The 55,114-nt window shown below is 44.5% G+C and overlaps 1 protein-coding gene and 1 long non-coding RNA gene across 2 annotated transcripts in view; one reads left to right on the top strand and one right to left on the bottom strand.

Moving 5' to 3' along the window:
- Window positions 1–2,848: 2,848 nt before the first annotated feature.
- col4a4 (collagen, type IV, alpha 4) lies at window positions 2,849–34,445 on the bottom strand. The gene is made up of 45 exons (XM_087851688.1): window positions 34,338–34,445; window positions 33,847–33,918; window positions 29,542–29,676; window positions 29,217–29,261; window positions 29,008–29,124; window positions 28,394–28,462; window positions 28,286–28,321; window positions 28,119–28,181; window positions 27,462–27,497; window positions 27,313–27,354; window positions 27,012–27,092; window positions 26,768–26,812; window positions 26,444–26,506; window positions 26,282–26,326; window positions 26,142–26,195; window positions 25,710–25,770; window positions 25,525–25,629; window positions 24,407–24,562; window positions 24,173–24,262; window positions 22,972–23,132; window positions 22,816–22,888; window positions 22,617–22,723; window positions 21,213–21,396; window positions 20,095–20,163; window positions 19,915–20,022; window positions 19,753–19,821; window positions 17,994–18,143; window positions 17,510–17,671; window positions 17,189–17,356; window positions 16,874–17,017; window positions 16,519–16,626; window positions 15,910–16,088; window positions 15,159–15,222; window positions 15,000–15,074; window positions 14,774–14,881; window positions 14,579–14,686; window positions 12,570–12,641; window positions 11,004–11,132; window positions 10,798–10,905; window positions 10,367–10,522; window positions 8,173–8,418; window positions 7,826–7,942; window positions 7,302–7,487; window positions 6,103–6,386; window positions 2,849–4,972 (listed from the first exon to the last, which is right to left on the bottom strand). Exons 1-45 carry the CDS (start codon window positions 34,443–34,445, stop codon window positions 4,739–4,741), a joined length of 4,992 nt encoding a protein of 1,663 aa, XP_087707814.1. The 3' UTR covers window positions 2,849–4,738.
- A 17,555-nt stretch (window positions 34,446–52,000) lies between these two features.
- The window catches only part of LOC148099666 (uncharacterized), a 3,607-nt gene continuing 493 nt past the window's right edge, over window positions 52,001–55,114 (top strand). Inside the window, exons 1-2 of the long non-coding RNA XR_015720004.1 lie at window positions 52,001–52,059; window positions 54,326–54,415. This is a non-coding gene — a long non-coding RNA (uncharacterized LOC148099666). The remainder of the gene's footprint in view (window positions 52,060–54,325; window positions 54,416–55,114) is intronic.

Here is a 55,114-nt window from a genome sequence, read left to right as displayed (position 1 = left end):
TTGCAGGAGAAACTTTATTACCAAAGCTTTGTCTTCCATGACAATGAGTAATAAAACTATTTAATATATTTGGTGTTAGCTGTTTGAATGATGGTGCTGATCTCCATCTATCACATTCACTGTGTAGCTTTCAGTTCGTGTTGTGTGGAGAACTTGTTCATACTTTTCTTATATTACATTTTTGCATTTGTTGGAAAATCAGCCGCTCTGCTGCCAGTCGTCTGTCCTGGTTTCTGATTGGTGCACATATTGAGCTGATGACCACCTTCGTCTAACCTCTTAGCTTGAATAAAGCTAAAGCTCAAACAAAGACGATAAAAAAAGGAGATCTCGGGTATGCTGACCCGGGCTGCCGGTCCTGGTTTAGTCTGGCAGTGTGACACATCTTTAGTGTTTAAATGAGCCACGAGCTGAAAACTCAAACACATGATTAACAAACATGGAGATGATGGAGAAGCTCCAAAAACACGTTTCAAGGTTTATTCTCAGATATATTCACAGCTTCTCACACTAATCTTCCTCTACTTATTTACAAAATACTGACTGACCAATGACACGCAGTCACTGCCTCGCAGCTGACCAATCAGAGTGATTACAAGCTCAGTCATAATGTCTCTCAGCAGACTGACGAAAAGGGTTTCCAGGCAGTCCTGACAGGCTGTGGAGGGGCTGGAGGCGGGGCTAAAGTTGTTTGTTTGGCATTGGTCTCTGATGAGGAGAGAACGTCATCCTGGCCAGTCAGCTGTTACAGGATGTACCATCAGCCCTGACGCAGCAGCAACACAGCATATTAACTCTGTAACTTAGATCCTGATGCTTTATTTTGTTTTTGCAATAATGTAACTATAATAAATACATGAAACCTGTTTCAGTCAAATTTACAATAGAGGAGGAACAAACTGTTACAGATCAAAGTGGGGTTGAACATGTTTGTGTGGTGGACATTGGTGTTGAGTAGGTGAAGGCTCATAAAGAGGATGATGATGACATGTAGAGGAGCTCAGAGCATCTGAGACCACTTCAAAGACTCTCAGTGAAGAGAATCATCCCAAAAACAAGGTCACGTGGCTTTACAGACGGTTCCAGTTTTTGCTTAGATTGGGTCTTCATTACAAATTTAGTAACGTTTCAAACATTCTCCATACAGGTGATCCAGGTGTTTTGTTTGTTTTTCTTTCTTTCTTCCCCCCTTTCTCACCGTCTCTTCTCCCCTCTATTTTTCTTTCTCTCCCTCTCTTTCTTTCATTCTTTCTCCCTGTCCTATCCCCCAGTCATGACTGTCCCGTTTGTAACAACCGAAAATAAAATAAATACATAATTATAATAAAGGTCAATGAAATGGACCAATATGGCAAGGCCATGATGATCCACTTGGTAAAATAAATCCGCTTGGCATCTTTCTTGGCCTTAAGACAACAATTCTGATGCTAAAGATCCAAACGGGACACAAAAAAAAAGAAAAAAAAAAGTAACGTTTCAAACAAAATTCCGTCGCAGATCCAAACTTCAGGTACGGACGACGCGCCTGAAGAAACGCAGAATGTAACATCGGGATGCTGGAAGTAACAGGAAGTAACAGGAAGTTACAGGAAGTTACAGGAACGATTACGAGTACTGCAACGATTCACTGAGTTATTAGAATAATTCTCTTTGACATATGACATTTGACATAAAGTTATTTTGGGGTTTTTCACAGATGTTGTAAACTATTAGCAGTTCATTCTGTTTTTTAATGAGCAATGTTTATTATTATCATCATATAGCTGCAGCCCTAGAAATGAATATGTGAAAAGTGGGGTTTATATCTTTTTTATGAACATATAGATTGGTAACCAGTCGTGATGATGAATTGTTAAATGAGTATTAAAAACTAATTATTAAGACTATTAAAAATCGGTTTACCAACATATTATTCTTTTAACACATAGTCTAATTCCTGAAGAACGCACAGAACCCACTGAAATTGACTCCAACCATCTTTCCATTTCCTCGGGTTCTAGTCCAGCTCTGTTTGCTTCCATGTGAAACAGGATGCTCTAACGTCTGCTCTATGAAAGTGAAACATTTAAATTATTGTGGCTTTAAAACTACAAACACGTGAAGGTATTCTTTGTGATCAGTAAAAGTCGCAGCAATCTTTCTACAGAAAACAAAAAAACAAAAAATAAATCCATCAAATTCAATTCAGTTCAGCTTTATTTATATAGACATGGGATGACAGATATATACAGGATATTTCTAACTTTAGAGATGTTGCACAAATGGAAGAAAGCAGTCTTACATATTTGTTTAATATGTGCGTTGAAGGACATGTCCTGGTCAAACATGACTCCAAGGTTCCTCACAGTGTTACTGGAGGCCAAGGTAATGCCATCCAGAGTAAGAATCTGCTTAGATACCATATTTCTAAGCTTTTCAGCGCCGAGTACAATAACCTCAGTTTGATCTGAATTAAGAAGCAGAAAGTTAGTGGCCATCCAGGTCTTTATGTCTTTAAGACATTCCTGCAGTTTAACTCATTGGTGTGTGTTATCTGGCTTCATGGACAGATAGAGCTGGGTGTCATCTGCATAGCAGTGTAAATGTATGCTATGTCTTCTAATGATGCTGCCTAAGGGAAGCATGTATAATGTAAACAGAATTGGTCCTAGCACTGAACCCTGTGGAACTCCATAATTAACCTCAGTGTGTGAAGAGGACTCTCCATTTACATGCACAAACTGGAGTCTATTAGATAGATATGATACAAACCACTGCAGTGCAATACCTGTAATACCTACAGCATGTTCTAATCGCTCTAATAGGATATTATGGTCAACAGTATTGAACGCTACACTGAGGTCTAGCAGGACAAGCAGAGAGATGAGTCCACTGTCAGAGGCCATAAGAAGATCATTTGTAACCTTCACTAAAGCTGTTTCTGTGCTGTGATGAACTCTGAAACCTGACTGAAACTCTTCAAATAAACCATTCCTCTGCAGATGATCTGTTAGCTGTTTGACAACTACTCTTTCAAGGATGTTTGATATAAAGGAAGGTTGGAGATTGGCCTATAATTAGCTAAGACTGCTGGGTCTAGAGATGCTTTTTGAGTAAAGGTTTAAAGCTGTGACCCTAAAAGGCCTGTAGACCATAACAGCAAACATAGAGCTGTTCTTATTTTCTTCAATCAGTGATGAACAGTAAGATGTTCAAGCTCTATGCTTTCTTATAAACCAGCAAACTATTTCTCCAGGCTAAACGATGATCTTCTAAATCAGAGTTATACCAGGGAGTCAAGCACTATGAATGAGATAATCATCTCTGTAGGAGCAGAGTTTCTTTAACTGCTCTATGTCGTGTTGAAGATAAGAGCAGAGGAATCACTTCCTCAATCTTAGTTACAGCTGATCACAGCCTGCTCACAGAGCCGACAGCTCTACAGCCCCCTGCTGAATTCCACCTTAACCCCCGACTGCGTTCATTTCTCTGTCAAACTCGCTGAGAGAGTGTAAGCAACAGCAAATGGCTTTTTCATTCACTGCGTTTCCCCCTGACTGTGTTTCTTTGTATCTGTGTGTGTGTTAGTATTATAATCATGTTACTGTGGCAGCTGAAGCTGCAGAGCTGCAGTCTGACTTTTACAAACACTGGGATACAAATGTGGCTCATTCTGATTCGCTGTCATTTCCCAGTCTGAAGTTCACGGGAATTTTTCGTTTTTTTTGTTTTTAATTATATTTATGGCAAACACCTAAAACGACTCAAAAAGAATTATTACAGAAAGACTAGATTGTCTCGGTTAATTGGTTACTTCCATCCCTGAGTAATGCTGAACTGTAACAACCACAGAAAAGACAAAAACATGAAAGGTTTTAGAGGCTCTTAGACTGTTAGCTATGTACATTAAATATTAATATCAGTCACTTATATTTATAACATTTCAAGCAGCTAAAACAGCTCGTTTACAGTACGTGTGAGATAGAAAAGGATTATTTTGAACTGTCTTTCATACAAAGTTACTCTCGCGGAGCCCAAGAACACACGGAGCTGCAGATAAAGCCACCTCTGAATGAATTAAAGGAAACTAAATCACATGTGATATCATATAAAAACTGGATAATATGCTGCGTACCCAACCCTGTTACACACCGGAATAAAAACACATCATTCCAAGCACGAACCTCGGAAAGTGACCTGCTGTGAAACACAGCTGAGTGCTGCAGATCGGATGTTAAGTATGTTATGAGTCTGTTTATCATCTGCACGGAGAAGGACTCACTAACGAGCTGATGTAAGTAGCCTGAATGTCCGTCGCTGCTGTTTTTACAAATATGAATATTTACAGTTTCCAAATTCGAGTGACAGAAAGAGGCACACGTGTCAGGAAGGGCGTCCGAACCACAATGTGCGGCGCTTTCCTGTGAAGTCATGTTTTTAAAGTATTTGTTGGAATAGTTAAAGTAGTTTCATTAATAACCCACCTACTGATGAATGTAATGATGTGCTGAGCTGATGCAGATCAGGACTGATTGATTACCAGCCGAGCAGCTGACTGACTGTAAGACGACAGTCTCTCCTCACAGAGACAAACACACTAGTCCTGCCGCTTCGATGGAGCCGAAGCACATCCTCACTCGCTCCCTCCTGCCTCGTAAAGTTGGAGGAAGTGATGCGTCCTCTCGATTTCCTTGAGAAAGATGTGGAGATGAAGCATCTCTTCTCTGTCTCACACAGGTGGAGGTGGCAGCCCTGCCGCTCACAGCCTCATGCAGACTTTGCACTTTGCAATGCTCCTCCTCTGCTCTTGGTCATTGGTCAGCATCGCCGGGTCGGTCAACGTGGTCAGCCAGAAACTGTACATGTTGGCGAAGAAGTGGCAGGTTCCACGAGGCCCCTGACACTCCACGAACGGCTGGGCCTTGTAGGCTTTCAGACAGCTACCTGATGATGTCAGAGGCTGGCCGCCACCTTCATCACCTGCACCTGTATGCTATTGGACAAGGGGAAATTACATCATCATTTGGACAGAGCTCACATTTCAGATGATTGTGGTATTATTACGACTGGTAGGTTTAGTCTAAATTTCATTGAAGTAAGACCTACCATAGAACAAAGTCCACCAGAGCTTATATTATATTTTTACATGCTGTGGAGCCATTTTTGGGAGCATTTCAAGTTGATATACATCAATACAACCATAATAGCCCAGATTTTAATAATATGTCTGCATTAAGTGCATAGTAATTACATAAATTGCAAAAAAGTGCAATAAACTACAAAAAAATTGAAAATCGTTTTTGTTTTTTTAACATATATTTCTAGTTAGAGAAATTTAAGAGGCTTATCCCTCAAAACTGTAAATACAAAAAAGTTGCACAAAATAGTTTCCCACCACTGGAAATTTAATTTGAGTGTCTTCATAGTTTTATTTTTGAAATACACCAATTTTTATACACTGCAGGAAAAACGAAAATAAATATTATAATGCAAATTTGCAAAAAAGCAGCATATGCATCAAAATAAACTATTTGCAGCAGTGCAATATGAGTCCTAAGCATCCCAGAAACCACACAGAAAGTCATAAAGTCAAAGATAACTTTTAAAAACACCAGTATAGGCTCATGAGGCCTTGATGGTAAAAAACTACATTTCCGCGAAAATGACGTCACTTCCGGTTTCGGGCAGGTAATGGCGGACATGCAAAAGTTCGCCCTGACGTCTATTCTAACGTAGGAAGTGTTATGAACAGCTGATCGGATCGGCAAAGCGTGTTTCTGGAATATTATGTTTTTGTTGCTGCAAGCGCTTTTTATGCAGTTTTTGCAAAGCTATATGTGGAAGGAAACTGTGACCGAGGACAAGCTGATGGCATAAGATGTAAGTACAACTCCTCCGGTTTCATATGCAAAAAAAATTATTGCGCTAGCTTACGTGGTTGCAGTGCTACCGGGATTTAAAAATAGTTATGCAAAACAGAGCGTGCCCGCTCCGACCGGCTTTAAAGGGTTAAGAGTTTAACTCTGGTTTACATAAGTTCAGTTTAGGTTTTAGTCGACACAGTAGCACCGGTAACAGCAGTAGCAACGTAGTTTAATAATCTGGCACCACTGCAGTACTCACCATGACGAAGGAGTATCCGTCCCACAGTTCTGTCCAGTTTTCGGGACACTCCACAGACTGTCTGGACTGGCTGTGCACTGCGATGGGTAGGGATGGGGCTTCACACACCACACAGCGGCTGATGTAGTTTTGGATGCTGGGTCCACTCACGTGTTCACGTGGGACAGGCTCCATCGTCGTTAGCCAATAGGATTTATCATTACGACTGGCGTAAGAGCAGGTACGCTTGTTACATGGAGCGAAGGGCAAGGTGGAAAAGACACGCATGCACGACCCCGGCTGACCTGGAAATACACGCAACACATTTCAATTATTCCCAAAATCATCCAGCAGAGAAACAAATAGTGAGCGTCCAGCTATCAGGTAAAGAGGAGATTCTGGCCGATCGCCGAACCTCAGATTCTGGAGAACTGATATAGATCGGAGCGGCTCTTTGAGCCATCCCACATCGGTGTCGTGGCTTTAACAAGCAGATTATGAAGGAGCCTCAGAGGAGGGAAACCCAGGGCAGATCCAGTATACCTCTGAGACCACAGACATCTTTGGGAGATGGTGGTTGATCTGAACAAGGAGACCTCTGGCTGTTGTTGACATTTGACCTTCACAAAACTTTCAGCCGTTTGTCGGCAGGTATATCTATTGTGGAGATTATCACAGTGTAGATAAGTGGAATTGCTGGAATTCTTAGCCAACGATATCTATAACATGAGCTAGCATGGGATTCGTTAGCGTGTGGTCAAAGTGTGTGTGGACAATATAGATGTTAGGTATGTAAAGCTATAGCTTTGTAATTCTATATATCCCATTAGACCTTGAAACACATGATCTTCAAGAACAAGCTAAAGGACAAAACTTAGAGGAGAAAGCTCTGGACTATCTTTCTGCCTGACGAAGGAGATGTTGATGTCTTAAACTCTATTTTTGGAAGTTGTTTCACACTTATTTTTAAGTCTGAATAAACCAATGTGATCTTAGGAACAAATTAATTCCAAACTAATGCAACATATTTGGTTCAAATGGCCTCGATAAAGTTAAGCTGGTGTTCATTCCCTTATCCTGGTCTAATGAGATGTTTGAGGGTTTGTGAGCTGGTGGAGGAGAAACAAAGGTCAGTCACAAGAAAGTAACGCCTGGGAACGTCCTGCACTGAGCGGTTTGGGAATAAGAGTTTGCTTTGGGATTTATAAATATGTACTTACCCAAGTCCTGAGTGTGTGCCCGCTCCTGGCCTTCCAGATACAGCAGACTGAATCCTTCCCACAGGGTGTTCATGTTGCCTGGACACCTGGGAGTGTTTGCACTTTGACTGTGCACCACCAACAAGCCCAAGTTCAGTTCTTTGGTTGGTCCGTGAGAACCCTTTTCACCTTCTGGACCACGGTTACCTACGACCCAAAGACCATAACAGTAGGTGATGTTACAAACGCCCATGTCCACACTTTGGCTTTTGCTTAGTTGAGCCGATCTAGAAGCTACAACAGCTCTGTGGTGTTGTTGGCAGTCAAAGCAGATTTGAGCTGGTCTTGTTGGTTATGACAGTCCCAGTCCGAATAGGTTCTCAGTCATCCAGGTGATGGCAGTTTAAGGAGCTTGGAAAGAAAGCTGGCCTTCTTTAACACAGCCCCAGTTCCTGAATCATGTGGTTCTTGGTTCTAGACCAGCAAAGGTTCCTTAAACTGCTTCAGCAGAAATGTGGTAAAAGTCAGACAGGGAGAGGTCTCACCTTTCTGTCCCACTACTCCACTCTCTCCTGGCAGGCCTGGCTCCCCTTTGTCTCCTTTTAGACCAGGGGCTCCATCGCAGCCTTTACATCCCTGAGGTCCATAATCTCCCTTATCACCTGAAACAGGTCATCAAGCGTCACAACAGTCAGCTACACTGACATTAGATCTGATGTTAGGAGTAATTTGACATGGTTTTATTTTGAAACCTCGCCTCCAGGAAGCTAGTCTTTATAATGATTACTTTTTGGGATGACTACAGTCAAATCTAACAATCAGAGGTTTTTGTAAGATAAGAATCTGATATGATTGTGTGAGTTCTGGCTTTTCTCCTACTGCCCTTTCTCACCTTTAGGACCACATGGGCCTTGTTCTCCATTCAGGCCAGGATGTCCAAATTGCCCAGTTGAGCCAGTTTCTCCAGGAGGACCCTTTGGAGGTGATATGAGTTCAGGATCTAAGGCGTCACCCTTTTCCCCCTTTGGTCCATGATCTCCAGGAGGTCCAGGAAGTCCTGGAGATCCACAGTGACCAGGATCACCCTTACAACCTCGAGGGCCAGGTGTTCCCAACAAACCACTATCGCCTCTCATACCTGATCACACAAATTCACAGAGACGTGTTATCTAAGTGAGCATGACATCAAAAATACACAACAGCTGTGTTTCCATCCAAAAGTTTCTGTTGACATTCAGATTTTTCAGCCCTCAGAATTACCACAATGACCCTTTACCTTCATGTGGGGAGCACAAAAACCAAGCTATGCATTAATCTCGGTGTAATAATACCTCTTCACTCAGAGCTGCACATGGATGTTTAAGCCACTGTTGTCTGTTCGATCTTTCAAGTTCTTTCGTAATATGATGCTGTGTTCTGGATTTCAGTTTAAACTTGTAGCTTGACCGCGGGCCACGATTTTTTAGGGATGTCATCACTTCTGGTAAGAAATCCATTTTAAAATTATTTTGTTTTATTTAAGTTTAAAGGATCATTACCTTAAAATTATGTTTGTCTCAAACACAAGAACTATTCTAAATAACAACAGTTGTATTGTAAAGTTGATTCAAATAATGGTAACAGTATAACTGCCTTCTTTGAATGGTAAATGGTAAATGGCCTGTATTTGTATTTGTAAAGCGCTTTACACTACATTCACACACACATCCACACACTGGTGATGGCAGCTACATTGTAGCCACAGCCACCCTGGGGCGCACTGACAGAGGCGAGGCTGCCGGACACTGGCGCCACCGGGCCCTCTGACCACCACCAGTAGGCAACGGGTGAAGTGTCTTGCCCAAGGACACAATGACCGAGACTGTCTAAGCCGGGGCTCGAACCGGCAACCTTCCAATTACAAGGCAAACTCCCAACTCTTGAGCCACGATCGCCCCAATGACCTTTGCCATGGTCCTGGGTCCTTTGGCCCACCTTTTGGGCTTAATGTTTTTTTGAGTTATAATGTGTTAGTTGTCTGTTATTTAGTATCAAGTTTATCTTTGTATTTGTTATTATGTTTAGTTATATTTGAGTCCATGTTGACTGGTCGAGGTGTCTCGTCTCCTTCCTGTTTACATGTTTCCCTCCCTGTGGTTGGTTCCCGTGTCTGCATGCTTGTATGTTTCTCCAGCCTGTCATGTCTCGCTCGTGTTGCGACAGTCTACATCTCACTATGTTTCCTGTTTTATTTTGACAGTCCGTGTTCCATGTTCAGTGTGTTTAGTTTTGCTTCCCCTGTGTCGTCCTATTCATTTGTGTCAGCTGTGTTTCCCATGTGTTTCCACTTCCCTTGTTACTCATCTGTGTATTTAAGTCCTCTGTCTCCATCCGTTCACTGTTGAGTTTTCTGTTTCACGTTCATGGTTCGTGTCGTCAGGACTTTCAGGTTTCATTTTTTAGTTTTTCCCAGTTTAGGTTTTCTTAGTTCTTGTTCTGTTAATGTTGTTGCTTATTTTCTTTACTGTGGCAGTTTCATCGGCCACATCCTGTGCGTTCTGCTTTTGTGTTCACATCCCACCGGCTACCCAGCCGTAACATTGTTGGCCAAACACAATGAAGTTAGAAAGCTGCATTTAGAGTTTAGGTCCTTTTCTTGGTTCTTTGTTGTAGTTTTTAAGCACAAACTGAAAAAGAGGATAAAATGCATCCGCTGGTGGTTTTCTCAGCATCACAGTGTTTTTAAGTTTTTAAGTCTGAATTTATCATTTCAGCAGAAATGCACCACTCAGAATTTTGTTGTTGAAGGACTGAGAAAAGATGACTTACAGCTCCACACCAACGAGTAGAAATGCTATGATCCCCACAAACAGTTATCAGTTGTCCCTTTGTAACCCAACCATCATCTGTCATCTAATGAAGATCACTTTTAGTTGTTATTTTCAAACAGTAATAGGGTCACTTAATAATATACCAGCTAACGTATTCCCACGCCGCACACGTTCATGTAACCCACAACTGAGATCTGTCAGGTTGTGAAGTGAATTGTGACCAACAGAATAAGCGTCAGCATCATTTTTGTTGTGTTGTTTTTGTTGGACTCTAACCTTTCTGTCCTGGGTGTCCGGTGCAACCTTGTGTTCCTATATGTCCTGGGCATCCTCTTGGTCCCTTTGGCCCTTGGCATCCCACGTTACCATTGTCCCCAATATCCCCACAAATTGGAGGGTTTTGACCAGGATCCCCGATCTCACCAAGATTCCCTGAAACATCAGTCCCGTGTCAGAGGTCATCCAGCATGATCTGTCACTTAAATTTAAATAAAACTGAATATTAACTCGGGCTAAGAAGCATTTTAGCCACTGAATGAGTATAATTTCATAAACTAGAAGATGTTACCTTTCAAATCTCTTACATGCATTTAGGCCGTATAAATCTTCTGTTACAAAATGCCAAAAACATGAAAATTGCTGGATAATCGTGAACCTTTAGCTTATGGTGACCTGGCTGATTTTAAAAAGTTAGTCTCAAGTCTGACCTGGCTCTCCATCTTGGCCTGGACAGCCAGGATCTCCACAGGGCCCTTTGATAGGAGTTTTGCAGTCTGGTCCAAGTTTACCTGGAGGTCCACATTTACCTGGAGGCCCTACAATAGCACAGAGAGGCGTATAACTGACCAGGAATAAAGGATAAGGTCGGATTTTTAGATTTACATATTCAGCAATTCATCCTATTGATACAGACCTTTGGTTCCGAAGGGGCCTTTGTATCCTGGTGGTCCAGGTTGAGATGTACCGCAAAGACCTTGATGCCCTGGAGGACCTTTATCTCCTGGTGGACCCAAGGAACCTTCAACGCCTGGAAAGCCCCGACCTGAAAAAACAGACCAAATGAAAATGTGTTATAGAATTTATAGAAAGTAATTTTAAGATCTATGAGGAGAATTAATGTCTCATAATCATTAGTAAGTTCACAATAACAGCAGCTATATTCTGCTCTGCAGGTGGACCTTTGGTCAAGAACTCTAACTAACTTTCTGAACTAAACCCAGTCAGAACCCCAACTCTGCCAGGATGAGTTAATTTTTTTACACAACTTTATAGATTTAGTCTAATAATATACCAGACGACATTACAACAACACGAACATGCAGAACTTTTCTTAGTGTTCTTAGAAATGTGAAGCTAGAGGCTCCGGTGGCCATCATCGATCCACGGCCCAGAGCAGGAAACACTGAAGGAAACGTGAAACTGTTGGCTGAGATAAACATAGATTTGGTAAAATTATAATTCACATTGACAGCAGCGACACCTGGTTGCCTGAACCAGAACTTACCAACAATGATATGTAATCGTGTGTAACTTTGCCAAAACAATGTAGTTTTCTCTGGTCCCCTCCCCAATCGCACCAGGAGTGACATGTTTAGCCGCATGTTCTCCTTAAATTGCTGGCTGTCTGAGTGGTGTCCCAGAAACGATGTGGGCTTCATAGATAATTGGCAAACCTTCTGGAGGAAACCTGGTCTTGTTAGGAGAGACGGCATCCATCCCACTTTGGATGGAGCAGCTCTCATTTCTAGAAATATGGACAAATTTATTAAACCCCCCAAAATATGACTATCCAGAGTTGGGACCAGGAAGCAGAGTTGCAGTCTTACACGCCTCTCTGCAGCTTCTCTCCTCCTGCTACCCCCCCAAAAACCCATCTCCATAGAGACTGTGTCTGCTTCCAAAAAGACAAAAAACAAACTAAAAACCAGCAACAAACAACTTAAACATAAACATAAACACAAAGAAAGAACAATACAGTATCCACATCTGAACCAAAGAGTAAAACAGTGAAATCATTAAACATCAGGTCTCTCTTTTCTAAATCCGTATCAGAAAACTATTTAATAATTGATCAAGATATTGATTTATTAGAGCTAGCAGAGAACTGGTTACTACGGGAGGAAAATGTTACTTGAGAATAATAAAAATTAAAGTAGTTAAAATGCTTGACGGACCTGCCCAAGAGGAGAAGTGGCAGCAATCTTGCTCTCCAGTTTATTAACCTCCTAGTAGCTGGCATCCACATATGTGGACATCACACCTAGGGTCGACTCTTAGCCTTGGTTACCCGAGCTGGAGACTCAAAAACCAGTTTTATCTTTTGTTATGTATCATTCAGCTGGGCCTTACTCAGAGTTTCTGTTGAATGCGACGCTCAGTTTAGGTAAAATAAATATTGTGGGTGATTTGGTGTGTGTGTGTGTGTGTGTGTGTGTGTGTGTGTGTGTGTGTGTGTGTGTGTGTGTGTGTGTGTACGTACCTCTGGTCCCAGTGGCCCCCTTCTCTCCTTTCAGTCCGTCCAGTCCATGAAGTCCCAGCGGTCCAGGAGGGCCTGGCACAACAAAACCAAACCATCTCACACACTGTTTCTGCAAATCTGAGGGACCCACAATGTCTGTGGATATTTCTTTTTTTCCTCTTTTTTTGCTACAGTCAGTACAATTTGTGCAAAACTCTCTAAAATGCTGTATCTAAATTCATTGTTCTTGCATTTTTAAAATACCTGTAGCACATTTATAAACAAAAATGTTCTTTCTTCTCTGTTATAAAAAGGCCGCCTAACAACCTACAGAGCCTCGTGAAACTAGACTGATACTGAGCTCGTTGGAGTTTCTATAGTGAAGAGCTGAAGGCGGCTGGAGTTTGGTGACTTCATGCTCCACATGCCTTAACCTCCTAGGACCTGCGTCCACATATGTGGACATCACATTATGGCTTATTTACACCAAAATATTCAATTTTGGTGTACAGGGGCCTGATGTCCACTCACGAGGGCATTATACTGCCACTGTTCTATTGAAATTTTAAACAAATATCCTCACATGTGGCTCTGATTTTTCTTAGAAACAAAAATCAGGTAAAAATAAATCTGGTAATTCTTTGTTTTTACATTCATCAGGTCCCAATCAGCCCAAATATCAAAGAGAAATTAAAAATGCTGCCGTGGAAGAGTTCAGGTCTGAGGAGGTTAAATGTTAAATGTTACATTTTTCAGTTTTGTATTGACAATGATGCAGTTTAATGTCTCATTACACTCTGAAATGAAAGCGTAGCACAACTAAGCAATTGGAATTAAAAATAAATCATGAAATCAATTTATAGACCACATGTACGCTCAAAGTCGCCCCCTTTGGCAGATCTAACAGCTGGACACACTCGTGGTCTTTCTACAATAGACATCAAATATTGTCCCACATCTGTAGCAGAAGGTCCCATAATCCCAGACCGTCACTCTTCCTCCTCCATGCAGCACACTGTGGAACCATCCTTTCACCTACTCGACAGCGTACAAAGATCCTGCGTGATGAACCAAAGATTTCAAATTTGATTCATCAGTCCATAAAACCTTCTTCCAGCCTTCAGTAGTCTAATCGTGGCCCAGACAGCCTCTGTGTCTCATTCTGACGTCTGGCTTTCTTGCTGCATCTCGTCCCGTCAAACCTGCAGCTCGAAGTTTTCTCTTCACAGCTGAAACGGAGACTTGCTCACTACGACCACTATTTAGCTTCTTGAAGCTGTTGTCCTGTGAGCCGCCGTCACTCAGCTGTTAACTCTCAGAAACGTGTCTGATTCATTCGTGTCTTTGTCTGCAGACCTCTTCCTGTCAGTTTGTTTCTGAGCCTTTGATGCTGAAGGAAACTGGACTCACTGACACCTCGACTTTCTTTGCAGTCTCTCTGTAGGACAGACTGACATTTCTATGATGGTCTGTCTCTCTTCCATTGTTAATTTCCTTTTTCTCACCGTTTTTGTAGCATCACACTCCTTTCTGCAGTACAGCACTGTTCAGCTGATGCTGACGAGTGTGTCCAGCACTGCTTTATGCAGACAGAGGGGGCTGTAGCTGGAGTTAGTTAGTAGCATCAGCTTTCAAGACTTATGAAATGTACATTATTTTTCAGCTTTGGGTAACCTTTTTTTTTTTTTTTACCTCTGGCAGTTCACCACTTTTCCCTTTGTACCATTTCAAGCTGTTCACTGGACATGAACGACTTGACTTAAATAACTGAAACATCAGGTGTTCTAAAACCTTTAACTGGAAGTGTGTACATACATATTTTTATCTGTCAAAGCCAAACGGAAATCTTACAGAACACGTTTAATGCTAAAGCTGAAGAAAGACTTGATTTACAGCTGAAATTTGATCTGAACAGTCTCTATCTCAAACTCTAAAGCGCCGAATCAGCAACCTGACGCATGTTAAAAAAGATTAACCGTCCTTTAACCCTAGTTACTTGAAACTGTAAAGTAACTGAAGTAGGTTCTAACCTTTGAGTCCTCGGTAGCCTTCGTGTCCTGGAGGACCATCACCCCCACTTTTACCTTCAATACCTGGAGTACCTGGTTGACCCCTGGGACCTGGGGGCCCAATCACACCTGACAGAGAAAACAGTTTTAATAAGGTCAGGTCATGGATAACCAATGAGTTATACGCTCTTTATCACTGAAAATACATTTATGTACCTCTAGGACCGATGTTTCCATGCTGTCCTTTCTCTCCTTTGGATCCTTTCTCTCCTGGAGCCCCAGTAAAACCCAACCCTCCCAGATCTCCAGGAGATCCAGGAGGTCCTGAGAGGAAGACAAACAGGAATTAACACCTGATTCATTCTCCTGTTTGTTCCTTACTATGGTTACTTTTAACTCAAACATCAAACTTCACGCTGCACAGCCAGAAACAGATCATCACCTTGGTGCCCCTGGTCTCCACGAGGCCCCCTCTCTCCATTTGGACCAGGGCAACCAACAGACTCCCCTTTACTACCTGAAACACAAGCACACTCTTCACTACAGCCTGCACAACAAAGGAACACATGAAAAACATTACCATGACTGGGTGACCTTGTACCTTTGGGACCTTTACATCCTGGGGGACCGGGCTCACCAGGTTTCCCTGAGCATCCTTTGTCACCCTGCAATCACAAAATTAACTGATCAATATTTCCTGCTACTCTTTCTGAACATTTTTTGAGCAAATCAAAGTCTTAAACTGAAAAGCTCCAAACAATAGAGTTTAACTATAAAGTTATTTGCTGGAATGTTAGCAGTCATGTAGGCACTGTACTGGACCACTGGAGGAGAACTGAGGCCTGAGGTAAAGCTTTTGATTTACCAGATTACCAATCCTATGATTGTGAGCAGCTCAGAAACATAAATACATAAACAGAAAACATCATTTAAAAACAGTTTCCTCCTGGCTGGGCTTGAACATCCTGAGTCGCAGCTGAGAGCATCCAAACATTCTGATTCTTTCATACAGAAGAAAAAGTTGCTGTAGTTGACTTTTTATCCATGTTATTATTGTCTTAGGCGACCCTGGTTGGCCAGATGGCAGCATGGCTTGGGCCCTAAATCATCAATGTAGATGAGAAACATCTGGATATCTGGTTCTTTAATAAAAAGGTGAAGGTACAAACAGCCTAAGGATGTTGACCATGACTCCCGAGGTGCAAGTACAAAGCAAGTCTGATGAATGACTACAAAATGCTTTCACATGCACCACAAATGGCAATCGAGATAAAGGGCATCTTCAGAATCTGCAATTTTCTTCATCAAGCTTTTAATTTGGATCAGTCGAGTGATGTCTTCAGCTGCCTTACTGGATCGCCAACGTTTCCGGGAAAGCCACAGTATCCTTCAAACCCCTTCAGTCCCGGGGGTCCCGCAGGCCCCTGTTTGCCACAGGGTCCAGGAGGCCCGGGGGGTCCTACAATGCCCGGGGGTCCTTCGCACCCTGGATGCCCTGGCTTGCCTGCTGCTCCCTGCATACCTTTGCTTCCTGTAGTGAAAACAATGTTGGAAATCAGAAAGTTCAGTGCGGACAAAGTCGATCTGTCACACAGAACCTCCAAAGCATCGGGAAATGAAGATTCCACGCTCTTTATTGAGATAAGTAAAGAATTAACCGATACCCAACGTGTTTTGGTTTCTGTCCATAATTTCCTCCTTCATAACAACTGCACTAAGAGTTCTTTATTAACTGGACGTCTGGACTGTGTTTGTGCTGACGGAGCCTTTTGGGGGATTTTTTAAATCCAGTTATCCGACCAATAATATGGCTGTTGTGCACTTCATTGTACTAACCGACCATCCAAGAAGTCTAAGCAAGAACTCTAAGCAAGTCTTTCAGGTGACCTTCCACTTTCTGATCAATTAGTGCTTAATCCAGGTCACGATACTGCCGCTTGGCAACAAAGTATCATCCTGACCTCGAGGTCCAGTAAATCCAACAGTGGAGGGATGTCCTGGGTCTCCCGTCTTTCCTTTAATGTAGATGTAGTTGGTTGGTCCTGGAGGGCCTGTTGGACCTTGAAAGCCTGCAGGGGACACGCGGGAAATGTTTTAAAAAGGTGAGCTCGAATTAGCTGGATCGTCAACATCCATGTTTCCTCATAAATTACAGGAAGTCTCACTTAATGCATGTTTACAGTAATAGCAGTAATCTTTAGGAACACAGTAACAGTGCTGTGGTAGAATTGTGGCAATTGGTTGTAATGTTACTGCAAAGATATGTGGTAATGGTACTGCAGTATGATTGTAGTGTAGCACTCTGTATCAGGCTACCCTTCTGTCCTTTTGGCCCTTCGATTCCTTGACCACCATCTCGTCCGTTGAACCCTCTCTCTCCAGTCATGCCTGGATCTCCAGGGACACCAGGCTCTCCAGGGTTCCCAGGCACCCCCTCCCAGCCCCGGGGTCCAGTCAAACCTTAAACATGTCAAAATTTGTCTCGTGATCATGTTTTATTCAATAAGACTTGGAACTAGAGCCTGAGGCCATAATATTTAGTGAGATCATAGATCAAATGAGCAGGATCTTTTTAAACCTCTGATGAAATTGTACATGTATAAAACAAGTGTCAATATATGTACAACTCACCTTTTGGACCACCAGTGCCCTGAAGTCCCGAGCTTCCATTGAGTCCAGGGGGGCCCTCACAACCAGGCTTTCCACGGACACCTGGAAGTCCTGATGCACCCACAGAGCCTTTGGGGCCAATTCCTTCAGAACCAACGTTGCCGATCTCCCCATTATCCCCAAAAATACCTGAAAGTGATGACATCATAGTCAGAACTTACTGGAGCTACTGTGATAAAAAATATTTGTCAAAGATAAAAAGCAAAATAACCAAAGAAACTAAAGTTAAGTAAAACCTAATAACATTAAAAGCTGCTGGGTGAATAAAGTGAGCTTGTTTACCTTGGGCTCCAATAGATCCCGGAAAGCCCGACTGGCCCATTGTACCAGGTTTTCCTGGATCACATCGGTTCGACGTGGGTCCTGAGCAGCCAGTTACACCGGGGGCTCCATCATCTCCTTTCTGACCCTTTGCTCCACGACATCCATGGAGACCACTGATGCCTGTACAAAAACAAGAAATGATTCGAGTGTCCTTTCTTTAACTCAGCATCATCCACCAGTTGTAATTTGGGTTTTGCAAACAGCTGACGAGTTTATACAAATGGCTGGATGCTAACTGAACCTTAACAAAAATGCACTGGTGAGCTAAAATGCTGTTATCAAGACTGGTGCTTTTATTCTAAACATGGTAGGGACATGTTTAAACACAGTAAAACCACAGGACAGTTTATCTCTCTATCTTGTACACAGAAAATACAAAGTAAATGGATCTCCCAGAGCACGATGTCGTGGATCAGTACAATTAGCCGGAGATGTAAATCACCTGGTAGACCATGTTGGCCTGGGTCGCCAGGCACTCCTTTGGGTCCTTGAGGGCCCCGTGTCCCTGGAAAGCCAATAGAGCCTGGGAGCCCAAAAGCAGAGTCTCCTGTTGGTCCGCTGAGACCTGCAGAGCCTCGAAGTCCCGGAGAGCCTGGTGCACATAAAGTTAAACAGTCTGGAAACACAGCTCATAATGGTTTGGGTTTAAAGTCCAAACCTTCTGCCACCACAGAAGTAACAGAGTAAGGAATTGTAGATTAGGATGCTTATCACAGTCACGACTTGGACTTTACTAGGTGCAACTTAAAACAAGCACTTTTTAAAAGTTAGAAACTGGACAGAAACACGGAGCCAGCAGGGCTGAGTATCATCACTGATTTTTACAACTGATTCAATTCTGAATCACAAGTTCTCGATTCAATTTTGACTCAGACATAAATATTGTTATTAGAAAGATTTATCAGCACATATCCATATTTTATATCTGTGTATAAACCAAAGCTGACACTGAGACTTGATCAGAGGTGTGAGCATCACAGCAGGTGTCTTTGTGTCAAAGTCACTGAGGATCAAACAGAAACACATGAAGCAGGTTTTCCTGTTCTGGCTTTTTATAGCAGATAACCTTAAAAATATTCTGCAGTTGATCAAAAACTGAAGCAAACCACGAATCAACATGTGAACGTGACCTGATGCTGCTGAAGCAAAGTTACAGAGGTTTGATTACAGACACAGCTGAGCAGTCATTTGTAAAAGTTTCCATTTGTTCAGTTTGAACAGCAGAGACGAGGCTTTGCTGTCAGAGGCGACAGCACTGAACACAGCAGCAGACTGGTGGCTGATAAACAGAGATTTGATGGTAAACTGGTCTCTGAGTGCACTGAGAGAGAGAGCTGTGCAGGAAGTACAGCAGCCACAGTCAGAGTTCATGAGCATGTTTATCAAACGTGAAGCGTAGTTTGATCTTCTTTTGCTGCTGGTTCAGTCAGTTTTGGTCAGAGTGACGAAACCTGCAGCTTCACGATCTGTGAGCGGTCGACTCTCAGCACCGACGGTGAATCCGTGCTCTGTGTTTACGTCTCTGTGCAGAATCCGTTTACCTGCTTCTCATTTTAGCCGTTTTAGCTGTTGTTGAAATAGTTTTGTGAGCTTCAAGATGAGATGCTGCCATTTCTGGCAAAATACATTTATATTTAAAAATCAATTCAGGATTTAATGAATTGATATTTATTCACCTTATTCACACTAAAATCGAAAATTTGAATGGGGAAATCGATTTTTTAAACCCACTCCTACCAGTAAGCCTCTAATGTTTGGCCATTGAAGCTGTTTAAATTATTCTGCTGGTCGTTGCTGCACAGCAGTGAAAACAGAAAGGCTGAAAGAGTTCCTTCTGGTCCGAGCAGATTTCTGAAGGAATTTCTGACATCTCGGTGAATTCATTTGCTTCCCAGAGTTTTGTAAACTAACCTTGTAGAAGGTACCTAGAAGTTCATCCTAGAGGTATTTGGGAATTTAAGTTGATTGAGGAACCAGGCCCTGTTGAGAATGATGAGGTTTATCTCTTTTCCTGCCATGTGGTTCCCAGTGAAAACTAACTATTAACGCTCAGGATACTTTCTGGAGATCCTCCAGAGCCAGGCGAACAAAGTTCAAGATCACAGTTGGACGTGAAACAAGCTGCTCCAGAATTCATGGGTATCCAGACCAGCCAGAGCATCAACCAGATCTGGTTTGTGCTGATGCATTATGGAACTTACCTGGATCTCCATCATAACTGAAGCCTTCAGGTCCTTCATCTCCATAATCTCCAGTGACACCCTGAGGTCCTACAGGAGGAGGAGGGGAAATAATTAAAGGTAACTCTTCTGCTCATGTAACCTACAGGTGAAGATACAGAAGCGGGAGGTTTGCTTGGGTACCTTGTTTCCCAGGTATTCCAGGAAGTCCATCCTTCCCATTGTCTCCTTTAGGTCCATCTGACCCAATGCCACCAGGAAAACCTGGAGAACCCTGGGAACCTGTGTAGCCTGAAAGGTGAGGGAGGTGAGTAGGAAGTACTGCAAACAGGTAAACATAAAGATATTACAGATCAAATTTACCTGCACTTCCAGGGTCTCCCTTCTCTCCAGGGGCACCTGGTCTTATGGGTCTAAAGGGTGGAGGGTCACCTGGAGGAAGAGGAGGGTTAAGTAGACACCAGTTAGAAGGTTTTGGCTAAGAAAGTTAATGAAAGTGTTCCTATGAACTTTACAAGAACTCAGTGCTGAAGAAAACCCTTAACTCATTTATATTTATTGTATTTTCAGATTAACTTTGGTTTTCTCCAAAATATTGAGTTCAGGCCGTCACCGTAAACACCCACAGGTTTCACGTTGACTCCTTTTTATTTCATTTCAGCCTGTTTGGAAAACATAATTGGAAAAAAGAGGGGCGAGAGGCAGGGTACACCCTGACACAGGACAAACACACTTACAGGTAATTTAGATTCACCACTTAACCTAACCTAACTAACTGCATGTTGGAGAACCCGGAAAGAACCCACACAGACGCGGGGAGAGCATGCAAGCTCCACACAGACCAGGTCAGAGTCAGGTGGTGGAACCAACACGCCACCGTGCTGCCCTGGAAACACGTTCAATAGAATAATTTAAAAGCAGAAATGTCTGAAACTTCAATTGAAGTGTAAAATTTTCTAGTTTCCTAAATTTGCCTACATCAAGTGTTTTATTCTAAAACAAAACCAATCTCAAACCCTCAACCAGAGGTGTCCAACTCCAGGCCTCGAGGGCCGGTGTCCTGCAGGTTCTAGATCTCACCCTGCATCAGCACATCTAAATCAAATGATTAGTTCATTACCAGGCCTCTGGAGAACTTCAAGATATGTTGAGGAGGTCATTTGGCCATTTAAATCAGCTGTGATGGGTCAAGGACACATCTAAACCCAGCAGGACACCGGCCCTCGAGGCCTGGAGTTGGACACCCCTGCCCTAAACGATGAGTCACAGATGACCAACGGATGTTACGTTATCATCCTGTTTGAGAACCCGGGCTTAGACCTTAAAAGGCGTCAGCGCTGACAGATATTGAGAGGATAGGTGCTATAAATGTTTAGGACAGTCCTATGAAAACAGAACCGTATATATGGATTCAGTTGCAAAACTCTGGTTCTCACTTTCTGTGGATTTTACCAAATGTTTTTCGTAACAATGATTCTTACCTTTGACCCCCTTTAACCCCGGGGGGCCACAGGATCCAGTAGGTCCTGGATCCCCAAGGAGTCCACGTTCTCCCACAGCTCCATCTGCATCTGGTCCTCGGGGACCTGGAGGTCCTAAATATCCCTTTAACCCTGCAGTTCCTCTGAGGCCCCTTTCTCCAGGGAAGCTGGAAAAACTCTCACCCTACGAACAGACAAATTGAGGTGAAGAGACAGATCAGCATGACTGATGGCAGGACAACTGCAAAACAGGGACATTCTGATTATCTCACTGTTTGTCATCCACATTTCTCAGCGCTCAGCTTTAAGTTATAAACAGATTCATGATATAACAGATGTGGTGTCTGTGTAATTTCTGGCATACAGCTGTGATCATTGTCCTGTTGATGCCCCAGTTTGGTCCAAGCTTCAGCTTCGGGATAGATGGCCTCACATTTGACTCTAGACTACGTTGGTATACAGAGGAGCTCATAGTCCACTCACTGCCCAATCATCATCCCTCCACCACTATGCTGACGTGGTTTTCTCCAAACTGTGGACAAACATGTCCACTTTGGTCTCGCCTGATAAAGGACATTGTTCTGGACATCTTGGGATTTGTTCCAGTGCAGCTTTGCAAATCTAAGCTATGCTGCATTGTTCTTTTTAGAGAGAAGAGGCTTTCTCCGGTAAACTCTTCCAAACAAGCCAAACTTGTTCAGTCTTTTTCCAACTGTCCTGTCATAAACTTTGAAATTGAAAACGAGTAGAGTCTCAGAATCTGAGGCAGAGCTCTGAGGTTTCTGTCGTTCCTTTGAGCGTCGAATGGTCCGATCTTGGGATGAACTTGCTGGAACATCCATCACTGAGAAAATTGTCTTCATGTTTCCCTCTTGTAAATAATCTTTCTCACTGCAGAATGATGGACTTGTTTGAAAATAGCTGTGTAACCTCTCCTAGGTTGGAGCAACAGTTTCGTCTCTAAGATCACTGCTGACGTCTTTCTTCACTTGCTTTCTGTTAACGCACACCTGAATGCTTCGGACTAGCTGCTAGAAAATTCTGCTTTTATAACGATGCTCATTGGTAAGTATCAGTTAACCGGTGCGTTTGATCAGCAGCACCTGGCTGCCATTTACTTCTCTTAATTCCTATAAAAGCAACAAGGATCCACTTAATTTTTCACAGGACTGCATGCAATCATGAAATATGTCCTTAAACTGACCGTCGGAGGATTCTGATAAACATTCGTTCAAAAGGAAAAGCGACGCAGATCAGTGAGCTGTAATGTGAACATCATCTCATTACATCTGAAGCAGAAATTACTTGCTGAGAAACTCTTTCACATTATTGCTTCTCATATTTCGCTCTTTCCCGTCTTGAGGAACATCTTCCAATCCTCATTCCTCTTCTAACCCGACTGACCTGGAAACCGGGATTTCCAGGGACCCCTGAGGGCCCAATCTGTCCTCTTCTTCCTAGGAACCCTTGTCTGCCTGCAGGGCCCCGCTGTCCCTTGTTTCCCTTCTCACCTGGAGACAGCAGCAGCATTCACAGGAGGTTATGTTGATGTTACTGTCAATAATAAGTGTGCCGGGACACAGCTGCACAGACTGGGACTCACCTTCAATATCCTCCACTGTTAAATCTCCTTTCTGTCCTTTAACGCCTTTGACACCCGGGAATCCGGCCCGACCCTGTAAACAAAGCAATCAGTCAAATAAACAGAGCAGCGGTGGCTGCTCAGATGACCTCTGACCTTGTTGCTCAGTTGCTTTACCTGCTCACCAGTCTCTCCCGTGTCTCCAGGAACACCGTACTCTCCCCGAGGACCTGTGGGTCCAGAGGATCCTTGGAAGCCTGGAAATCCCAAGTCACCCTTAGGGCCAGGTGCACCTCTTAGTACAAGAGGAAGGCCACAAGAACAGCTGCCACAACTACCTAAAACACAGAGATTAGAGTTTGATCGATCTCTAACCCTTATTGAGCACTTCCGGCAAACATTAGCAAAGCGATCTGACTGATTAATAACGTCACTACGACTGTCGGGGCAACATGGACTCTACTTAAGGCCAACATAGGATGTCTTCGCTATAGACAGTAAAACAGGCGGACACAGCTGAAGGTGGCGACACCTGTTACTGCAAAAGACTTCCTGTTGTATTGAAGTGTATGGGAAAGGTGCCTCTGCTCCCTCGCTTTGAAGACGTTAGTACACATTTACAAACTCATTCTTGAGGTCATTTTGAACAAAACATTAAGTCTGTTTTTATAAATTATGCTCCTTCTTAGAATAAGAGAGGAAGGTTATTTAGGAGCATGCTCATTGGTTAATACCTCAGTCACAATTTGTTAGCCACAGCGTGCGGTTTCACAATCAGTCAGCCACAGATCGATAGATCAATCAGAATACGACGAGTGCTGGAGAACGTGACATCCTCAGTCTTAACACACCAGTGGGTGACATCTCAAAGCTAAACCGTCTAAGGCTTCACAGCAACAACATGAGCGAGGAAGCAAGTTAAGGTTGTGCTCTTCATAGCTGGAAATGGTTAGCTGGTAAGTTAGCATTAGCCAGAAGTTTCATCCAATAAAACTCATCTGGATAAATTACAATGAGAACCTAAAGGAAACAGCTAGTGATGACTTTAGCGTGGTGATGATACCTTTGGTTTCTGGCATTAAAAAGGTCAGATTGCCTTTTTTAAATTACTTCGTCAGTTGATGTTTATAAAATGATTCACGTAGCATAATGTGGACGGGGGTGTTGGTGCCGTAACAAAACTGTTGACTGATCGTGGGACAAAAGCAAAAAGCATTGTTCATCTTTTTAATCTCTTCTTTCCCCATTTAGCAAACACAAACTGTGCTAATGTGACGTGGCCTGAGCGTGGGTTAAAAGCAGCTCATCAGTCTTCCACCCTCTAAACCTTTACCTGGTGTAAAAGTCACAATTTCAGTCAATGTCTCCAACAACTGACCTTTAACTCCCAGTGAGCCCTGAAACCCTGTGGGCCCGAGCACACCTGGGTCCCCACGTGGTCCTGAGGCTCCAGGGAGACAGTAGGTACCTTTAAAGACAAACAGGAAGTCAGATTATTGAGAAAAAAATCAACTGGGACAGTGACACATCCCATACCTGCTGTTAATATCTGCAGTCTGACCCTGCAGGTACAGGTGTACAACACTAAGAGACAAACACTGTTGTCTGGTACCTGGAACACCTTGCTGTCCTTTATGTCCCCTGAATCCACGGCGCCCTGGTTTTCCAGGTTCTCCAGGTGTGGGTTCCTCTGTAGAGATCTGACCTGGATCTCCTCTGACCCCCTTGCATCCTGGAACTCCCTTCTGACCTACAACTCCCGGCAGTCCTGAAGAAAACAACAAAAACTATCAAACTACCTTAAACATGAAAACATCCTTCTTACCACAGCACCACTATGCTGCCTCTAATCAAGTTCATACCACCTTAAATCTAACCATGACACTTGAATCCCCGTAGCTCAACTTTAAGATTCATTCAAGATTCAAGAGTCGAGGTCTTTATTGTCAGTACAACAGTATACGCAACTGAAATGCCGTTTCCCCCCAAGCCCCCCATGGTGCATTTATAAGAATATAAAAAATCTCCAGGAGATATAAAACTAGAAGAAGTGGATTGTGCAGCAGGTATTGAATACCAGCTTCAAGTTAGGAGTCAGAGTATTGTGGACGAGACAGGATGAAGACATGTGCAATATGTAGATGTGTTCAGCAACTGAAACAAGAAGCTGACTCCAGAGTCTTCATACCACCTTGAATCTCACCTTGTCATCATATCTTCAAATAATCTCACCACAGCAACCTCATACTGCCTTACATCAGGCTGCTACCACCTTAAATCTGGCCTCATGAGTCTCAGACCACCTCACCAACTTCATCATCATTAAACCCCCCAAAGTGGCAGATAATGACCCAACGTTGTCACCTCATCGCATTTGTAATCTGACTACACAAACTCATTATAGCGCGTAAAATCTTAAAAAACTCTCTCATATGATTTTAAAGTTTGAAACCATTTGAACATGAGGTAGGAAGCACCAGCTTCATCCACCCTCTGACCCAGACTCTGCTCCTTCATCCACAGCAGGAAGTTTTCCATTTTTTGATTTGACAGAATTTTATGCCGGACGGTTTTTCTGATGATGATCTGTCAGGAAAGATCTCCAATACTCAGTGATTCTTCCATCATATAAAGATGTTTCACCTGTGTCATCGCGCTGTGCTAAACAAATCGGAGGGATGTTTGCCAGCTCACATTGCTACAGAAACAGTAAAATATGCAGGTACTCACCAACTATTGATCTGCCAGGCGGTCCTGGGGGGCCAGGTATTCCCATCCGCCCCCTGTCTCCATTAAGGCCGTGCGGGCCGGGTGACCCGGGATCCCCAACTTGACCTAGAAGACATAAAGTAGTCATTGGACATCAGAGAAGAAGAATTGTGAACGAGCTGATTGATTGGTGCATTGATCCATACCGGTGTACGTGATTTCTTCCACCCGGGGGATGCCTGGAGTCCCGGGATCTCCCCTTTCGCCCTGAGAACATACCGAACACAACAGCTTTATCTTTACTGAGGTCGTTTTGTTTACATGATACTAACCAGATCATCGGGTTCACAGCTTCTAGTAACAGAACATTTACGTCTGTGAATGGGCGAAAGGTTTCAGTGCTCTCACAAATTACGTGTCTGGTTTTTACTGATGGTCTGGCTCTGCCGGTTAACTTCCCCTGCTCGTTTCGCTCTCATTACCTTTTGCGTACGTTTTCCGAGCCTTCTCTCGCCCTTTGTCGTGGTGTGCTACAATGTGTGCTCCTTGTTCCCTGGTTCCTAGTGTTTAGTTGGGATGGATGGGAAGCTTTGCTTTTATCCACAGTGACATAAAATATGTACCGGAAACAGACTGACCTTAGGACCATTTCGTCCAATCAGACCTGGGAGTCCTGAGCTTCCTTGGATTCCCTGAAAACACCAAAGAAAAACCAGACCTGATGATCCGAGGAACAGCACAACAGAAGTAGAAATAGGAATCTTCTGCTTTGACCAACCTTAACTCCTTTGTTCCCACGCAGACCAGGTTGTCCAGGGAGTCCCTGAAACACAGTTCGTTCAGCATCAACACCTCAAAGATCTCAAGTCTAATTAAAGTCTATAGTCTGATCAAAACTGCTTAATATTGATTGCTAATGCGAGGGGGAATGACATCTTACCCTTGGTCCAGGAAGCCCCAAAATCCCCTTCTCCCCTTCCGTCCCAGGTGACCCATCCAGACCCTGAGACCACAATTCAATAAAAAATATCTGATCAGTAACAGTGCTACTAAAAATTATATTTGGAGCTGTGGGGCACAACAACCAAGTGGGGTTTAAAAACGGCAGTTGAGTATAACATGAGATTACAGACGACAATTTTCAGGATGAGCGATAGTCCTGAACTCTGTAAATCGGGAGAATCCCAACCTTCAAGTGAGCCTGGTGCCCAAGAATCGAACAACAAAGAGAACTTCAAGTTCCTAAATAAGATATTTAACATACCAGCTGTCCGTCAATCCCACAGAGTCCTTTAACCCCCCGGGAGCCCTGAAATATCCAAGCAGAAGCCAACATTAAAACAACTAAATGGAAACCAGCTTAAGACAACCGAGAGCAAAGCCTCCCAACAACAAGAGATATCAGAAATCAACATTTGCAACATTTGCTATTTAAAGTTTAACAGAAAACAGGAAGTCCCCTTAAATGTGCCATCTGATAGGCTGTAACAGAGTGAGGCTCCACCTACTTTGTCTCCTTTGATGTAGAGGTCTTCAGGAGGGTCAACATACTCGAAGGGCCCCGGAGGTCCCTGCAAACCCTGATCCCCCTGTGGACCACACAAACTGCTACAGTACTGATGCTCTATTACTGCAGTAATGTCACTGGTGAAGTACAATTTATACAGTTTGTAGTGAAATGAAAACAGAAGGTAAATCAGTCAAACAGAGCTCTGCCCCAAACGAGTAATCAAATGTGACTTTTGCACAGCGCTATTGCCTCGCGCGACAGGCTGTTTACGAGCTGCTGATAAGGGGGCGTGGTTGTACCTCATCTCCTTTCTGTCCAGACAGAGATCGACCTCTTTCCCCCTGAAATGCACAAACAACAAATTCTGAAATAAAAGGTCAGAAAACGTCTTTCAAATTACTCTGACGCTATTCACAACACTATCCTCTACTACGTGCACATTACTTACAGGTGGACCTCGAGAACCCGGGCTTCCAGGCACACCCTGCACAGAGAGCAAAGATTTCATTATTGCAATTAATAAAATAATTCTTTGTTTCTCAGCTGAATTTGTAAGTTGTACAAAAAACAGTCTCCAACTTCTTGTGTAGCTTAATTTTAATGGAGAGACATGATGTAAAGCCAAAAACACAGAAAAGTTTTTGAGCCCCTACAACACCCAGTCTGGCTCCCATACAGGGAGCTGAGACGCAGTTTTTCTAAACATGGCGTCTCTGTGGCTTTTAAACCCCAAAACACGCTGCAACAAAAACTGGTCCACCCCAAGGATCGGGTCCCCGACACAAACAGAGTAACATGTACGCTGTTAAGTGCAGGAGGATACATCGGGGAAACCAAACAAGCTCTGGCAACAACACAGAAGAGCCACCTCGTGAGGCCAGTGGACCTTCAATGATGAGGATGTAACATCCTGGACAGGGAAGTTTGTGTTCATTTACTGGATTTACTTACCTGGATGATCAAGCATGCATCAAGACTCCCATACAGGTTATATCTGTGCTTCAAAACCCCAACGTGGAACAGTAGAAACCCGAGACCAGGTCCCTCTAACTGTCCTCAACTTGAACACCAGATTACTTTCTTCAAGCAGTAAATGTAAACTCACGTCTTGGCCTTTTGGTCCCAGAGAACCCAGTGCTCCCTTCGATCCCGAGAGGCCCCGCTCACCCTGCAGACAGACAGACAGAAACCTGAAGGAGGACCACTACAAGTGGACGCTTCCTCCCTGTAAACCCGCTGGCATGTGTGTCACATGACCGTTTGTTTACTCACCGACAGACCAGGATGTCCACTGGGCCCAGCATCTCCCTGTCAGACAGAAATGCTTTGATTAATAAGCCAAATCCTGATCCTGACCTGCAGCAGTACAAGTGTACTTACAGTCACTCCAGGGTTACGTATGAAATACAGCTCCTGATCTCCTGGATATCCTTTCGGTCCTGGAAAACCCTGAAGAATTAAACACCACAGCGATGGTCAAATAGTACCAAAGATACAGCGGGATGCAAACGTTTGGGGAGCCTTGTTAATAGTCATTATTTCCCTGTATAAGTCGTTGGTACAATAAAAAATGTCAGTTAAATATATCATATAGGAGACACACACAGTGATATTAGACACAGTGATTGTTTTGTTTAAACAATTGTTGCACATTTTCTGTAAATCCAATAAACTTCATTTCACTTCTCAAACATCGGTGTGTGTGTCTCCTATATGATATATTTACTGACATTTTTATTGTAACAACGATTCATACAGCAAAATAATGACTATTAACAAGGTTAACGTTTGCATCCCACTGTACTGCAGTACACTGTGAACTATCCACAGGCCCACAGCAGTGTAAGACAAGAAAACCTCGTCCTTGTTCTCTCAGGACTCTAAAATCTGGATTCTGGAAAACTGAACGTTTCTCCAGCTCTGATTATTTTTACTGTGGCCTTCTCGACCTCCACAGTGAAGCGTTTGCTATCAGTGTTACTGTCATTTCTGACCAGTTCTCCGTCACGTCCTTGTTCTCCCGGAAGTCCAGCTTTCCCCTTCTCTCCTCTAGTTCCATTACATCCATCCAGACCTGGATGTCCTGGACCTCCAGCAGGTCCCGGGTGTCCCTGGACACACAAACACAAACTGATGCCGAGAGCGGGACATCACCAGGTCACAGTGACTGAGCTAAGAGGCTGAGAGGGGCGGGGCTTCTTACCGGAACTCCATCCAAACCTGGAAAACCAGGAACACCAAGAGATCCCTGAAACCATAAACAACAAGCAGACGGTTAAACTATCTCCACACAGCTCCTCAGAAACATTAGGGGTTAGATACCATGTGAGGCCTAACAGAGCTGCGATTGGTCAGACAACACAAACAGTATCTCGTCTTCAGAGGGTGCACTACAAAGCAAACTGTGTTTTAGCTCCTCTGGTGTCTCTGAGTGGAGTAGAAGGTGCTCAGCTGACCGACAGAGTGCTGCTAACACAGACAGCCTGACTCTGTTAAAGCTGCGTTGCAGTACAACCATGTTCCTTCACCATATGTCCTTTCAGGCCTGCAGCTCCTGTTGGCCCCTCATCTCCTCGCTGGCCTTTCTCTCCTGGAGGCCCCTGAGGACCCGGGAAGCCCATGGGTCCATTAGGGCCCTGCAGACCCAGAGAACCAGGAGCACCCTGCAGGACACAAAGACACCTGTTAATCCTTTAAAATACATCTTAATAGAAAACATGAACAACATCAGGTTTCTATCGAGAGCTCTTCTAGGCCTGATCCCGAGGCTCTGTCACTACAAAGCACTACTTCTAAAAAATACCAGGACCAATTCTGTTTACATTATACATGCTTCCCTTAGGCAGCATCATTAGAAGACATAGCATACATTTACACTGCTATGCAGATGACACCCAGCTCTATCTGTCCATGAAGCCAGATAACACACACCAATGAGTTAAACTGCAGGACTGTCTTAAAGACATAAAGACCTGGATGGCCGTTAACTTTCTGCTTCTTAATTCAGATCAAACTGAGGTTATTGTACTCGGCCCTGAAAAGCTTAGAAATATGGTATCTAAGCAGATTCTTACTCTGGATGGCATTACCTTGGCCTCCAGTAACACTGTGAGGAACCTTGGAGTCATTTTTGACCAGGACATGTCCTTCAACGCACATATTAAACAAATATGTAAGACTGCTTTCTTCCATTTGTGCAACATCTCTAAAGTTAGAAATATCCTGTCTCAGAGTGACGCTGAAAAACTAGTTCATGCATTTATTACTTCCAGGCTGGACGACTGTAATTCATTATTATCAGGAAGTCCTAAAAACTCCCTGAAAAGCCTTCAGCTAATCCAAAATGCTGCAGCAAGAGTCCTGACAGGGACTAGAAAGAGAGAGCATATTTCTCCTGTATTGGCTTCCTGTTAAATCCAGAATTCAAAATCCTGCTCCTCACATACAAGGTCTTAAATAATCAGGCCCCATCTTATCTGAATCCTTATCACTCGACAAACACGAAGCCGACAAACAAACTAAGAGAATTCAACTGTTTGCTCGAATCTGAACTTTTGAAACTGTAAATCATTCTTTGTCATATCAGTTCCTCATTAAACACACGTCACATTAACAAGCTCATGGTGTAAAGTGTCACCTGTCAGAAAGAACATATAAAACAATCAGGAGCGTAACTGAACCTGATACTCTTTATGAATCGCAGCACTGACGGCAGAGCTTCATATGGTTTAATCCAGATGTTGGTGAATTCGAGTCCTACATGTGTAATGCTGTTATCTGACCATTTGAGGGCGGTGTGGCACCAGAACAATGACACACACACACAAACTGCCACGAGGGGTTTGGACTGCTTATCATAAAAGATTCAGAAATGAGTGTCAAAAGCACAGCACTGTCCACATCCACACATGTGCACAGGAAACACTGATAAGGTCAAAGGTCAGATTTACTGCATAAACTCAGAGCGTTCCAGGATAAAGGGCGCGTACCTGTGAGCGACAGGTGGCGTCTTGTCGCGTTCAGCGCTCATGTGCTCACTTTGTGTACACTTGGTTTTTAAGCCTGTTGTTCAGCTGGGTGATGGTGACCCTCAGTGCAGTTTCACTTTAACGCTCTGCTGCATTTCCAGAGCCTTTTCTTATTTCTGGGCTTGGAAGTGGAGCTTTGATGCCTCAGATAATCATATCAGGGATTATTTCCTTTAGATGATATCACAAATACAAGAATAGGAAACATGGAGTGTTACCTGCAGACCGTACACGTCTGAGCTCTTTATTAGAAACACGCTTAATATGAAGGTGCAGCTCTGGACCAGGAGATCCACTTCAACTAAAGGCTCCGTTTGGGCCATGTGATGAAAACAAACTAAACCAAATCAATGCTTTTCTGAAACGAGGTCAATCGTTCAGAGGTGTGTAGTTTCTGGCTGAGGAAACATGAATATCTGTGAGGTAATGAGGCCTTACGAGAGCAAAACAAGCATAAAAGCCAAGAAGAACACATGGTGAGCATGCACAGACCGAGTCACCTGGGCAGGTGAGGAGGAGGAGGTCAGTGTGTTCATCGCATGATCTGGCTGCAGAGCTGCATCACAGTAATGTGACTGTATTGGATCAGGTGTTGCAACAGGGACCAAAATCAGAGTGTTTGTGGTCACAGCAGTGACCAGAGAGTTTAGTGATGACTGTAATGATTCACGTATCTGCACACATTATACAGTTTGTCCCATTTTTACCTGATGTACAGATAAAGTTTGACGTCTTGACTGAAACTCCCTGAATCCAGGTTCCCAGTGTTAGTTAGAGCTCTGTGTTTGTCTCCAACATCGAGATGTTTATGATCCCTGATGTTATCATTGATCACTGATCAGATACACCAAAACTTATTGATACATCTGTGTTTATAATCAACACCGATTGGTTTGGGTGAATCTGTCGATCCTGTGTGTGTGTGTGTGTGTGTGTGTGTGTGTGAGTGTGTGTGTGTGTGAGTGTGTCTGTGAGTGTGTGTGTGTGAGTGTCTGTGTGTGTGTCTGTGAGTGTGTGTGTGAGTGTGTCTGTGAGTGTGTGAGTGAGTGTGTGTGTGTGAGTGTGTGTGTGAGTGTGTGTGTCTGTGTGTGTCTGTGAGTGTGTGTGTGAGTGTGTGTGTGTGAGTGTGTGTGTGAGTGTGTGTGTCTGTGTGTGTCTGTGTGAGTGTGTGTGTCTGTGTGTGTCTGTGAGTGTGTGTGTGAGTGTGTGTCTGTGAGTGTGTGTGTGTGTCTGTGAGTGTGTGTGTGTATGTCTGTGTGTCTGTGAGTGTGTGTGTGAGTGTCTGTGAGTGTGTGTGTGAGTGTGTGTCTGTGAGTGTGTGTGTGTGTCTGTGAGTGTGTGTCTGTGAGTGTGTGTGTGTGTGTGTCTGTGTGTGTCTGTGAGTGTGTGTGTGAGTGTGTGTGTGTCTGTGAGTGTGTGTGTGAGTGTGTGTGTCTGTGTGTGTCTGTGAGTGTGTGTGTGAGTGTGTGTCTGTGAGTGTGTGTGTGTGTCTGTGAGTGTGTGTGTGTATGTCTGTGTGTCTGTGAGTGTGTGTGTGAGTGTCTGTGAGTGTGTGTGTGAGTGTGTGTCTGTGAGTGTGTGTGTGTGTCTGTGAGTGTGTGTCTGTGAGTGTGTGTGTGTGTGTGTCTGTGAGTGTGTGTGTGTGTATGTCTGTGTGTCTGTGAGTGTGTGTGTGTATGTCTGTGTGTCTGTGAGTGTGTGTGTGTATGTCTGTGTGTCTGTGAGTGTGTGTGTGTGTGAGTGTGTGTCTGTGAGTGTGTGTGTGTGTGTGAGTGTGTGTCTGTGAGTGTGTGTCTGTGTGTGTGTCTGTGAGTGTGTGTGTGTATGTCTGTGTGTCTGTGAGTGTGTGTGTGTGTGTGTCTGTGTCTGTGTGTCTGTGAGTGTGTGTGTGTGAGTGTGTGTGTGTCTGTGAGTGTATGTGTGTCTGTGAGTGTGTGTGTGTGTCTGTGTGTGTGGCAAGGTGTTTCTGCGCAGTGTACCAGGGGCACGGAGAAAAGTTGTCGTACCATAGGCACGAGAAGTGTGTGTGTGTGTGTGTGTGTGAGTGTGTGTGTGTGTGTGTGAGTGTGTGTGATGAGATGTGACAGCTGTGATCTCTGTTAGTCCTCTCTCCATCCTCCTTTCTCTTAAACCGCTCAGCGTGAAATCACTGGGACAGACGCCTTCCCACAATCCTCTCTGCCTGTCTACTGCTCCCAGCTGTACAAACACACACACGCGCACACACACAGGAGGTCAGTGTGGAGCTGGACGACAGTCTGACAGATACATGTTGTTCTTATTGCTGTTGTTAACTTGATCAGCTGATTGTCATGTGATGTTACATCAGCGGTTTGATTGGCCCCTGAATTAATTCATCATAACGTACAAACGAGCCTCAGTCCTGACGACCACGAGCTCTAACAGCAGGTACAGCACAGCGCGATCCCGGGCTGGGATAACTGACCTGTGGGGACATGCTCCCTGTTGGGAATAAAGGTCCTTATAATCGGAATCGTTTAAATTTAGGGTGAAAACTCAGGTTCAAGGTTCAGTTGAGTGCAAAGAAATCCAAGCAAGTCCTCTGAAGTGATGAAAACAAGCATGTGTGTGAGTAATCTGCTGAGTCAGTGTAAGGTAAACAGCTGATAATTTAACACCAGCACTCCTCCAACAGCTCCTCATTTCACTGTGTGTGTGTGTGTGTGTGTGTGTGTCCTGAGCTGCCACTGAAGGAGTCTGAGGTTTGTTGACACTGAAGAGTGTGCAGCTGCGCTGTGGTTCGCTGCTGTTCGTGTGTGTCAGAGTTAGTGGGCGGAGTCTCACCCTTGCTCCCTTGGCTGGGAAACACTGACAGGTGGAGCAGTCCCGCCCACCACACGGCTCAGACAGGTCACCCTGGAAAAAAGAGAACAACAATATTACATGACATCACCATGACATCACCATGACATCACTGTATCATAATAAGACATCAGCTCAGCTCAGCTGACGCCAGCACTCAGAGCTGTGACATCACGTCTGAGGTCAGCGGCCTTTGGTTTGAAACATGAAGCAAAGGAATCGTTTTTCTCTCCGATTCTCAGCCTGTCGCAGCATCTCTCTCACAGTCTGAGAACCTCTGAGCTCCCGTGCTGGTATCACTGTTGGTCTTTACTGCACCTACAGTGATTACAAAGACCAGCACTCGTGTTCATGCTGACCGTGTCACGTGACCGTGTCACCAGGTTACAGGAGTCGAGGCACAACCATTCATGAGAGCAACAACATAAACCAGGCTTCAGAGGCAGGAAGGAATAATCTGGTTCATCTTGTACCTGCAGCTTTGTGTAGCGTCTGAAAGTATTCATCTCCAGTCCTGACAAAAATGCAGTTCCTCTGACGTCCAGCAGAGGCTCCAGCAGCGTGGGACCTGCTGTTAGCATATCACAGTTTCATCCAGCACATCTGTCTCTCATCTTCATCATCTACGGATTCAAAAGCCCAGCCGAAGCATCTTCTGCCATCACCTCGTCACTCTGCAGTATTTAGAGTGATATGTCCTCTTCTCATCTTTTCTTCTAGTACTTCTTAAACGCTACTCGCTTTAGCTTCTTGTGATGATCTTCATTTGAGTCCCTGATTTTGTTGGTAGTTAAACTTGATGAATACTGCGTGAGTGAGCCAGAAAGGGTACAACTAAACCCGTCATTAGTTACCTTATCCCCTCATTTCCATCAGCTGCTTCTGGTAAACATCTGTGCAGTGCAGCTGGACGGCTGAAGAGTGGCAAAGGCTGAAGTGAAGGTCTGTATTTTTGGGGCCCATCAGTAAATGTGGGGTCACTGGTGGGCGGAACTTACAAGACTCGCATCCTCGCTTGCAACTCCCTACTTCCATGTTTAGCTCAGTTTTTCCAGGACTCCTTACCTTTCCAATCCTTTACAGATCCCAGTGTGTAAAAGAGCAACTAGATGATGCAATTAAGCCTTTGGGAGTTCCTGTCTCTGCGCTCAGCTGTGTCCTATCAAACTGAACCTCTTCAGCTTGTGGTTTCACATTGTCTCTGCTCGACTCCGTCTTCTTGTCTTAAACACAGAAGCCACACATCAGGATTACGATGCTGTTAGCTGAGAGCTAGCTGAGGAGTGGAGGCGCTGGTTACAGGAGATGCCTTCATAACCTGGACAGCTCATAAAAACCTATCCTCCTACCTCCAATCAGCTTAAAAGTTCAACTCCCAACAGGCAACAGGTAATTATTTTCATCATCACCTACCGCCCTAAAATATAAAACCCGATGCTCTGTATCTACAGTTCCCTCTCGAAGACAATCTGCCCACCGTAGAACCAAATCTTGGTGCATCGTGAGCACCGAACACTCAACAGGATGAAGCTGACCCAGGGAGCCCCGGTACAACCAGAGAGCCGCCCCCCTGCTCAGGCCCTGTGTTGAAATATTCGCAGTAGAGCTTACCTGACTTCAAGTTTTGCTTGAATAAATAAAGAGTTAAACTGGGTCTAAGTCAATAACAGAGTATTTGTTAGAATGAAAGGACTTTTAGACTTGGTTTGTGTCTATTGATGCTCAGACAGCAGCACTGTTTTTATTTTCTGTTCAGACACTGAGGAATGTAAACACAAGTCAGACAGAAAGACAAGCATCTGAGATTCTCAGGAAGCAGACAGCTGACTGTGTGTGTGTTTATCAGATCACGTCAGCGACAATCACGCTCCAATTTTTCCTGACTGATTCTTTCAATGAGAACAGATGTTCAGATGTTCAGATTGATATGACAGAAACGTGAGATTTAAACTCTAGAACAAGCCAGAGGCTCGTGTTCATTTACAGACACAACCTGTGTGCTCACAGTCAGACGTGTAAATAAACGTGTAAATAAACGTGTAACCTCTGTGACATAACTATTGAAGCAGTACAAGTGCACCTATAAAAATAATCACACCTGATCTTTATTGATCTTAATAAATCGCTCTGTGACCAACCTCCATCCATCCATTCGCTTCCACTTCTCCTTTTTCAGGGTCGTGGGGGGCGCTGGAGCCTATCCCAGCTGTCATAGGGCGAGAGGCAGGGTACACCCTGGACAGGTTGCCAGTCTGTCGCAGGGCCAACACACAGGGACAGACAACCATTCGCGCTCACATTCACACCTAGTGACAATTTGGATTATCCAATTAACCTATCCCCACAAGCTGCATGTCTTTGGACGGTGGGAGGAAGCCGGAGTACCCGGAGGGAACCCAAGCAAACACGGGGAGAACATGCAAACTCCACACAGAAAGACCCCGGCCTGATGCTGGAATTGAACTCAGGACCTTCTTGCTGTGCGGCAACAGTGCTAACCACGGTGCTGCCTTCTGTGACCAACCTGTGCACTTTTGATTAAACTATGTGGTTTGAAATTGAGCTCAAATTCAAACAAAAACTATCAGCAACATGGGAACACAACCTCTGGAAACCAGTCTCAGAGTTTCACAGCACAGTCAGGTCCATTTAGCCAGCGACATGGTTGCTTTGGTCATTTCCTGTACACACAGGAAACTGTAATCAAACACACGCAGTCATTTTATACACAGCTCCCCATTCAAAGGCTCAAAAGTAATCGAGTAGTATCATGGACACAGATGATGATCATTCATTAATGCATAGAAAATGAATTCAGTTCAATTTATTTATTTATTTATGTGGCATGAAATCACAACAACAGTTGCTTCAAGGTGCTTTATACTGAAATTTAGACCTACAAGAAAACAAAAGATCCAATATTGTTTGATCCATGTGTTTAACTCGACTGCAGCACTTCCACAGAGACGCTAACAAGAATCCATAAAAATGTTTGCAGTGGCAAATCTACGATCTGGTCCATCCTTTAAAAAAAGGATCAGCCTGAGGTTTGTCAGAAAATGATTTAAGCTCTGATTTCGTCTCACAGGAAGCTGCTCACAGCTGGCACAGAGCCTCGCGTCAGCTTATTTGGAGCGTCAGATGAAGATGTGTTAAATAAAACACCCGATACATTTACTCACTGAACTCAACGGAGCCTCCAACCCAAAGCAGAGACACAACAACAACAGCAACATCTCAGCGTGGCCGAGGCAGGGAGTTCACAGCCCTGAGGTTTAAAGCAGGAAGGCTGGGGATGGTGAGAACGGTGGGATGACAACGACCTTGGACCCCTCCCCACTTTAGACGGATATCAGTCTAATCAATGCGTTTACGTCAATAAACTTTAGAAACACATTTTTTTCCTTAATAAACTTTAATTCCACTCAAAATAAACTGCTGGAATTTCAGGACCACGGACAGCGACGGAGGATTTCACGGTGATTGGTGCTCCAACAGGTGAGTGGGGGATGTGGTGCTGCGGCCATGTGACGCCTCACTGACAGGCGTTTGTTAGGTTACATGTGCTCGTAAAGCCTCAGACTCACAGTCTCTGTGCCTGTTTGAGAAAATAGGGTTGATGCTATTGGCTCTATGATTGGCCGATTCTTGGACCAATAGCTGTTCTTCTACAGTGTAGCGCTGCATGTGCATAAAGCCACTCATGTAATAACAGATATTAGGGAACATGTGTAGATGAATATGTATTTGTATATATTGTCAGGGTTGCATAGTAACCAGCACGAGGTCGGTGAAAACAATCTGTACATGTTTCAAGAATATTAATGTTTCAATATTCCATAAATACTGTTTATGTGTTCAGTAAAATAACAGAGTAGCTGTGATGTTGTAACTTGGTCCTGCTTTAGATTACTTTTTTTGTATTTCGGGCTTTTTATGGTCCTCGCTGTCCTCTAGTTACAAACACAAGCGGTCAACTGCGCGCTGCAGTTTGCTTTTCTGTTTTATAATTTGTGATTTTTATTGACAGGACGAACACAACCAGAACATAAATAAGACTGAAAGGCGACCTCATCACAAACCAGGGTTTTAATAGTTTTGCAATTTTCATTAGTTTTTATTTTTATTTAGTTTTGACTTCAGATTTTTAATTTTATATCAGTTTTAATTAGTTTTTACCAATTGTTTGCTAGTTTAGTTTAGTTTTTTTTTTTTTTTTTTAAATCCTTAGTTTCAGTTTAGGTTTGATTAGTTTCAGTTATAGTTTTAGTTGCGTTTGCAATAATTAAGTGTAACAAAATCCCAGTTTCATCATATCAGTCATTCTGCTCATCCTTGTGTATGTTGCTATTCCAGCTACCATACTGCACCCTGGACAGGTCACCTGTCTGTCGCAGGGCTAACACGCAGAGACAGACAACTCACATTCCCACCTATGGGTTCTTTAAATAAATAAATAAAGGCAGATGAACAACCATTGATACCAGGCAACTATAAAATGTATATCTCGGCCCCAATGAGACTATTAACTCTTGCAGCACCGGGTGTTCGTAATTTTGGTTCAAGTGAATTGATAAACTTTTTGAAGGTAATTGACTCACACAGTTGTGTAGATATCCCCGTCCTGTTGTCTCGGGATGCGTCACGCTGCCTTGCCTGGGGTTAGCTTCTGTTTTCTGGGGATGAGGGTTGAGTGTGCTCCCTTACCTTCTCAAGGTAAGCTAGGTTAGCCTTCTTGTGTGAGCTTTTCAAGTGCACTTTAAGGTTTGTGGGATTTTTTTCCCTTTAGAAATGTCCCTCATAATTTGTCTCTTTCCACTACAAGACACTTGCTTTATCCAAAACACAGTCATATTCAAAGTAATCCCAAATTGGACTCTGGCTCCCGACTTTTCCTGACATGATTCTGCGCGTGGACGGAGCAGCAACACAGACGACTCGACTAACGTACTGCCACCTGCTGGCATAATTAGACAGCAAGAAAAAAACCTGGAAACTAAACTTCATTTTCACCCTTGACTCTTGTATGACACGCACACATCAATGAAAACTAAACACATTTTTGCTATAAATTCAGTTAATTTTAGTTAGTTTTGTGAACACTCATTACAGTTTTAGTTAGTTTTCCTTTTTTTGTTTTTATTTTTATTTCCGTTAACGAAAATGTTTTTTCACTTCTAGTTTTCGTTATTTCGTTAGTTTTCGTTAACGATAATAACCTTGTCACAAACAATACGCACAAACCAAATAGACTCAATAATACTTCTGTCACTGCTACCTGAGCCAACGCTGCGACCTTCTGGATTTCTTCCCTGACAAAATGAACACAGGTCACCACCATTCAGTCAAATCGTCAAATCTTTAGGTAGTTTCATACCCAGCTGTCTGATTGTTTTTCACCTCACGGTCCTTATATGGCATCACTCTTTGAAGCCTTGAATGTCGAGTTTTCTTCATTTATGAAAGCCAGTGACACAAATCAGTTAGTCGCACAGCGCATGTCATGAAGACAAAAAGACCCAGATGTCCTGTTTTTCTGTCCTGCAGACAGAACAGACTGTCTAACCCTAACCGTTACCATCCTGGACACCGTGGATGTATTTACACTCTGACATGCTTTCATTCATCTTCTTCTAGCTGCTGCCTTTAAAGGTCACCATGTCCCAGAATCCCCCTCTGTCACACCAACCCTCTTCACCACATCCATCAATCTTCTCTGAGCTCGTTCTCTTTTCCTCCTGCCTGGCAGGTCTATCATATCCACATGTGCAAACCATCTCAGGCTCCCCGACTCCCCCTTGATAGACCCAGAGAACATCTGAACAGCTTCAGCTCTGTAACTTCAGCTCAGTCCTTGCTTTGTTGACCCTCTGCTCGTTCGTCTTTGCCTCTCCTTCTGTCTCCGTCTCATTCAGACACATGTATTCCTTCTTCTTTCGTTCCTCTTCTCTGCAGGATCTCCTCCAACTGCTCTCTGCTCTCACTACAGATCACAGTGTCATCTGCAAACATCATAGTCCACGGATTCTGACCTCACTGGTCGACCCATCTGTCCCTCACGCCTCACCTCTGTCTCTTTGTCCTCATACTGCAGCACTCTCATCTACTTCCTAATGCAGTAGCACAGTTCCTCTCTCAGCAACCAATCACCTGCTTTCTCTGATCTTTCTCTGATCCAAAAAGACACGGTGACACTCCTTCAGGTCGCAGCAGATGGCCCCGCCCCTCCCTGAGCCTGGTTCTGCTGGAGGTTTCTTCCTGCTAAAAGGGAGTTTTTCCTTCCCACTGTCGCCAAAGTGCTGCTCATAGGGGGTCATATGATTGTTGGGTTTTCTCTGTGTGTATTATTGTAGGGTCGACCTCACAGTATAAAGACCTTGAGGCGACTGTTGTTTGGCGCTGTGTAAATAAACATGCTGCCCTCCTGCATGTCTTCCTTAACACCTACACAACAGCTTTTCATCAGCCCTGTTCACCTGTCCATTGAAATCACCCCCACCTCCTCTACCACCACTCTCTATGTCTCTTTGTCTTCTACCTGATCTCCAACCTGTAGGGCATACACACTGATGACATCCAGCATCGACCCTTCAATTCACAGCTTCAAACCACGAACTTTCTCCACGACACTATTCGCTGTGGGATCAATAAAGTGTCTGTCTATCCACCGACTCCTCCTGTGAAATGTAGAAACCCTACAAACACCCCGATGTTTAATTCCACTTCGTACTGACAGATTAAACACAAATGCACTGATGTGGCTGTGCTCTGAGGGGTCATCGGGCAGAACAGTAGGACCTGATCCAGGATGTTCCTCTTCACACATCCCATACCGAGTGTCCCTGTTGATGTAGTCAGTGTGTTTTTTTTCCTCTGTGGGCCCCAGACAGCGAGTTTCTCAGCAGGCAGCAGTGTTTGTGTTAGCAGCCGCATTCCTGCAGCGTTGTGTAAACGAGGTTATCAGTGAGGCGTGGCTATCGGCAGGAATGTGACTGCTATCACTTTATCTGCTGTCAGGACTTTGTTCTGAACGTCTCCCAAACCATCGTCCTTCCATCCACCTCCATTTATGCTGCACTATCACTACTTACGCTGTCATGACTCTCCGCACTCACATCACCTCTTCATCAGCACTCCGGCTGTACTCAAACCAGCTTCCAGCGTCTTCCATTAATCACCATCCCTCTGTCTAGGGTACCGAGATGAAGGGACTGACTGGCTGACCAGAAATCCCGGCTGCTGATTGGCCGGCGCTGCTGCTGTTCCCAGACAGACTGAACCTGGTGACCTCAACGTGACAGGCAGGGTAAAGAAAACAGTCTCCATCTCTACAACATCTGAGGATCCAGGTCTGATCCCTGAGGGACTCCAGAGGACCTGAACAATCAGACCCTGAGCTCAGTCCAGTGTTGCTTACATACAGATGAGGACAAATTATTATGAAATTTAAAGTTTGTCACTTACTGTTTTCTAACAGTCGGGAATTTTTAAACGTAGCATTTCTAAACATGCTCGTTGCCAACTGGGCAACATGCCTTATTTCTATTTGCATACAATTACAGAAGTATGAACATACAAAGTTACACGGTACAAAACAACTTCAGACTGATGTGCACACAGCTGTGCCATCAACGTCCAAAACAGACGTTGCTCCAGGTGAAGAACGACGTCCAGAAAACCAAAATGAACGTCACTGAGCCCTGATTTCAATCCCCCTGAAAATCTGTGTGAACTGAAGACCGAGGTCTATGCAAGAAAACCACCGAGTCCGGACAGCTGCTAAAGAACAATTAGCTCCGATTGTTCAGGAGACGTGAGAAAAAGCTGCAGCGACCGCTGCCTGTCATTTACTGCACGAAACACAAATGACTATTAGCTTCATGGGGCTATGCACCCCTCAGGGTCAGATGGCCCATCTCGTCTTCAGCCTGCAGACCATCTGTGAAGGATCCACCAAACACCTGACGCTGTTAGCGTCCTGCCAGGTCATTGGGTTTAGATAATATTCCCTCTTTTTAATAATAATAATAATGATAATAAGCCCTCTGCCAAGTGGCGGAGGGCTTTCGCTTTGGTGGCCTCAGAATCTCATCTCTGATTTTTGCGGATGATGTGGTTCTGTTGGCTTCATCGGGTGAGGGCCTCCAGCTCGCACTGGAGCGGTTCGCAGCCGAGTGTGAAGCAGCAGGAATGAGGATCAGCACCTCCAAATCTGAGGCCATGGTTCTCAGCCGGAAAAGGGTGGAGTGCCCACTCGGGGATCGAACCGGCGACCTTCCGGTTACAGATGCGCTATATTAAGAACACACAAACTGTAGACACCAACAAACCTGCTACACAGTCAGATCATCTGTCTGGTAGTTTTGCATTAAAAAGAAAAATCAGGTTGTAAAACGTAAACCATCACTTTTGTTTTCATCAGGTCTGGTCCGGGGCTGCTGACTTTGTGGATCCTCTGCTCACTAATCCTACGCTGAGTCCTCCAGCGAGGCCGAGACTTAACCTTCATCAGACACGATTAAACGATTCATCGTCAGGCTGGCGGTAAACAAAACACTAACAACTGTTTCCAATCCTTCAAGAAAAAAAACATTCACCGCTTCAAAGTTGGTTTTTGTTTTTTTTGTCGTATCTGACGAGGACGCACCGACTCCTGGGACGCTGATATATCTGCAGTTATGTTGATGTCGGCACCGTTTGATTGGTTTCAGTAATATGGGATCAGCTTTGCTCTGTATCTGTGCCTTTCTGTATTTCATAGATTTACATGTTACTGATGAACTATGGCAGTTTGGGCTTTCAGCTGACGCTCTGATGGCGTTTTTGACTGAATGAATCAATTGTTACAGATAAATTAATTAATCAGGTGATTGCTCCATAATAAAAATAACTGTTGGTTGCAGAAGCACCGTTTAGTTCAGTGTTGCAGTATCGGCAGGAGTGACTATAATCAGCTGTTTCCTGTCTCACGTTCCTCCACCTTCAGTTAGCAACATTAGCCATTATTATTGTCTGCAGTCACAGTGCGGTTAGCAAAGTGGACATGAAGCTGTTCTCCACCTGCTACACCAGAAATATAATCACTAAGACCCATCAGACTGCAGGACTAGAGCCTCAAACTCTGCCACAGTGAGCCGGCCGGGACGCCTGCTGGCAGCAAAGCACTGGAGGTGGCTCGTTTTCAAATGAATAGAGACAGATTGACCATTAGTTTGTTATCTGTGGATGACATCATTCTCTCTGACAGATGATATAACAGAAATAAAATGACCCGTCAGAGCAAAGCTCATGTGTGAAACGATGTGGGAAGAAGCTTCATTCGGGAACAGCAGCTTGTTTTAGATGTTAGTAGTTTCAGTGGATTAGCTCACGGCAGAGAAAGTTACTCTACAGTTTCTAGTCAGCGCTGTTTAAACGGTGTTTTCATGTCTCCTGGCTCTGTGGGCGGAGCCTCAGCTAACAAAAGCAGATGGCACCAATCTGATGCCAGGTGCGACTGACTGTGATTACTGCTGTTTGGCAGAAGCTTGTGTTTCTTTGGTTATTGTGAAGTGGATCGTGGTGTACAGAGAAGCTTCAGCTCCTCTGTGAGCACCAGGATGAGTCATCATCCTGAGCTCCATCTGAGTGCTCAGGATTCATCTGCAGAAAGGCTTCAGTATTACTTAAACTACATGCATCAGTCTAACTCCTGTGTGCTGAGTGAGGCTGCAGGCAAAGGACAGAATGTGTCATTAGACAGCACAATATGTGAGAGCACATTTATGATGCCTGCGAAGACAGATAGCAATGGAGGCTATCAGAGGTTCTGTTGCTCCCTGCATCTGACGCAGGACTCAAACCTGAACTCTGTAACACCTGTAATGCATCACTGTCCCGAAGCTCCGCATCAAAATTTGCATCAAATTAAAATACCAGTACCGAAGACCAGAAAGGCCCAGTGGCAACATACAGGTCGAACTCATCAGAACAACATGCAGAGGTTGAGAAAGCACAGTGATCATGTAAAAAGACAAAAGGAAGTGAAATTATGTGAAGTGTATTTCCTGCAAACACCAGAATAAAACAGTCTGTCTGCACCTGGATACAGAAGCACAGCTGTGAGGTCGTCATTTCACAGCTGGGGGGAAATTTAAACACTGGCTTCAAGCTCAGTGACGACAGCACAGCCCGACTATTGGCCAGGACATCTGATGATGTCATCCCACCAATGATTCATCTTTACATCATATGACAACTTCCACGCTGTGGTCTGCGATTTGACCAATAAGAGCAGAGATACTTTAACCATGGAAACAAGCTAATGGACAGAAAACTTGTTTCAGCTGACTCGATTTGATGACATCACACACTAGTGAAAGACAACAAGCTGTGATTGGCTGGTGGCCAACGTTTGCTGGACCAGACTGAAAGGGCTTATAAAGGCAGAGGTGGACTCACCCCGAGAGCTGCTGGCAGGAGTACGATCAGGAGGCACCTGAAGGAGAGAGGACACACAAAGGAATGATAAAAACGTTGATCCACAGTGATGCATAAAGCCCCAACCAGCTTAAACAGGCAGCAGCTGTTAAACTATGAAATGCACCCACACTCAGGGTTCTCACCAACACTACGAAACTGTACAGCAGGGGTGGGGAACTCCAGGCCTCGAGGGCCGGTGTCCTGCAGGTTTTAGATCTCACCCTGGGTCAACACACCTGAATCAAATGATTAGTTCATTACCAGGCCTCTGGAGAACTTCAAGACATGTTGAGGACGTAATTTAGCCGTTTAAATCAGCTGTGTTGGATCAAGGACACATCTAAAACCTGCAGGACACCGGCCCTCGAGGCCTGGAGTTGGACACCCCTGATGTACGGTGAGACTTGGTTTAGTATGCGTTTTACATCTTAGCTTATGACACCACAGTTCGTATGAATAAAATAGTCTACGGTTTGTAATCTATAGTTAAAAGAGGGTGATGAGGTGGAGCAAGACGTAGTGTGCTTAAACTTAATCCAGGCATCCGTGCCTCGCATCTGAGCACGTGCATCACCCGAACACTCAGGCAGAGTTACAGACGTGTGCAACATGTCAGCAGACAGCTAGCAGATCCAAACACCTGTGTCACCATCCACCTGTCAGCCAAAGAGGCCACGCCCCTAAACTTTAAACCTTATTACATATTAACCAGGTGGATCCTAAAAACATTCTTCTACTGTACAGGTTTTATGAAGAAGGACATTATCCACAGAGACAAACAGTTTGTGTATCAGGCTTCAATCATGTTTATTTCTGCTGTACAGTTTTAACATGGGAGTCTATGGGGACTGACTCACTGCTGCCTCTGCTGGATGTCAGAGGAACTGCAGCTATTGGGACTGTAGAGTCGGTGTCTGTTGTCACTGTAACATTGTTACACGTGCTGCATGGGTTGTGCTGCTGTTTGCACATGAACTCATCTTCATCGTAAAAGAATTTAGTGTCATGTTACCAAAGACCAGACTGTCAGCAAAAGATTCAGTCATGGAAACTTAACAGACGTGTTCACGTGCGCGGTTTTATTTACCAGAGCAGATTGAGACCACAGGCATCAGAGCAGGAAGTCCGCAGCATATTGCCTTCGGCTCAGAGGAAGTCCCTCCTGCTACACTCTGACTCCACCTCCAGCCGGTTCTCGGCCTGTGAGGACACTCCGACGCTGTTGGTCGTCCTGCAGGAACAAAGACAAACTGAGGTTGAAGATGATGAAGGTGAAACCACACACACCTGACCAGGATCAAGCCGTCAGAATAAAAGTCGTAATAATAATAATGATGTAATATTAACGCTCACCCCTTTCATGTGAAGCTCACATGAAGCTGCTTATTAACTTGGTGAGCTGATAACCTGCTTCGTTAGTTTGAGTGAATCCAGACACCAGGAAGATATCCCAGGTGTGTTAAACTCACTTCCTGGTACAGGCCTCTTACCTGCGTCTGTTTGTGAGTAACTTCCTGCTTGGACAGCCAATCAGGACTTCGAAACTTTGTGTTTGAACTGCACATGGACAGCAGCCCACGCTCCCCACAGTCATGTTCTTTAGAGGATGCTGATGCTAAGAGTAGCAGCAGGTGTGTCTGGACGTCAGCCAATCAGAGAGCTGTGTCTCTATAACCTGTCAGCCTCTTACTGCTCCCTGATTGGCTGCTATGACTATGATGCTGTATTTGTTGCAGGTGTTCAGATAAAGTTAGAACTGAGAAGCTTCTCAGTTCTTCTTCAGCATCTTCTGTGATGCATATTTAATGTGATGAAAGTTGCTCTAACAGCATCATGAGCTCCATCAGCTCTTGCCTCTGTAACTGAGGGTTTCAGTAACCTCCGCCTGCAACAGCCCGACCGAACCAAGCTGCTGCAGCGCTCGCTCACAGAGCCAAACAGCAGGAACGATCCGTGTCAGTCACCGTGTTCCTGCAGGAGGCTCGTAGCTAACAGCAGCCTCGGAGCTTCGAGCTCCACGGCGGGATGCTAGCAGCACGAACAGCTGTCCGTGATGCTAGCAGCACGGACAGCTGTCCGTGATGCTAGCAGCACGAACAGCTGTTCGTGATGCTAGCAGCAGAACAGCTGTTCGTGATGCTAGCAGCAGAACAGCTGTTCAGTTTAAACTCTGTTCAGAAGTTTCATTCAAACGTTTCAAAAGACAAAAACTGCAAAACGAAGCAGGAGAAAAACAAAAAGTATCATCAGAAACTGAGAACGACCACAGACAGAAGGTTCACGGGACAGGGTGAACGACCAGAAAGGGAAAGCAAGCAAAGGGAGGAAGTAAACCTTCAAAGTAAAACAGGAAGTAACTAAAAGACAGTTTGAAATGTCTTTGTGTGTGCTGCCGTTCAAAAATGAAAACTCAGACACAGAAAAAGACAAATTTACAGCTGCTTTCATTTTGTGATAATTTCTCAGCTCTTTGTATGAAACATGTGAAATAAGTAAAATCCAGCAAACTCAGAAATGATGATCATCACATGACTGCGGCGAGCCTCCCCAGTGGTGCTAACCTCAGTGATTAGCTTTGAGCACGTGGGTATTTTTCAAACCGCAGCCTCTTCTCTGCGTTCGGGCCTTTGTCCAAACGTAAACGATGTTTTGGATCATTGAAAACTGAGATTTTTAAAAACTCTGTTTTTGTGTTTACGTGCGGACGAGGAAAACAGAGATTTAGTCACGAAGCATCAAAGGTGTGCGACGCATTGCTGTTTCACATCATTGAATTTCTACATTGATACAGACAAAACACTGCTGCTGTTAACCTCAGTTACTGTCCCTCTGTTTACAACGACTGCTTCTATGCGCCATCTTTGTTTACGCTTCCCCTCCCAGGCTTCTGATTGGCCAACATTTCTACACAGTTAGGATTATATCACCACCTGTTGCTTTGGCATCTTCTTGACAGCGTTTCACTTTGTTTTTCAAGTTTGGGATTTAAAAAACAAAACAAAAACGGAAAATCTCTGTTTACAAAAATGTCCTGTACATGTGGACGTAGTGTTCCGCTGCCATCTTTTACATACAGTCTATACACAAGTCCTGTTTTTGCACATAGTGTAAAACAGAAATGTGTTTTAATATTTGATGGGTTGTCTTTATGGTATTTTCAGTCTGATAAACGGATCTTGTGAAAGGAACAGCATGTTTAGGGAAAGTCCAGCTCTGATTCTCCAGACCGGGTCCCTCAGGCTGAGCCCAGAACCACCACCCAGGGAAGGTGGACCTGCCACAGCCGGGGCGAAATCTGCTTAAAGCAAACGATCTAGATCAGCCCCATCGATCCCTTCACAGCTACACGTTTTAAAGCACATGAATCGGCATCTGCGCCAAATCCGCTAATTAACAATTAACGCAGAAGCACGTGGACTTTAATGCTCACAGTGCACTGCGGTTTGGTGCGTGCAGACGTAAGGAAGTATCCTCACCGAACCTCAAGTATAAATCACCACAGAGTAAAAGTACTCGAGTACTTCTCCTCATTAACGTTATTTACCTGGATGACGTGCTCAGACATTCAGACTCTAATAGGCGGCTAATTAACAGCTGACTAACCATAATCAGCTGACGGTGATCGATCGGCAGCCCGATACCCAACCAAACGGTCACGTGAGTTTTCCTACCTGAAGCTGTCACTGTCCGGAGCTTCACGCGCTTTTCATGTCGCTGCAAACCTGAGCACAACTTCGCAGGAGCGCACACACAGCAGACAGGTCAAGCTGCAGCGCAGAGCAACAACAGCACTTCCGGCATCCTGCGCCTGCGTGCGGTGCTGCTCCGTCCAGGTGTGTAGACAGCCTGCACGCGAACAGCCAGCTGACGCACCTGAGCTTTCTGCTTCACTTTGATGAAATCAAATCGGTCTTAATCCTGAAATTCGCGCCAGTTTAGCTCATTTATTATTCACGTGAGCTTTCTCGTGCACAGCTCGTGCAGGAGTGCCTGCAGCTCCTCAGCTTCACCCTCAGGTGCTGCACTCGCAGCTCCTCCCCCCTCCTCACACCTGAGGCTTTCTTGGGTTTGTGAAGCACTTGTTTCAGGTTTCCAGTCTTCCAGACGCATTGTCCTCAAAGCTGAGAGGATGTTGCATCAGCTACACCTGCTCCTCCACCATCACAGGTCTCCTTCCTTTCAGCATCACCTGTTTATTCACTGTCATCAGCTGATCCTGTGTGAACGTGCTCTTTAACCGCCACCTCCTTTCTTGTTTTTGATCTTTCATCTGAGAGAAACCCTGAAATACAGTTTTTATGCTTTTCTTTTCTCTCATATTAATAAAACGCGTGATTTTTGTCTGAGAGCAGAAACTTTAAAATTACAAATGTTTTCCCACCAGGAACAAACTCAACCACCACGGAGATTTCTTAATAAAAGGATGGAGCTGTGACCAGATTTCCTTCAGGGCCAAGGTTTTATTTTGAAGGTCACGGCGGAAGTCTCGTGCTGAGTGTGACTGTGTTGGCTCCTGTGTCATCGGGCTGAGCTTCCATCCGAGAGCAGCTGCTGTGTCCGGGCTCCGGCAGGTGCGAGGACCCTCTTCTGGACTGAAGCGGACCTGAGCACAATCCGGGACCCGAGCCGAGCCGAGCCGAGCCGTCGCGGCTGGAGGCAGCTGCCCGCCCGCCTGCATGGAGCCTCTGGCCGCCCGGAGGCGCAGGATCCTCCCGCTGCTGGTCCTCTGGAGCTGCCTGAGTGCGGCCGTGCACGGGGAGAAGGTGAGTGACCTTCACCCAGGTGACCAGGCTCACCTGCAGCTCAGTACTCTGCCGACAGACGTCACGCGATCAGAGACAGGTGTGCGTGACGTCAGAGTTTTTCCAAAGTATTTAATAACAAAAAACCGTACTACTGTTATGATGATGATGGTTATTATTGTTATTAATATTATTATTGGTGTTGATATTCCATATTTGTTATATAACCAGGTGGATTAATTTATTTATTTAAAAATCAAATCACGTGAGCAACCCTCAAGGCCACCTCCTGAGCGTCAGTCTGCGCTCACACACTGCACAGGTGTATCACACCTGCACAGATACCTGCTAATCACAGCTCAGTAACATCCAAATAAAATCAAACTTCACCAAAGCTCAGCCTTCCTGGACGGGCTGTTACTATAGTAACCTCACAGCAGCCGCTTATTGGTCATTAAAATGGTCCAGAGCAGCTACAGACACCTGTGTCACCATCCACCTGTCAGTCAAAGAGGCCACGCCCCTAATAATGCAAACTTTAAGCTTTAATTCAATCTAACCAGGTGAGTCATGGAACAGTATGTGGTTTACAGACTATTAGTGACGTTAATGATCAATCAGTTTACTGATGATGATCAATGAGAGTTGTTAAAATGACAAGACTGTCGCTCACCTGCTCAGGTACTAACAGTAACCCTGCACAAGTTTCCTTTTTCTGTTTACTGCGGATATCAAAGAATCTCCAAAGAATGTCAGACAGGAAATAAAAGCCGTCTGTCTGTGTGCAGGCAGACAGACAGACGGGATTCTGTCTGTTGGTTTAGCACACACACACACACTCACACACACACACACACAGACACACACTCACACACACACACAGACACACACGCACACACAGACACACACACACTCACACTCACAGTGATGTGCTGAGCCCAGAGCACCATGTGACTCTGGCGCTCCCTCTGTGTGGCCGTCATGGCCGTGCAGTCGCCTTCAACCACACAGAGACAGGTTCTGAAGAATCCTCTGACTCTGAGCGCGCTGCTGTTGCTGCTCTGAACTGTTGCTACAAGTTTCCTCCTAAATATTCGATGAAGCACGATGGAGTGGTGTTATTGTGTTTAAGAACAGGCAGGTGTAGTTACAAAGTGGCGCCCGGGGGCTGAGGTGCACAGTGCCATGAACATCGGCGACGCTCTCCTGATTCAGTAAGTGCGGCGCTGTAAACCTGCATGTATCCATGCAGTGCAGCAAAGACCTGGATCGTGGAGCCACCACCACCCACCAGTCCACATGAACCACTGCAGACAATGCTCTGGCACACCTGCCAGCCTGTTGGCTTCAGCTCAGGGGCATAATTTCCAGGGGGGTTATGACCCCCCCTGATGATCAGACCCCACCAATATAGCCCCCCCAATAAAATAATGAATTATCTTGCATAAATAGGCTGTTTTATTTTCTGTACTCGTTTCAGTTATTACCAGCAAAACAGTTGCATGTTTAATCATCTGGGAATTTACCCAGATTTATTTATTTAGACAGAGATCTCGACACCCCCCCCCCCCCCCCAAATGTTCGGGGGGGGGGGGGGGGGGGGTTGTTGAATTTGGCTAATGCTGACACGATTAACATCATTTGATTGGAAGCCAAACATCATGTTGGCCGACTTCAATATCACGCTGGATCTGAGCCAGCAGCAGCAGGACCGCAGCTCCCGATGCTGCAGAAAGGCTGTTAGTCACACATTAGTGTCACATGATCAGGTGTGCCCTGATATTTTGGTTTCCCACAGGTACAAAACCTTTAAAGCCGTTGCTGTAAGGGAACAGAGAGAAACTGTGACCCGAGAACTTCCTCGGACTGTTACAGGAAGCGGGTCGTGTTAGCCAACACATTTCTCAAAGTGCTTCTTTATTTTGTTTCAGGCACGTGCGTCAGACGTACAAAGCACCGACGCGGGGCCATGTGACCTCGATATTGCTGCCACGATAAAATCAGGGAGGAAAATCTTCCTTCAGCGCACAAAAAGAAATCAGTCAGATTCCCTGTGAACGTCTGTCAGTCTGCCGCGATAAGACCATACAGGTGGTTCGGGTTCACCTGACTCAAAATGGAAATAATCTGATATACTTTCAGACACTTCGTCTGCAGCTCTGCGTCTGATCACGGCGCTACATTACCCACCATCCCCTGCTCCAGAACGTGTCGAGGCATCTCGTATGGAGGCAGTCTTGTAGATGTGAGACAGGAATGAAAGATAAGATGATATCAGCCCTCCCCCCTGCTGTCTGCTAGTTCGGGTTATCACAGGAAGACCACAGTTACACCTGCAGGTTACATGAAGGTGTTTGGGTTTAACCCCACAGAAATATGTCTGACTGATAAAGAACCAGGCGGGACGTGCTCAGCAGAGAGACAAAGGCTTCAGCCCGAGTTTAAGGTCAGGCCAGACTAAACGATGCCGAGCTGCAGGACACATGATGGAGATGTTCCTGAGTGTGTGAGTCACTCAGGAATCACTGCAGACAAATCAAGACGGTGACATCACAGGTGATGGTTTGCAGGTGTGACGACGTTCTGAAGAACCGTCACAGCTGCACTTTATAATACAGCTGTTTACCCTGTTATTAGATTATTACCTATAAATACTCACTGGAATACAAGCTGGTAACAAGAAGACACACTGTGGCAACATTTTATGTAGTATTAGAAGTAGAACTGAAAGAAGAGATGGTTACACTGTAAGCAGTTTAAAGTACTGAGTCATTATTCCCCCTTTCTTACCCTGTAAGTACGCTGGCTCTGCATCATGGAGTCAACTAACTTTGCCTAACAGTGAAAGAAAAACCGCAGGCCTGCAGATTCTCAGGGTAGGAAACAGAGATCAGGCCTTCAAACATCGTTGACTACTCCTCTCATCTCTGTGCAGGTGTGCCACTGCAGCGGGAAGTCTTTGTGTCACTGCGATGGGGTCAAAGGTCAGAAGGTGAGGTCTCCACCTGAACACACTGACACAGAACCAGGACCAGAATCAGTCTCTTGTGTTTCTGCCACATGCAGTTTAAATGAAGGTGTTACTGAAGTGCATTAAGGAGGTTTAGCCGTTTTTACACTGAGGCTCACAGGTAACATGTGACCGACCAGCAGGTGTCCAGCTGAGGGCTTTACTCTCATGTAGCGATGGGTATCGTTTAGGTTTTATCTGATACCAGTACCAAACCAGTACTTTTGAAATGGTGCCGGTGCTTAAACGGTGCTCAAACCGGTGCTTAAAGAATGAAGAACACAAACTTTGTCCAAAAACCTCTCATGTTCAGCTGTTTTTTGTAAAAAGATAATAATCTTAGCCTTTTCTGCAGCTATGGGGCATATATGGTATCACTCTGGGCTGGAAGCAGCTTAAACAATGGAAAAAACACAAACTTTGTCCAAAAACCTCTCATGTTTAACTGTTTTCCACTTTTTCTTTGGTCATTTTAGCCTTTTTGTCCAGGGTGAAGGGAGTATCTGCCATCAAACAAGAAGACAGCTGCATGTAGCTATTATGGTGTTTGCTAGTTCACCTTACATGCATTAATGTAATAACGTGGTTAGCCTACTCAACGTAAATTACACACGAACAACATTAAGCTACTCACGCAGAGAAGAACGGCTGCTGCTGCATCATCATCCTCATCATTTCTGCTACACTGGCAGGGCTAGGGGCCAGGACTCTCCTCTTCGGGTTTTTGGGGGATGTTGCTAACTCCGGGTCCGATAACAGGCACCACACCCGCAGTAGATGTGCTCAGTGTGAGGTCTCGCAGCAAGCTATCAAATACGGCGCATTTCTCGGCTTTAAAAAAAAGCTATGCGTCGCCAGGTGTTTCATCAGATTTGAGGTGTTACCTCCTTTGACAGTATCACAGTATCAGCTTAAAGCACTTGTTGCAGCTGCTGAGTTTTCATCTTTTGCTGTGAAGTACAGCCAGACTTTTGACCGCTTCGCCTTGGGCGTTTTTAATCTGTAGCTCTGCTCTAAAAGAACGTATGTACCTGGACCCGCCTACTATCCTCGGAAACGTAAAGTGATTGGCTGGAATCCAAAGTGTATGAGATCTCAGGAAAATAAAGCACCGAAATGTGCGCTGCTTTTCGGTCTGGTTACTACCATTTATGTCAGAACCGGATACCGGTACCCATCCCTACTCTCGTGGCAGATTAACTCGAACTTAAGTCCAAACTGTTTAACCTTGAGTGACGACCAACAGACTGAGGAGGCCGCCATTAGGCTGAAAACCTAAAAGAATCCAGTCAGAGAAACTCTAAGAAGAATGAGCGCTCTGAGCAGCGACACCAGAAGATCTGGAAGATGACAGAAGGGATGCAAAACAAAGTGCACAAGTATCCGCAGAGTTTTACGAGGTACAGAAAAGACGGCCACGTCAGTCAGCTGATCCTGGAGCAGCCTTTCAGCCACAAACACGCTGCAGCTGCAGCTGCTGCAGGACCTGCAGAGCAGCTCAGGAAGCAGCGGTGATCACTGCGGGTTTAGATATAAACTTTATATACTGCATATAGATATAAAGTTTGATCTAAAGTGGCCACACTTACAATAAATCCACACCTGAGCACTCACCTGTCATATTCAATCATTTTATGACACTGATGCTGACCAGTCTGACGGGTCTTAGATTCACAGAGGAGGCGTCGGCCAATCACTGATGAATATCTTGCAGTAGCCCCTCCCTCTGATAACAGTATTTTGCGGCGGTTTTTATTATGGAGGAAAATAGAGTGGAGCTGATGGATGTGCCAGGTGATGAAGGGCTGCTGATGTGGTCTCTGATCCTCTGCTGTGATCAGATTTACCAGCTGCAGCTCAGATCGGGTTGATTTTCATGGTTTTGTGATTTCACCTGAAACAAACTTTTCGGTTTTTGCTGCTTTAAATGGCGTCAAGTCTCCGAGCTGCGCCTCACAAGAGCGTGCAGGTCGGAGCCGGACTGCAGGGAACTCTGCGGTCCTTTGCGTCTCACGCATCTGAGACCACCCAGGTGTGAGCTCTGTGATCACGGGTGTGTTCACGAGGAGAAAGAAAGGCCGGTTCCTCTCTGCTGAGCGTGAAATGTCCCTTTGTTATTCCCGGCACCTGAGTGCCCGGAGGCCACAACCAGGACGACTGAGATGCCTGGATCGACTCTGCTGCTCTCTGCTGCCCCTCTGTGGACAGCAGGTGAGCTGACTTACCTGAACTCTGATTCTGTCAACAGGGTGAAAAAGGTCTCCCCGGGGAAACTGGTTTTCCTGGAAACGTTGGCTATCCTGGAAAAGAGGGCGATCAGGGCAAACTAGGAGAAAAGGTAACAGACATCTCCTCTTTCTTCTTCTTATTGTTATTGTCATATCGAGTCCCTGCACAGTCCTCTTTACACTTGTTTTTATTATATTACATTTTATTACAAAGTTTCTTTTTAAATGGAAATCCCATCATTAAACATCCAAGTTTGTAGGTTTAAAATCACATTTCAGTCAGATTTAGTTTGAAACGTGATCAGTTTCACACTCGTGAAAATAAACGCTGTGTTTTAGTGGAAAACTGAGGAGGAGGTGAGACTGAGTCTGACTCAGTGGCTGTGTCCCAATTCAGGGTCTGCAGCCTCAACGATCCTCAAGGGCCACGTACTCAAAGACCGCTAAGGCCGGAAGTGCGAGGCTTGTGAAATGGGACGGTCTAGCCTCCGTCGTGCTGCCCAGGTTGCCTAGCAACCATGATACTAACAGCTGGAAACGTTTCATACAGCTTTGTTTGACAGAAATGAAGGAGAACATATTTTCTTCATTTGTTTGTTTGTTTCTACATGAGCTTTGATCATTCTCTGATTAAGCTCATCTATTGAACGGCGTATATTTTAAAGTAAAGGCTTTAAAACCAAGTTAGTACAAACGTCACTAATGTCACATAACTTTGCCGACATGTGGCCAACAGTAATGTTTTCATGTTCTTCGTTATTAAACATTTGCACATAAATAAGTGACATAATATTCAGTACTTACTTAAA

Source organism: Neolamprologus brichardi, chromosome 14, assembly GCF_056152115.1.
Source record: "Neolamprologus brichardi isolate AB-2024 chromosome 14, ASM5615211v1, whole genome shotgun sequence".
In the NCBI taxonomy this organism is placed as follows: Eukaryota; Metazoa; Chordata; class Actinopteri; order Cichliformes; family Cichlidae; genus Neolamprologus; species Neolamprologus brichardi.
This window is presented reverse-complemented; position numbering and strand designations above follow the sequence as displayed.

Bases quoted from the DNA above. Each gene is read 5' to 3' on its own strand.
- col4a4 (XM_087851688.1), bottom strand. From the start codon at position 34,445: ATGCTAACAGCAGGTCCCACGCTGCTGGAGCCTCTGCTGGACGTCAGA. The intron at 28,322-28,393 runs GTAAGTACACTT...TCTGTCTGACAG, and splicing joins TACGTAACCCTGGAGTGACT to GGAGATGCTGGGCCCAGTGG. The intron at 26,327-26,443 runs GTAAGATGTCAT...ACTGTGTTTCAG, and splicing joins TGGGGCTTCCTGGACCAAGG to GGACTCCCTGGACAACCTGG.